Source organism: Cibotium barometz, chromosome 35 (assembly GCF_041138505.1).
Source record: "Cibotium barometz isolate CiBa-2024 chromosome 35, ASM4113850v1, whole genome shotgun sequence".
Lineage (NCBI taxonomy): Eukaryota > Viridiplantae > Streptophyta > Polypodiopsida > Cyatheales > Cibotiaceae > Cibotium > Cibotium barometz.
In genome coordinates, this window is record NC_141080.1 from 8,890,676 (window position 1) to 8,962,764 (window position 72,089).

The window sequence follows — 72,089 nt, forward strand, 5'->3', positions numbered from 1 at the left end:
TCAACTCCCTTCCCTAAAGCTTTAGTCTTTCGCAAGTAGTTTATCCTTGAGAAACTCCACATTATTGAAATCACCCATAACAATATCTTTAACAAGTAGTCTATCCTCAAGAAACTCCACATTATTGAAATCACCCATGATAATGTTGTTTGCAATGTTAAAGGAGATGCTATCCCAAAACCTAATATGAGCTGGGATTAAATTAGGAGTATAAACAACAAAAATATTAAAAGGTTGTTGAAATGGAGTGATCATAAAGCTGAGATATGGAATAATCGCCATGGATTAATATAAGATTAAGGAGATAATCTCATACAAATAACCATGATGCCTAAGTGAGTTAACCTTCCACCAAGAGGATGGAAATAGCCTTCCACAAGCTAAGGTGAGAAAGCCATGAGGGTCCAAGAGTCAAAATGACCAAATATCATAATATGTCCAAAAGATACAATAGTGGTCCATGAGCCCCCTTTTATACTTGAGCCCGTGACCAAGGTCCTAGACCTAATCTAAAGTTGTTGCTTCATTACAAACCATCCCCTCCTATAATGATTTCATCCTCGAAATCAAAGGGTGGTCATGCAAAAATCAAACATATACAAAAGACTATATATGAAAGCCAAAAATCATGACCAAGTCACTATCATGGAAGACCCAAATACCATTACATGTGAGTAGTATGCCCCCCAAGGTCAAATGGAAAGGATGAGGGCCTTTCGTCGATGATGAAGCTAAGCAATAACTCACTTGGATTAAAGGGAAAGTGTAAGATACCACTATCGATGATGAAAGTAGCCGAATATCCCCTAGGATCCAATGGAATGTGCAAGAAGCCAATGTCGATGACGAGGCTAGGTATGAGTCCAATGTAGTATACGTCATGGACCCTCAAATCCAATGTACCAATAGCTCTTGGGTCAAAAGAAAATCTCAAGTCCGAAGGATAGCTCATAAGCCCATCCTTATGACTAAAACATGGAACTGATATCCAGGGTATCCGCCAAATGGAAGAAAAACTCCTAACTGGAATGCTAAATGGTCCATGTAGATCAAGACCATGAGATGCCACAAGTGCATCTAAATGGTATACCATGTAATCATCTACCATACATCCTAAGTGGCATATGATGCACACAAAGATGAATGTCCCAGCTCCAAAGAAACTAAGGCCGTGTAGACAATCATGGAAACCGAAGAAACATATCTCAAAGTTGGCATCATGCAAGAACTCATGTGAACCACTGCCGTCATCCACTATAGCATAGCTCGAATCTTCTAAGGCATGATCCACTACATCAATGTGTATATAGGCACGGTTCAAAATATGTAATATGCCTTCATGTGTGAAACCCTTTGTATATGTGTGGTCCTCCAAAGCAAAAGCATAATCAATAGGATAACCTAGGCATCAGTATCACTGAATAATACTGATAGTGTATCCACACCTCGGGGGGTGCACCTCAAAATATGTAAGTCTACCACGTGCGATCATTAGGTGGGGTTTTTTTAATCCAAAATATTGGGTAAATTTATAGAAATACAATTACAAGTGGGGTATTTTAATTGTACTTTGGAAAAAAACCGTAAGTTTATAAAGAAAAAGGGGTAGTTTTATTAGCTCAAAATTCACAGATAAGGGGATTTTTAAATATCGCTTGAACGCACGTCGTAGGAGGGGCTTCGATATAGTGGACCCCCCGAGATCCACACATGAGATGAAAGTGGCATCATCCACAAAATCACTGACAATGTCATCCTCACAATGTCTAAAGTCATCATTATGATCATGGTATGTGTCCATCAATGGTATCCATGTATAACCTAGATCCCAAGATAGGTCAACCTCTCTAATCACTAGATCTAGGAAAATGTCTAAATCAAATACGAAGCTCTCTAGATCCGTATATACAATCCTGCCTCTCCTACGAGGTCTAACCTCAGAAAAATCATCACTACTCCCATGCACTATCCCTAACTGCTTAAATACATAAACTCTATCCACATGAACGCTGTCAAAATGCTATGAATACCAAGAGTAGTGGTCGTATCACCGATATCTCCATAAATAGAAATCCTAGAAGAATAGCATGATGCATCTAGCACTAGGAACTCAGGTCTATGCTCATAGGTGTCTCTGTCACTCGTATGCTCATAGGTGTCTCTGTCACTCGTATGCGAAGTATCCCTAACCTTAAGTGTGCTAATGGATACATCACTAATCAAATGCACACTATCCTCTAGAATGTCACCACGATCAAAAGTGTCCACATGATCCATAGGGAAGATGATAGGCATAGAAGTGTCGATGCTCGGTATGCTCGTTGTTGCCATCTTTACCCTTGAGATCATGCCCACATGATGTGACTCACACACATCACTATCGCATACATCATCATCATGTGCATATGTGTCAGTGGCATCATGTGCACGTATATCACTATGATCATGTGCATGTGTGTATGATACATCAATGTCATCATGTGTGTGTGTGTGTACAATACATCATCATATGTATGAGTGTACAATACATAATGTGATATATCATCATCATCATAAGTATCCATGTCGGAGTAGTCCATGTCCTCATCAGAAACATAATCACGATGACCTGAGAGTGTGGGAAACTCAATCAAGTCACCAAAAGAAGAATCATCCCATGCAAACAATACCAAGCCATGACGATGTAGCCAAGCAATGAAGCGATAAAACCGCCATGTGTGGACCACCTAGACCATCTAGCACATATCTCCTCCCCATCAAAAAAATGCCAAAATGACTAGGCATTAAACTGTGAGGCTCAAACATCCAATACTGGTATGAATATGCTGCCTCAAGTAGCTTCTGAAACCTATGCACATAGTGGGTCCCTCCAAAAGCTTACATGTGTCTGTGTATCTATGTTTTTCTCCAATGGCACTGAAATAGTCTTACAACCTATCATACTATAGAGCCTATCATACCATACTTGCACATGTCCAAGCTTGTATATGTGCTCTTCTCTAATGGCACTGAAATAGTCTTACAACCTATCATACCATACTTGGATACAACATGTCCAAGCCATACTACTACATCTATAGAAATAAAATGCCATAAAATGATTCCATCACCTTTATACCCAAGAAATACTGCAGCACACCCAAATCCTTCATCTCAAACTTTTGCTTCAAAAGCCTCTTGACATATGAGTATGTCAGCATCACTATCACCAGTGATAATCAATTCATCCACATAAATGACTAATAGCATGGTGCCTCTATATGTCTTTTTTACATAAATTGAAAGTTATGGATTGGATATCTATAATCCAATGGTAACAAGATACTCCTTGTTGATCTTGTTTGACCATGCTCTGGGTGCCAGCTTTAAGCCATATATGCCTATTTTGCAGTAGACCTGCGTGAAATAAACGCTCACTTCCACCCAATGATTACCATGGCTGAGAGTTTGAAGATTGTGATCATGCCATGAGGCACCTACGTTCTCTGTAGCTAGTTCTCTGTAGCTATGGATGATGTGTATTTCCTTGCATTGAGCCCAAGAAAGGCGATGATGTTGTAGTAGATAAAAGACATTGAACTACTGGAACGTGGTTAGAGATCCACTAGCTAAACCTCAGAGAGGCGATGAAGCTACCCTCGAGTCACCTCTGACCACACAACTGAAGACATTGGATCTGAGAGGTAGACTAGATCTGGTCCATCTCTTAGACTCTTACAAAGCTGTGACTATGTGCTAGATAGCAACAACAATGTTGGTTCTCTTGTATCCGTCCATCTTAAAAGGCCCTTGTTACACACATTTGGGCCAGTTGCCTTGGTGTGACACCTTTGAAGATGTAGAAACTTAGATCCCCTAAGGTTGATGGCTTTAAGAGAATAGGCTTCTTAGCTCTTTGCAAATAGTATTGTTCAACGTTTAAAGGCCTTCTTCAAACTTTTCAACCCTTAATCAACTTGAATCTCTCTCTCTCCTTGCACACATATTTAACAATGTGTTTGCAGTATCACAATGATGCACAATTGTACTCTATTTTGTTGCTCTTTCCTTGTTATGCTTGAAATCCTTGCAGCTTGTTTGCTTTGATTGTATGGGCCTTGTGGTGTATGGTGGGGCACATTGGCTCACATCAATGGATTGGGTTCAATTCCTAGTAGGGTCATACTCTGTGTTTGCATCAAATACACATAAATTTGCACTTTTTTTGCGTTAAGCTATGATTTTCACTTAATCTTATCCAAAACTATACTTGCTTTATCAAGATAGCACTTTTTTTATCTTGTTTGCTTAAACTTTCATAAGATTAACACTCACTAACCTTTGAAGATTAGATTAATACTACTCCACTTGATTAAGTTGTAAACAACTTGGTCTGAGGATAATCTTCACAAACCACTACAGTTTAATCTTTCATTGTAAACATTTCTTGGCATTTTTAACTGTTTCTTGGTATTTCAACTGTTTCTTGCAAGACTTCAACAAGAACTACAACAAATAGTAAAGAGATGTAAAGAATGTGTAGGATTTGATAAATATCACTCACAATTATAAACCTTTACATCTAAATCTTAATTTTTGCACTGAACTTGAAATAGATCTTCAATGTTCCTTAACTCAGTACTTGAATCTTTAACTCTGCATTTGAAATTGTACAACAATGTATTCTGCACACTTTCTTGAAACTGCACCAAGATTTTACAATATTTGCAATCTATCTCTAATATCTTTGATAATCATCATCTTTCTTGATGAATCTTTTACCAAAATTGTATAGCAACCAAGAATCTCTCCAAGAATGCAAGAAACTTAAAGGTTCTTGCAAATGATAGTAGGAAACTAGGGTTTGTGTAAAGATTTAATGAAAATAGACTCTAATTCGTACAAAATTTATATAAAATTCAAGATACCATGGATAAATACAAGATTAAGAAGATAATCTTATATAAAAGACCATGATGCCTAAGTGAGTTAACCTCCCACCAATAGGATGGAAATAGCCTTCCATAAGCCAAAGCGAGAAAGCCATGAGGCTCCAACAGTCAAAAAAACCAAATATTATAATAGTGGTCAATGAGTCTCCTTTTATACTTGAGCCCGTTTACCAAGATCCTACACCTAATCTAAAGTTATTGCTTCATTACAGTTATTCTCTCAAAATAACTTTTACTCAACACATCGGGCGCTTGTTCTAGTGGTTAAAGGAGGGTGGCTTGTTCTAGTGGTTAAAGGAGGGTGGCTTGTAACTTGAAGGTCAAGTGCAATCCCTAGTTAGACATCCGATTGTTACCTTGCCCTCACTTTGTACAGGATATGAGGGGTCCTCATGGAGTATGTTGCTCCCTTCTAGTAGTTGTCAAAATTATTTTAAAAAATAACTTTAACTCTAACCCAAATATGGGAGTTGTGTTTTTCATCTTCTAAAAGAATCAGAGAAGGAAAATTCCTAACATCTATTAAAACAACACCACCTTTGACTCCTAGGATGACTAGAACAAACCTAATAATTAGAGCTAAATAGCTTAAATCTGTCTAGAAGGGTATCACCAAAAACCTTTTTAAAGGAAATGATATTAGGAAGATGAGAGTACTCTAATACATTGCTTTAGATGAAGATGTTGACAAGGATCTATGAACCCTTTTACATTCAAGGACATAATTCTAATCATTTGAATTTCTTTATCTTTTAAAACTTTCCTCTTTTTCGCTAATGGAGGAGAATATAATTGACCACTGTTTTGCATAGTAGTCCTCTTAGTTTGAATCTTTTCCATGTCTAGTTTGGGTTTAACCAAGGGACTAGGAGGGTATAACTTGACCCACTTCCATGTCATTTGATCCCTCCTCCTCCTCTCCCTCTTCTTTCAACAAGATATTCATTGCATCAATGGCCTCTAATATAGAAGACCTCAAACAAACGAATGTGCCTCCATTAGTTTTAAGAGGAATAAAGGTAGTGGACGAGGACCAGAGGACTCAAGCAATACTAATTTAGGAGAGGCAAACTTCTTATTAGCATTAAACATTGGGTTCATTTTCATGGAACCATATTCCTTCTCAATTCCACCAGCTTGAAGGGCCGGTCTCCTATAACCTCATCCTTGTTTGGAGAAGCATCTTGTTCCCAAGTCTAGTTTTCCCTAGGAGGGTCAGAGTTGGCGGATAGTCCCTAGCGAAGTATCCCCTCACTTCACACTTATAGCAAGTATTAGATAGATTCCTGTAAACTACTTTCTAAATAAAGCATTCCTCTATTCTCAAACCTCATGACTGTCATAACATGTTGCACACAATCCACATATGCGGATAGTTGGCTAGCTCACCACCTAGCCATAGCTCTGCCACCAAAAGCACCTCCAAAGCGTGAGGCTAGACTCAATCTATCAATACTAGGGTTGTGGGAACCCCCCTAACTTGATATCTTTATAAAGGCATACAGCTATAGTAAAGCACCCTACTAGGTCCTCGACACATTGGGAGCCCTTCAACCTAGCCTTAGTAATAAAGCCAACTTGTTATAGCCATGTAAGCTAATAATGAGTGGATGTCGAATGGTTGTGTCTGCACATCATTCACTTTTTGAACAACCAATGAGAGTGCAAAATTAAGCATGGTAGGCACACTTTCCTTTACACACAACCCAAAGTGGTTGGTTGTGGATGCCATCTTGTGTCCATAAATCAAAACCACATTGTATGGGTATCTGTTTTGTCATGGACATAGTGGGCAGCTTGCAAAGAAACCTCCAACCAATGAGGAGTGTTGTAAGGTCCACTTTCCAATGAGATGTATGCACTTTCCATGAAAAGCTTCGAGTTGTGTGTAAAGGGAACGACATGTCCATGCCCTAGTAGGCTTGATTGTGCCTATGCCCTTTGTTATTCACCCTTAACCTTAAGTGCATACGCCCCTTGTTATTCAGTAGTAGCAGGTTTGATTTTTGAGGAGCACCCTTAAAAAATTGGTGGTGTGATTTTTGACGGAAGTATTTCACGACCAAAATGCTCAAAGCCGACTCCCCCCCCCCCCCCCCCCCCCCCCCACAAAGCAAGATCGAGATAGAGGTAGGAAGTATTTCACGACCAAAATGCTCAATGCCGACTCCCCACAAAGCAAGATCGAGATAGAGGTAGGAGCCATGGTTGCTCTAAACAAGAAGTGGTTATTGAATCTCCTCTTCATTTGGGTGTTTGCCAGGCCCATACTGAGCATCCCCATTCCAGCGCGCTACGATGGCTTCGTCTTCAACTCTTCGTCGTCGATTGCACTACCATCCGTCCTTGTGGAGGCCTTCATCGACCCCCTCTGCTCGGACAGCGCGGACGCATGGCCTGTTGTCAAGAAAGTTGCACAGTATTACCAGGATGACTTGCTCTTGATTGTCCACCCATTCCCCCTTCCGTAAGTACTCGTTCTCTCTGTTCTGATTGTCTTTCTCCTGAGAGATTTCTCTGTGCTGATCTACCTCAGAATCTCACCAATGACCATGCAGTTGCAAGAGTAGTATGCATGCGAGTGTTGTATGCATATATATATATATATATATATATATATATATATATATATATATATATATATATATATATATATCCGATTTTTCCTTTGGATCCATTTCAGAAGTGGGGACTTGATTTTGTGGGACCTATTAAACCAAGGGCAAGGATGACAGGGAACATGTATATTCTTGTAGAGCAATAGATTATTGTACAAAGTGGGTTGAAGCTATGGCATTAAGAGATAACAAGGCCAAGAGTGTGATAAAATTCTTGTATATCAATATTATAACTAGGTTTGTGTGTCCTGTAGAGTTGGTAAGTGATCAGGGAACTAATTTTTTGAATGATGTGATTTTTGAGGTGACCAAGACACATCACATTTTGCACATATATAATATACATACTACATTTATGTTTATGACCATGTATGCCCGTAGGACAACTACATATATATATATATATAATATATATATAATATAATAATATATATATATATATATATATATATTATAGGACAACTACATATATATATATATAATATATATATATATTATAGGACAACTACATATATATATGTAGTTGTCCTATAATATATATATATATATATATATATAAAACATACATGGTCATAAACATAAATGTAGTTGTCATATATATATATATATATATATATATATATATATATATGACAACTACATTTATGTTTATGACCATGTATGTTTTTGAGAGTACTATGTTTATGAGCATGTAGCTAAAAGTACCATGTATGTTTATGACCATGTAGCTAAAAGAATACCACATATGCACATGAATGGTACTACTCTAGGTAAAGGTAGCATTTCTTGAGACTATCCTTGTGAGTTTGAATTGAGGTTCATAGGATTCAGTTGTGGTAGCTATACTCAGGATTAGGCTAGCTTCATATAAATGTGATTTGCACTAGTGAGTTACTAGATTTATAGTTTTACTTGACGCTAGATTATCACACGGGTCTTCTATACTCTCGGTAGCCCTAAGATTATGGGAGCAAAGAACAGGGAATGTTATACGAGACATATTGATGTGGTGTGCTAACTTGAAAGTCCGCGTCCTTCAGGTGGGAGGCTACTTGTGTCAAGGCGGGATTGGGAAAGAATTTATCACTCCACCTTAATCTTATGTCTAAAGGAGGTCTTGTATGGAGTGTATCCTTGTACGCTAAGATAGGCTACATGTAGTGTTCCTTGATATATGTATATTCCTATTTGGTGGATGTTTGGACTGAAAGAATGCGGTAGTTGATTTTACAAAGAGGAAGAAAGAAAGAGATTGTGGATTGCACATGTTTTTTTTTTCCATGAAAAAGATTTAGTTACCAAAAAACAGCCGTAATGGCTAAGTATAAACTCGTCTCCACATGAGGAGTGAGAGTCAAGATACATAAAAAGGGGGGAGGAGGGAGGATGCTCTTCTCCTCTGATTGGCCGCTCTAGGGCCATAGTGCCAAGTGGGCTCACTACCACTATCAGTGAAAAGGGGACCATAATGCCAAATCCTCGGGAAGGCCTCCCGGACCCCGGTGCTTTCGCATGCGGTCTGAGCCACCCTGAAGCATCTCCCATTGACCATGGAGGGTATGAATGATACCGAGCTAGATGCTCTGGATGGACTCCACTGGTAGGGTGAGGGTGCCTTTGATGGATTCGCTGCATCGAGCTCTCCAAATGTGCCACGTAGCAATACTGCTACAAACCACCTATCTCTGGCAAGAACCTGGAGTCCAGTGACCAATAAATGGAATTGGGACTGGGATTGCAAAAATATGAAGGTGAGAGACTTGAAGGGCTAGTCTCCCACCCTCCACCTCATATGACATAACGGTTGTGGCCTCGGTGGTCCAAACAACTGTGCCCCATGTAACAGTGTGAGAGGGGGCGTGGTCCATGGTGAAGATATGCAGGATCCATTGCCAAACTTGTTGAGCCTTCGGGCATTCCCAAAGATAGTGGTGCTCGGACTCTCTGGGATGGCCACATCTTGGATATAATGATGGTCTACCTCCAATATTCAACCAAGTGCCAATCGCCAGACTCTTATGTGCTAGTTGCCACAGAATGAGAGTGACCTTCCGTGGATGAAAATTATCCCACTACCTCTTTCAAAATCTGAGAGAAAGTGCGGTGAGAGGCCTTGGGACTACAAGTGTCCTACTACTGTTGGAGTGCCCTCAACCTCAAGCATGTAAATCCTACGGTCCAATCGTGCCGTGTATGCGAAAAAGGGGGCTTCCTTGTCTTCTGAATTGTGCCATATCCACTTCCCTTGGTCCCACAGGAGATGCGTGAGAGATCAGCCCTCCCAAATCCACAAACGCAGAGTCTCTCTCTGGCCACCTTGGCTGGTGGAGGGTCAATATGCCACTCATGTGCATGGAAACCAATCACTCGCACCCTTTGTAAGGTGCATCCCCTGAAATCCGCTAAGGGGGGCTCTGCTCTCTCGAGTCTGAGGTCCAATAGAGAAGGTGAGTAAGGCAGAGTTCTCATCTGCGCCATGAATTGCTGAGAAATGACCTATGTAGCTCGTGTCTTACATATCCTGGACTCAGGATTACAATGGGGTCACGACGTACAACAAATATCAAATCCTGAAGGGTTCTAATACTATACAATGTTGCACTGATGATGAGCAATCTTGTCACCATGCACTACAGTGCAGGACTGCCCTATCTACTGCAAGCAGCCACCTTGGCCTGGCCGACTGGCTGGCCGTGGCCAACAAGCTAGCCGACAGGCAGCCTAGGCCCCTTAGGCCTGGCCGCCTTGCTGTCCAGGCCTTCTTAGGGTTGGCCTGTAGACTCCAGTGGTCATAGCTTCTCACTAGAAAGAGGGAGGAAGATTGGAAGAAGAAAGCATGGTACATGCCATCTCCTGAATAGTCCTGAGTTTGCATTCAACCACACCATTCTACTGTGTAGTGCTAGGTGTGGAGAACCGACGGCCATTACCTTTCTGTGAACAAAAGTTGTGGAAGGCTTTGGAGATGAATTCTTCTCCATTGTCTGAACGGACTTGTCGAACCTTCTGTGGGGTTGCGTTCTCGACAAGAGCTACCCACTCTTGAAAGCGGGAGAAAGCCTGAGATTTTTTTGCCAAGACACCCAAACTTTACGTGAGAAATCATCGATAATAAGCATGAAGTACCTGGCACCACCCTGGGTAGTAGTCCGCATGAGACCGCACAAGTCTATATGAATAAGGTCCAGGATGTGAGAAGCCCAATGAGTAGCCTCGTGAGGGAAAGGCTCTCTGTGTTGCTTGCCATGCAAACGAGCCACACAAAGGGAGTGGGAGGGTTGTTGCATGCGCGGAAGCCTTGCTGTACGGATCCATAGTCCTAAGCTTGATTAGGAACAAGATGCTGATTTAAACATGATTAAGACACAGAGGAAGAAGAAGAGAGAGATTGATGTCAAGGTTTTCTATATTTATATGGTACAAAAAGGTTGCTTTAATGCTTGTACATGGTTGAGCCCTTGGTCAACCCAAAAGGGTTGACCTCTAGCTCCTACATAACTTAACTGATGACTACAATGATGTATGATGAGTGATTGACGTGACTTTACTGAATGTCCTGGCTGAATTATGAGTGATGCTTATATATATGTTGAGAGGGACCAGTCGGCCAACACATGTTGCTGAGGGCCTGTTGTTGGACAAAGAATTCAAGAAATATGTTCTAAAACTTTGTGGTTATCTTTAATGTTGTCCAAACTTGCTGCCATGCATGCTATTGCCTAGCTCCCTGACTACTTGGATCCCTGCTGGTGGCTGACTGTGTCTTGATGGCTGTCGACATGACTCCAATGCTCTCCATGGTGATGATGATGATGATGATGAGGCTGATGATGATGATGTTGATGTTTTTTATCTGACGTTGATGGTAATGCTGCTTCTACTAATGATGCCCTAAATGTTGACTTAATCAGGGATTGATGATGTTCATGCTGAAGTTTAGCCATGGCATGGGCGTGCACGTGACATCCCCTCTTGCTAAACTTGATGATGGGGTGGACACTCTGTCATCCTTCCTCCTTGGACTACTGACTTCTGACTTTCTACTTTAACTTTGACTCTTTTGTCTGAACACCTTCCACTTCTAAGTCTTGCTGAAGAATTGAGCACTTGTTCCATTGCTGTCCCCATGCATGCTATCCCTTACCCTTAATTTTTACTACCTTTGGAACTGATCTAAGAGCTAATGAAATTGATTATGCGTACCCTTAGGGAATGCTTCCTCTAGCTTGGCTTGTCGTAGACCACTCCATCTGCTACCCTGCTGCATTCTTTTGTTGGATCTGTACACCTCCTTGGGACTTACGCTTAGTGGCTGAGCTTGAATGCTATGATACCAATGTTGCATGTGTGAAAGCCTTGCTGTATTGATCCACAGTCCTAAGCTTGATTAAGAACAAGATGTTTATTTAAACATGATTAAGATAGCGGAGAGAGAAGAGAGAGAATTTTGTCAGGGTTTTCAGTATTTATATAGTACAAAAAGGCTCGGGGAATTCACTTTCCATATAAAGGGGACGTTACCTGCGTGCACGAAACTCATTAAAAAACCCCCTATTTAAGTTTCTCTAAAAAATAAACTATACCCCTTTCTAAGCATATGAGTCCCAATTATGAAATTCAAGTACCTCCTATTTAAGGTTTAAAAATCAAATAGCAGATATTGATGTTATACATGTGACAAGTTGTAGTCCATGTAAGTAGCGTGGATGTAAGTGCTAGTGTGGTTAGCTGAAAAGAGTAGTAAACTAATCAAGTTTTCAAACTATACTACTAGATAACATATTGTAAACTACAAGAAACGAAACTCCTACTTTCATTCTCCCTTGCTCCCTTGGCCTCCTGCCACCATAAATCCCCCTCACCCCCTAACTTATAAGCTTTAGTCCCCCCTTCCAAAAACCCACAGTCGGCCAGCACATGCTGTTGTTGGCCTGTTACTGGACAAAGAATTCAAGAAATATCTTCTAAAATTCTGTGCTTATCTTTAATGTTGTCCAAATCTGCTGCCATGCATGTTGTTGCCTAGCCGCCTGCCTACTTGGATCCCTGTTGGTTGTCGACTGTGTCTTGATAGCTCCCGACATGACTCCAATGCTCTCCATGGTGATGGTGATGGTGATGATGATGATGATGTTGAGGACCGAGGCTGATGATAATGATGATGATGTTGCTACTGATGCTGATGGTAATGCTGCTACTACTGATGATGCCCTAAATGTTGACTTAATCAGGAATTAATGATGTTCATGCTAAGGTTTAGCCATGGCACGGGCGTGCACGTGACAAGGGTTTTAGTTGCAGAAGACCCTCAACCATTTGCTGAGAAGATAACTGCTGAAGAGAAGCATAGTTCAAGTGCTCATAGCGAGCTTGCCTCAACGTTGTATCCTTCTGAGCTACCAAGGCATGATAGCTTTGAAGAAGTTGTAGCAAATGAGACTGTGTCTCATTCAAAGAGCCACCAAAGTCCTTCAATCTGTAAAGACCACCTTCCTGTACACCTTTGGCAACAATCTGCAAGGTGCTAGCGCAATTTGAATGTCAAAGTAGGTACTTGCTGTACCAGCCACCGGACCGACTGTACCAGCCATCGTACGTGCTGTACCAGCCATTGTACCTGCTGTACCGGCTGAATGGAGACTTGTACTTGCTGTACCAGCTCTATTGCATGAAGACCCGTGGTTTTTGGGGAAGAATCAGTACCCACACGGAGGTATATGGATTATGTTGTTGGCTCGGCATTTCTATAGCCTATGTTTCGGCTTGGTTGCCTCGTGTTGAGCTGTGTTATGGCATTTGTATATGGATAATCCGGCATCTCCCGTGGGAAGAGTAAGGCCCTCAAAGCTTGTACATGAAATTATTCTCCTTGGGTAATAAAATACTCCACAAGGGGGGGGGTCGGCCCATTCCGGCCTCTATGTGGTGTCACATGTGCAAGCTCCATTTTCAGCATTTGTGATGTTTTGTCCAGCTTTTATGTCTTATGCAAAGTGATGATGGATATGTGTTAAGGTTGTGGCCATGTTTAAATGTTTTAATATGCATTGATGGTATCAACAAGTGTGTCAAAGGCCCTAGTCCCCCGGGCACCTGCCGCGAGTTTCACTCTCCTTGCAACTTGTCTCAACACCACACCATATAATCTATAGTACATTGCTTGTTTTGTACAGTGTACTTGTACACAAGTCCCTAGAGCTGAGATTCAAATCCCAAAGCTCCAGCACGGTCCTCTCTCCCCCCCTTTCTCTCTTTCCCTCCCTTTCTCCCCTTTTGGAGCAAGGCTGAAGTCGGAGCAAGGCACTTCTCAACTTGGTTCTCCACAATCAATAACTTTTAATCGGTAAGTGTTTTTTTAAAATTTTTTTGTAAATGAACCTTGTTTTTTTTTAATGATCATTGACTTCTTAAAAAATAGATGGGAAGCTTCTTAATTAAATTGCATCTTTTTTTATTAATATAACAAGTCCTTTTTCAATTAATCCCTCTCTTCTTCTTATTATGCTGCATTCAATAGTTTGCACTAATGGCATTCTATGAGTGGCGTTGTGGTTGTCATTCATGCGTGGTTGAGTGACAATATATCAAGGCAGCTCATTGTCGATGCTCTTTGCCTCTTCGAGAGAGCCTGACATTGCAAGAGACAATCTCTAAGAGGGCTTGACGATGTCATTGCCCTCCCATGTGGTTTTGGGATGATGAAGATTGCTTGCTATTGCAAATGGTCCCAAGACACACTAGAAGACGAGCCCCCATATGGCGAAACCTACAGCTTGTAGAAGAACTTGCTGTGGTCCTAGTTGATGCTGAGGCACCTACCAATCATAAGGATCAAGACAATAAAGCCTATGTAGAAAGTCACCTGTTGTAACTTGTATTGCCAAAAAATATTGCTAATGTTGAATGAATAAAGAATTTTATTTTTCTCCGAACTTTGTCGCCGGCTCTATTGTGTACTTTCCTTTTTTAGAATCTCCTAGCACCATGTTCTTATTGTCCAGTGCAATGACCCTTGTTCCTCGGTCCTTCTTTTAGCCATGCATTGGAAGGATTTACGAGGGGATGGACAAGATGGTGGAAAAGTTGGAGCACATGGAGCAAGATGAACAAAAATACTAGGTTTTAAGGAAGCTATGCCAAGATAGATTGTGATATGCAGCGGAAGTCTTTGTATTGGAAGATCCTGTCGCACAGATGCTCACACCGTCTTCTGTATCTTGAGTTTCGTGAGTTTAGCAATCCACTTTAATACTTCAAACCTTAAAGAGATGAGAGAGAGAGATATGAGAACTGTACACCAGATTGGGTCCCGAATTACCCACTGAAGGGCCCCCTATCCCGATAACGAGATAGTATTTGCTTTATTTCTTTAGAGAGAATGACTGTGGTTGTAGATAAGCCAAACGCAAGATCTCGGAGGATCGGAGAGTGGCTGATTTGTACACTGCTGTAGAAACACCTCGATGACCTGATCTCGAGCCTATGCACTCTTCCCAAGGGCTGGAGGAAGGGCTGCACACCTGAGGTTGAGAGAAGAAGAAGGTGGACTGTTCTACACTATGTTAGAATGCTGAAAACACTTATGAATGCTGTGTTACCTTCACCAGATGACTGCTGCATGTATGGATGATGCACAGAAGGCTGGATGCTGATTGCTGATGCAAACTACAGATTTAGGGCTGGAAACTGCTGAAACTGCTGTGGACAGAAACGCAGACCTGTAGGGAAGCTCCTGAACTGAAAACGCAGGTGTTCTGAGGCTGCTGGACAGAAACGCAGAGAATCTGATGCTGCTCGACAGAAACGCAGGTGATCTGATGCTGGACAGATGCAGAAAACACTGGCTGAACCCTGGCGTTGAACTAGGGCTGATCTATATGCTGAATCTAGGCCTGAAGTGATGCTGAATACAGGCGCCTAGGGCTGACTGAAGCAAGGGTTCTCAAGGGGCTGGAGAAGCAAGCTTATGAGCTCCAAGGGCTGGATTAGTCTAGGACTGAAGGCAAGGATACTCCTAGGGCTGAGGAGAAGAGCTCTTAGCACAATGAAGACTGAATGAGAAAATAGGCTCTATGCAAGCCTATTTATACTAACTGGAGGTTGGTCATTTAATAAAGTTTATATTTATAAATGCCCAATAATGCAAATAATGCTAAATAAATACTATTAAATATGGGAAAAATACCAGATAAATCCCAGTAAATTCCCTAAGGCTTCGGGGATGTTCTAAATGATGCACAGGCATATGAATGCATATTATGCAGGATGCAGAGTGCTTTCTGATGCAAACCTACTGACTCTACATGCATGAATGATTCTCTCCAAGTGGGTTAGGGGACTTGACTGACTGACTGACCCGCTAAGGCTGAGGAATGACCTACGTAGCTCGTGCGTGACTTATCCTGGAGTGAGGATGTACAATGGGGTCACGGCGTACGACAATTATCATCCTATTGGGTTCTAAAACTGTACAACTGCTGCACTTCTGATGATGAGCCATCTTGTCACCATGCACTGAGTGCGGAGTGCATGTGACATTCCCTCCTGATTAGCTTGGCGGCAGGTTCATGGCTTCCAAGTAGTCCGCCAATAACTGGGGGTACTCTTGGAAGAACTCCTCGTCGAGCCATACGGCTTCGTGGGTGCCTCGATCTCGGAATTTCGTATAGAACTGACGAATCCTTCGACCGGAACCATGCTTCCATCGATGAAGAAGGATCTGCTCAGGCTCAATCACTTCTGCCTCGTCTACCACGTCTGGCTACTGTTCATCTGAAACATCAAACACTTCTGGACCAACATATGGTCTTAGCCAAGAAACATGGAAAACATCATGCATTGTCGAACTGGCAGGTAACTTTAATTTCATGGAGACATCACTTAACTTCTTAACTATTGGAAAAGGGCCAAAACTATGGAATGAAAGCTTGGGACAATGTTTGCCCACTTGTTTCAATCTTTGTTTCATGATGCACTGAGAGACCCAATCCCCTTTCTTGAAGTGGATATCTCGTCTAAACTTACATGCCTGTCTGTGAACTGAATGATGGCCAGGCTCAAAATTGAGGGCCAACCTGGGTTGAGTACCAAACTCTGCGGAATCGACATACTGATCTTCTAAGTCTTTTCCAGAGATGTTGAGAATGGTAGACTCCTGACTGGTCGGGATGCTGGTCTTTCTACTGAGAACATATGCTACTGGGTTATGTTGACCAGGGATGTACTTAATCATTCCTCCAAACTGTTGGAAGATTTGACTCCACCTGGCCTGTCGATCACTCCACTGGGCACTTGGCATAGTCTGAAGCCACTTAAGTGCTTGGTGGTCTGTTTTCACTGTGAAAGCCTGTCCATAAAGAAAAGGCTTCCAATGTTTGAGCGCTGTGATCACACCCAAAAGCTCTTTGTCATATACCGAATAATTCTTTTCGGCGACATCCAACTTTCTGCTATAATATGCCACGGGTCTATTGTCTTGCTGGAGGACTGCACCTATGGCTACATTGCTGGCATCGGTGATTACCTCGAAAGGTTCGTCCCATGATGCTAACTTTAATACAGGTGCTTCTGAGGCAGCTTTCTGGAGTGCATGGAATGCATCAAGTGCCTTACCTGTAACTGAGACTTTCTGCTTGCGAGTCTTCACCCCCTTGAGCAAGTCGGTAAGAGGTGCTGCAAGGTTGGAAAACTGATGGACATGTGTGCTATAGGCCTGACAAAGACCTACGAATGAACGGATTTCTTGGGCGGTCTTAGGAATGTCCCAATCTAAGATCTCCTGAACCTTTGATGGGTCCAGTCGAATCCCATCGGAACCGATGATGTAGCCCAAATACTGAACTTCCTTAACACCAAAGATAGACTTTTTGGCGTTTATGTAGAGCTGATTATCTCGCAAAAGTTGCAAGACTTTCTCCACATCTTTCTCATGCTGCTCCGCAGTGGCTGAGAAGACTAGTATGTCATCAAGGAATATGAAAACGCACTTCCCAATGTGGACTGCGAAAATCCTAGACATCATCTTATTGAACGTTGCGGGTGCATTTGTAAGCCCAAAAGGCATGACTACGAACTCGTAGTGACCACACTCTGTCCGAAAAGCTGTTTTTGGAATGTCAGCTTCAAAAATGCGGACTTGATGGTAACCACTCTTGAGGTCGATCTTAGTGAAAAACTTAGCACCGTCTAAATGCTCCAAAATGTACTCTATCCTGGGCATAGGAAACTTATTCTTGATAGTGAGTTTGTTTAATGCCCTGTAGTCTACACAAAGGCGTGCAGACTTGTCCTTCTTTTGGACAAATAGGATAGGTGCAGCAAATGGGGAGGAAGAAGGCCGAATGAATCCGGCTCGGAGAAGCTCAGATAACTGCTTTTCTAACTCGCCCTCTAAAGTCTTGGAAAGACGATAGGGAAACCTGCTAGGAGGATCTGATCCAGGGACCAAATCAATGTGATGGTCCTCAAGGCGAGAGCGTGGGAGACTGGGCGGGAGATTGAGTGTCAAGCGACATTACCTAAGTCATATCCAACCAGACACATAGCAACATGCATAACATCACAAAATATGGCACATTGCATCATTACCACTTTCCATTGTTTTGGAGCATTCTAGCTCTTGTCTATTTGTTAATTGTCTGGACTACAATTGGATAGGTGACTGCTAGTCTACCGCACTTTGGTTTCTACCAGAGACCGGTCTCAACACCTCAAGATGAAGTCAATTTCTTGTTGAATTTAAAATAGAAAGTACAATGCAAATACATCAACCAAGTTTGGAACTCATGAGTAGACTCAAACTTGCGAGAGATGCACATCGTCTGAGCCCAAATCATCATAATCTAGAAAGTCATTGGAGCCGCAATCCCCTGCTTCGCCCAAAGTAGCTATCGGCGTAGGCAGTAAACTGGCATGCTCCTCTGCCTCTGAACCCTTCTCATTCTCCTCTGACCAATGCTTCCAAGATTGGGGATTCTCATTTCGCTCAAGAAGACGCAAATTGGCACTCACAAAAATTAGATCATTGGTCTTTTGAGTGCCAAGCCAGTTTCGCTTCTTTGAAGCGATATGGCTAAATGAGCTCCATAGTTGCTCCAAACGAGACGAACTGACCGCCTGGCTCAGAATCTTGATGGCCAATTGTTGCAACTCTGGAGTGTCTGCCCCATAGTCCTCCCACCAAACACATGGATCAGTGGTGAAGCGATCTGCCAAAGCATTGGCTCTTCCAAACCTCCTCTTGCAAGCCCTGTAATCTGCCAGTTGATCCTTGATAGTTCTCTGCTTTGCAATGTCAAGCTCAAGTCTCTCCAAAATCATGTCCCATCCATTTGCCACCTCTGAATCTATGTATTGATTGCCTGCTTGAAATTGGGGATCAACCATGAAACCTGTTGCATGCATAGATGAATGGTACATATCCCATCTATGTCACATGCACTCTGCACTCAGTGCATGGTGACAAGATGGCTCATCATCAAAAGTGCAGCAGTTGTACAGTTTTAGAACCCAATAGGATGATAATTGTCGTACGCTGTGACCCCATTGTACATCCTCAGTCCAGGATAAGTCAGGCACGAGCTACGTAGGTCATTCCTCAACCTTAGCGGGTCAGTCAGTCAGTCAAGTCCCTTAACCCACTTGGAGAGAATCATTCATGCATGTAGAGTCAGTAGAAGCCTTAGGGTTTGCATCAGAAAGCACTCTGCATCCTGCATAATATGCATTCATATGCCTGTGCATCATTTAGAACATCCCCGAAGCCTTAGGGAATTTACTGGGATTTATCTGGTATTTTTCCCATATTTAATAGTATTTATTTAGCATTATTTGCATTATTGGGCATTTATAAATATAAACTTTATTAAATGACCAACCTCCAGTTAGTATAAATAGGCTTGCATAGAGCCTATTTTCTCATTCAGTCTTCATTGTGCTAAGAGCTCTTCTCCTCAGCCCTAGGAGTATCCTTGCCTTCAGCCCTAGACTAATCCAGCCCTTGGAGCTCATAAGCTTGCTTCTCCAGCCCCTTGAGAACCCTTGCTTCAGTCAGCCCTAGGCGCCTGTATTCAGCATCACTTCAGGCCTAGATTCAGCATATAGATCAGCCCTAGTTCAACGCCAGGGTTCAGCCAGTGTTTTCTGCATCTGTCCAGCATCAGATCACCTGCGTTTCTGTCGAGCAGCATCAGATTCTCTGCGTTTCTGTCCAGCAGCCTCAGAACACCTGCGTTTTCAGTTCAGGAAATCAAGGCATTCTGATAAAGTTGGCTCTAGCACTTGTGTCAAAGGAAATCAAGGCATTCTGATCTCTCACTTTGCCCCATGCCCTAGTCTCTTCACCACCTGGCTGTTCCCCAACAAGATCAGGAACTAATCCTGCAGAAGGCTTTGGTTTCTTAGACTTGGACTCCCCTTTAGTGTCACAGTCCTTTTGGGACTTACGATTGGGACAATTAAAAGACATATGTCCCTCCTCTGTACAGAAACAGCACTTCCTAGCATCCATCAAAGCCTGTCTCTCCTCAGGAGTTCTTTTGGGCATTGGTAACTTCTTATACCGCGTCTCTGTAGACCCTTTTGCATCACGCGAAGCATGCCCTGACTTTCAGATTTCTTGCTTGAGCTTTTACTTCCTTTAAATCTAGATGAGACTCCAGTGAGTAACGCACTTGCCGTCATAGCATTCTCTATCATCTGCGACATATTTGTTACTCCTTTATGCAATAGTCACGCACTTCCTTGGGCAGCCCACAACAATACTTCTCAACCTGCGCAGACAAAGGCACTGCACGATAAGAAGTAACTGGGAGTAAAGCTTCCCAAAACTTCTTATTATAATCCTCAAGATTTTCACACTTCGATGCATCCAACTTGTGCCATGCTGTCATTACATCCACCTCAAAAGTAGATGTGAGCCACACGGAAGAGAACACCTCTTTAAACTGTATCCAAGTAGATGGTGCTATGCCCTATAAAAGAAGAGTGGACCACCACTGCAATGCATTGCCCTTGAGAAAAGTCGCAGCTTTTCTCACCTTAGAGGATTCTGTGTAATTTCCACCTGAAAAAGCAGCATCAAACTGTTGTAAAAAGGTAAGTGCCTTTAGCTTGTCTTTGGCCCCGTTGAACGTGTCAAATTTCACTGCAGCTCCCCCTAATCCTTCGCCTTACCCATAGGCGTTAGATTATCGTAAGGAAGTGGCTTCACAAGATTGCTACCCCCAGCATTCATGCCCATCATAGGGTCAACATTGCCAGTTCCCACACCTGGCAAATATTCAGCAGATTCACTGCTGTCCCTCAGTCCAATCCTCCTCAAAAACACCAGCTTTGAGAGGATCGAGTATGCTGTCCTGAATTTGCAGCCACCCGCCTTTGCCCTCCAGAGCTCACACGAGGGGAAGAGAAGAAGAGAGAGAGAGAGAGAGAGAGAGAGAGAGAGAGAGAGAGAGAAGAATTCAGTGTGTACCAACTGCCCTGCATAGTTCTGCACCAGTCGGCCTGCACAGCCTGTACCTATCTGTGCCAATTGACCCACAGCCGCATGGTCAGAAAACCTGCAAAACAGCAGCCCGTACCAGTCTGTACCTGTAGCCGCCTGCGTCAGAAAAACTGCAACAGCCACCTATACCTGTCCGAACCAGTCGCCCTGCAGCACCTATACAAACCTGTACCTGTCCGTACCAGTCTGTACCTGTAGCCGCCTGCGTGAGCTGGACTGGACTGCACCGCCTGTATCAGCCTGTACCTCTGCTGACCTGCAGATGCTGTTCTGTACGGCTCACTTGCAGATGCTGTTCTGTACGGTTCCCCTTCAGGCGACCTGTACGTCCTCTCTCCACGCAGCGAGCCAACTAGTTCCCTCCACGCAGCCAGCCAACCAGTCCTTTTCCAAAAGCAAGAGAGAGAGAGATGGAGAGGGAGGCGTGTACTCTAAAAGTGGAGTAGCCCCCCCTCCATAATTATCCTAGTGGCCCTCCCTTAAAGTTTTTAAAACTTTCTAAGGGCCACCCAAGGTTTATAAACCTTATAAGTTTAATACCTTGGTCCCCCTTCACACTTGGGGTTGTCCACACATGTTACCTTTTTGTCCGGACACCCAAGTATGAATCTTTAAAAATTTATCTTGCTCACCGACCACCATGCCCACACTTGTACTGTTCCAATTTCACAGGGTCATGACAGGTGTCCTTTATGCAAATTTGAGAAAGTCTCGCTGTTGAGTTTGTAATTACTAGTTTTTGGTTCTATAGTTTAATTTATCAAGTATATGTGCCGTTTCCTAGCTGTTTTCGTTTCCGAGGGGGTTGCCGTTTCCGTTTCCATTTCCCATTTCTGGTGACTATGGGATATCCACACACCGGCTCCTTCTAGCAATAATTGAGTGTAGAAAGACGAAGTATGATAGTTGGTTGCTGGAAGCTTCATGGAATCACTAACTAGGATGGTATATGGGTAGGGGTGGGAGCATTAACTGGATGAGAGAAACTCGGAGAAGAAAGATTGGGAAGAGGAAGCACCTGGGGAGCGGGAGCGGGGGATCCAAGCAGTGAAGGTGCTGGAGTATCAACTGGAGAAGGAGCAGCAGTAGAAAAATCTCTTGAAGCCATGTCCTTTGACAAGAAACCTTCTGTGAAGCAAGAGGGCTGTAAAAAAACAGCAAATAGCCTCCTCTCAAGCTGTGCACAGCAAGAGGAGAGAAAGAAGAAAGGGAGGGACGGTGGGAAACAGAAAGAGAGAAAGAAAATCTCTCAGGAACCTTGTCTTCAGCACCTAGAAGATGGCCTCAACCTCCAACTAGAAGAGGGCCTCAGCCTCCAACAACAAAAACGCAGCAGTCCCAGGGTACAATTGTAGAAAACGCAGCAAAGCTGAGGAAGCCTCTTCTCCAATCAAAAAAATGCTGCACTTTCCTGCCTATAGGTCAGCGTTTGGCTCTAATACCATGAAAGAAAGAGAAAACACGGGTTGTAGGCAAAAGCACAAACTGTAGAAGGTTGTGGACAGTTGATTATTGCTGAAAATGAGCACGAGGGAAGCCCGTAGGTGCTTGCAAGCATAAGAGACTGTCGCAACAGCTAATGACCTCCAGCTAATATGCAAGAATGAGATGGGGAATGATGAGAAGGGTGTGAACCCTTATATATCTCCCATGTAAGCTAGTCGGCCAACTGTAGCAGGCCGACAACAGTGCTGAGGTATAAATATTCCATAAATAGCCTCAAAAAGACTCAAAAAAATGGTAGAAAAGTCCTATATGATGTCTGCTAGTTATGCAATGCAAGGCCTCATAGAAATGACCAGTCCAAGCATGCTAAGGTACATGAAGACCATCTTGAGATGATATATTTTCCAACATATCTTGCGATAGTAGCTTTCATTCTCGAGTTTTTATCTCTTACCCATGGTAGATCGTCTCATTTTGGTGAGATTTCTACGACCATCAAGAAGACTATCCTCGTAGGTTAGGGGCTCATTTGGAGGTTCATCGGGACATGGTAGAGGGGGTGTTGGAGAAAACTTACCCGAGGGGTAGATAGTCAAACTGCGGGCCAATTCCATGCGGATATTCAACTTTTGTGGGAATTGGTGATAATCCTTTAGAGGACAGTGGTTGGTTTAGCGACGTGAGATCCATTTCACGGCATGAAAAGGTCCTTGCGTTTCACAGCGTGAAAAGGTCCCGCTCGTGGAAAAAAAAAATCATGACGTGAGATCCATTTCACGATGTGAAAAGGTCCATGCATTTGGCTTAGTAGTGCCGGTGAGTAGCTACGAGCTTAGTGTTCATTGGAGTATTGACATAGTTTGTCATTTTTTTGAGTGTTAAGCACTTATGGTAGTCCCAAGATTGGAGGAGGTCTTAGGGAATGTCGTATTGGTAGATTGATGTGGGGGTCTAACTTGAAAGTGGTTGACATTCAAGTGGGAGTTTGGTTGTGTCAAGACAAGGTCCAACAAGGAATTGATCACTCTAACCTAGATTTATGGGTCTAAAGGAGGTCTTATATGGAGTATATCTTGGTGGTATGCGACACTAGGATATGCTGCATATAGGATTTCCGGATGCATTCATATTTCTATTTGGGTGTTAGCTGACCGAAGGTGAGACGTGTTGATTTTTTAATCAATTACAAGGAAGAGTGAAAAATGGATCGGGGATTGCACATGATTGGAGTGCTGTTGTGGATTGGTTGCATCTAGGATTGGGGTGGTGAAACTCTTTGTTTCATCATTGTTATGGTGAAGTTGTTATGTTTTGCTTGTTTTGAGTGGAGTTGGGAACCGGTTGGGTTACTAGTGGATCTTGAGGTGCGCGTATATATTCTGGAGAGATCCCTACTCAGAGATTATATCACTAATGGTATTTCAATGGATAGATTTATTCTTCTGTGAAGGGTTAGTTTGTGTGCCAGATATAGCTAGCAATTTAAATATTCGGGGTCGGTAGATTGGTGAGTAATGGATTTGTAAAACATATATGGTGCATACTTTCCCCCCCTCTCTCTCCCAACAAGGAGAGGTCCTCCTCTTAGGAGACTTTAATGCACGGACAAAGGGGGAACAGGTGCAGACATATGACTTCCAAGGAGATGCCATTATGTTGTCAGAAATTGACTTGGCTGAGATGGGCCTCCAGAGGACCAACCAGGATATGGGGAATGCAACATCATATGTTAGACACTTCTTGGAGATGGGGGCTATGCATGAGCTGGTTATATATAATGGGTTGTCCAGATGGCCATAGTCGGACAGCCTTACATCTTTTCTGCATGGGGGAGGCACTAGTACGGTGGATTACCTCATGGGATCTCTCGCTCTTATACCACACATCTCAAACTTCACCATCCCTCCTCCCCCCATACTAGCTGACCACGCATTACTTTCTTTCACAATCTCATGTCCCATCTTACTGCCCACACCCACACCCACACCCACACCCGGATTCATTTTCATCATGATCTTGACCACATCTATGAGGACCACCTCTCCCGCCACATTTCCGCTCTCGACTTATCCCTCCCCATCTCCACCATCACATCCCAACTTTCCTCCATCATCCATGACTCCGCCCACGCCAGCTTCCCCTACACCACATGGTCTACAACAAGTTTGCTAGTGGGATCCCAACCCTAGAACGGATGGTATGATGAAGAGTGCAAAACCACCAGGCTTCGCCTCTTATGCGAGAGGGAACATGGGCTGATTTCAGCACATAAGATGCAATGCATCTTCCGTACATTCACTCGCCGAAAGAAACGGGCATTTCTCACCATACGAGAACAAGAGTTATACCAGCTCTTTTTGAGCGAGGACAACTCAGAAGCTTGGCGGATTTTGGAAGAAAAAAGAGCACCTACACCTATCACAGATCCTCGCCTTTGGGAAGCCTATGCACGACAACTGTATGATGTGCCAAACCAGCCTATACCACAAATGTCACACACCCCTAGGCCTACATCATCTTCTCTCTTTGATTCCCCCAATGTCACTAGGGCTCTTAAAAAACTACATAATGGGAGAGCAAAAGATCATGAGGATCTATGCGCGGAACATTTTACCTACGAGCACCACGTATTGGCTCCCATTCTTGCCAATCTTTTTAACAGAGCACTCTCTGAAGGCTTCCCACCCTCCTGGACTACCAACACCATTGTTCCCATATCCACAAAGCAGGAGATCCCATGGATCGAGGTAACTACAGGACTATCATGATTGGTCACACAATGGCCAAAATCTATGGGGCAATACTAGAGGACATGATGAGCTCTATGGTAGAGAGGATGGGAAACAAAGCATCAGGCCAGGCAGGCTTCAGGAGAAACTTCTCCACGCTGGACCATATCTTTACTTTACAGGCTACCATAGAGGAGGTGAGGTCCTCAAAGAGACTTGTGTATTTTTCTTTGTGAATTTTTGTAAAGCCTTTGACTCCATCCCTCGATCTCGTCTGATAGGACGCTTGCAGGTGCTCCAGTTCTCACATGAGATGATATGGGGTGTGATGGCACTATATGAGGTAGTACTCGGCTGAGTATGTGCAACCGGTGGGACCTCGGGAGATATATGTAGCACTATTGGGGTTAAGCAGGGCTGTCCACTCTCACCTATACTCTTTGGCCTATACATTGATGAGATCGTAGTATTTGTGGATAGTTTCGGAGGTAGAGGTTCACGATTGGCTCAGACAGTAGTGCCCATATTGCTATATGCTGATGACATTGTCTTGATCTCAGATTCAGCCGAGGGTTTACAAAAACACTTAAATGCATTGGACAGATTTTGCAAGGAGAGAGACGTTAACGGTGAGATTGTGCAGAAGTGTTTCCAAGCACAACCCTGCACTAAGTGCTGGCTCTTTGATACTCTAGTACGACCAGCGGCTATGTATGGTGCAGCCCTTTGGGGGCGAGGCCTAGGGAAGGATCACTGGAAGAGCATTGAGGTGATGATGTTGTCATGCATGATCAGGAGTAAGCCATCTGTACCACATGACATTCTACATGTAGAGTTTGGGGTGGCCCCATTGGTTACAGATGCCCTTTTTCAGATTGTCACTTATATTCAGCATGTATACACGCTTGACAGAGATCGCCTCCCACGACTAGCACTAGAGTCCTCTATGCAATTATACGGTGAGAGGGAGAGGGAGAGGGAGCGATTGAGACGAGCTGGACTGCCCTCCTCCTCAGCGACACAGCCACCACCATTACCGACACATGCATGGTACTCTGAGGTAGTGGAGTGGTTTCATGCACATGGCATACAGATGGACCGCCTCCCCCCGTTTCAGTATAGCTTGGATTCCCCATACCTTGATCTCTCACGTCAGGAGATCAACCGGATCATCCGGTTAGATCTACTCGGGCTACACATACACCAAACATGGGTGTGAGTTCTACAAAGATCACTTCTTGAGACTCTCCGAGGATGGATTCTTTGAGATCCCGGGATACATTAAGATACACATGGCACATGCCATGCGTATCACGATCGGCCAGCTCAGAGTATCCTCCCACTGCCTCAGAGTAGAGACTGGCAGAGTTGAGGATATCCCACATGAGGAGAGGACATGCATTGTATGCATCACAAGAGCAGTAGAGGATGAGGCCCATTATATGCACAGTTGCCCGGCTTACTATGAGATCCGAGGGAGATTCCACTGCCTCTTCCGAGAGGGATTCAGACCTCTCACACGGGTGATACAGTTTGAGGATCAGAGGTGCTTGGGCATGTACTTGATGCAGCTGAGACGACACAGCGATGTAGTGTTGAGGTAGCATGCTGAGAGACAGCCCCGGCTTCGACAGGACACCTCACAGAGAGCCATCACAGATTTCTTTGTGGTACATACATCCACATCGGAATCCACTGCCCACAACATACGGTCATGCTGAAGGCCTCAGCAAGCAGGCGTTGGTGGTATACCAATGTTGACATGCATGGTTCATGGGATTGGAGCCTTAGCCTCCGTCTCGGGGGGTGATTTTTGGATGGAATCTATGGTTGGGTGGTGAGCAAGCCTGCACCCCTTCTATTTGGTATTAATCTGGTTATTTGTGTTTAGGGAGATCTAGGTGGATTGTATAGTTGGTATCAGAGAAATCCTAAAAGTGGAAGCAGGAATAAAGTTTGTGTCTTTCTATTGCTTTTCAAGTTTCCACTGGACTCAGGTATTTCTCTAGACTCTCGGTCACCATATCTATGTTTGATCTGCAAGAAAGAAGTAAGCGTTTTTTCATGGTTGCTTGCATGATTGAACCTTATGGATTCTAGGCGAGAGAGAGAGAGAGAGAGAGAGAGAGAGAGAGAGAGAGAGAGAGAGAGAAAGTTATATTAACGTCTACGGAAGACCCCAGGGGCCTATGAGACCAAAAGTAATACAATGGTACCATGGATATATTGAGCCATGGAAAACTGAAAGAAAAAGTAAAATGAAAAACATCTAACAGTACATGTGATCAACAGATGATCCTGTGTACAGTGAGATATGTTGTGATCAGCTAATGACAATACCCGCCTTGGCCCCATAACTGTTCTAATGGTGGAGTGAATGTCAGGCCTCTGTGATGGGAGCATGACATTTCGGCGGACGAATCTATGTCTATGTGGTGGAGGGTCCTGATGCTCTGGGTCGGGGATGTCTGGCTCACAGAATGGATCGAGCTCTCTCAGTAAGAACTCCTCTGGGGCGTGGAGCTAGAGCGTGGGTACGGGTGGTGGGCTCTGGTGTCCCGTCGAATCCAATCATGTTCGTGACGGTAATCTTGGTCCATCATAGATCACACAGTGAATAACTCTCTTTGAACAATACCCAAGTCTTACTTATATAGTGGCTACTGTTGCTATAAATAATTGTCCAGTTGTAAATAGCCAGTATACTTGGTATTATTAGCCAAAGCCTTAGCCGCATGTATCAGCTTGCTCTCCCTAATCCCAGGGCTCCCCTAACCCTATTGGATTAGGTACTAATCCTGAGGATTAGCATTAGGTACACAACATTTACGGTCACAAACCTACAGTTGGGAGGTGAGCTAGCTTGCACCCCTTCTATTTGGTACTAATCTTGTTGCTTGTGTTTAGGGAGATCTTTGAGGGATCTTAGAATTATGGAAGAGAAAAATTAACTCCCATCAGTTTAAATGCATCCCAAAATGGTCAACAAAGTGGAGCTCAACTTCAGCCCTGCAAATTAAGCAATATTACTTAATGGATTGAGGGAGATGGTGAGTTGTTGCTTAGGAGTGAGTTCTGGTTTTGTTTTGCACAGAAAGCATGGTGAGGTTTTGATTTTTGGTTCAGCCACATTTGTAGTTTAATCTCATTTCAGTTAGTACTCTTTAGCTGGGGTGCACTGCGGGGGGTGGGGTTGGCCTGCCCTTGAGACCTAGCGCTCATGTGGTGTGATTGAATATTTAATTCTTTACTTGCTGTATTGAATGATTTTGTACTCCATTTATCTATGCTTTTGCAAGATTAAGTCACGAAAATAAACAGGAAGAGTGGTTTTCTTTTTTGTGCCGAAAGGCATTCTTTGTATTGCGCTGGTCCTTCACCAGGTTTTTAAGGGATCATTCTACTCACAAGGGTGATGCAAGAATTAGGGTTGCCATGAATGCTGGATATGAGGTTGGATATCTGACGCAATAAAGTGCTGTTGAAACTTGCAGAGGAAAGTGCATAAAAGGGTTGCAAGGTTGTTACTCACAAAGCGTGTCTGCTATATAATAGACCCTGTTGATATATGTGAGTGGGATGGTTAATGAGAATAATTTGAGATCTGAGTCTTGAAAACTCTGCTAATTGCAGGACTCACTGACTGAACCCAGCCCTAGTGGATATATTTAGTGGGTGGTGTCATTCATGTGACATAAATGTTGCATTGATGTTTTATTATTATTCTTGCTCATATTTGATTACTGATTCACATACTTGTTTGTGTGGTAGGTATCATCACAATGCATTTTTTGCATGCAGGGCTTTGCACATCATCAACCAGCTGAACGGCTCTTTTACATATCCATTGCTGGAATTGTTTTTTGATAATCAGGTATATTTCCTCTCTCTCTCTCTCTCTCTCTCTCTCTCTCTCTCTCAATAGAGCCCTTTGTGAATGATTTCCACCCTCTTGGTCCACCAACACCATCACCCCCATCCTCAAAGCCGAAGATCCACTTGATCCTAATAACTACAGGACGATCATGATTGGCCACACATTGGCCAAACTCTATGGATCAGTGCTAGAGGCGGAGCTCAGTTCATTTGCAGAGAGCCAGAGATGCAGAGCCTCAGGACAGGGCCTCAGGACAGGCTGGATTCCAGAGGAGCTACTCTACCCTTGATCACATCTTTACCCTCCGTGCCATCATCGAGGAGGGTAGAGCACGACACCAGAGGATTTACTATTGCTTTGTGGATTCCCGCAAAGCTTTTGATACTGTACCCCGAGCCCGCCTCTTACACCGTCTACAAGAGATTAGAGTCCCATCTGACATGGTTTGGAGCATCATCGCCCTCTATGAGTCCGTCACCGGACGAGTGAGAGCCCCAGGAGGTACATCATAGGAGATTTCCAGCACTATTGGGGTGAAATAGGGCTGCCCTCTATCACCCACTCTTTTCGGCCTCTACATTGATGAGATCTCGAGCTTCATTGATGGATTAGGCGGGGCTGGTCCCACACTGGCAGGCATATTGATCCCCATACTACTTTATGGAGATGACATCGTCCTCCTCTCAGACTCAGCCGAAGGGCTTCAGAGACAGTTGGATGCCTTACATGACTTTTGTACTCAGCGGGACCTCTCTGTTAACCTTGGTAAAACCAAGGTAATGGTCTTCCATACCTCTGGCCCCGTCACATCCAGATTGAGCTTCACACATAGAGGGGATCCTCTGGAGATTGTCTCATCCTATGTCTACCTTGGTCTCACTTTCAGTGGCCCATGCTTTACCATGCTTCCCGCAACACATGCCAGAGTGACGCGGGGATATGCAACCTTGAGTTTACTTGAGCGGCAGTGCTTCCAGGCACATTTCCAGGAGCCTAGGACGAAGGGTTGGCTTTTTGACACCCTCGTCACACCAGCCTTGATGTATGGAGCAGCTTTCTGGGAGCCAAATTTATTGTTGGGGTAAAGGCACTATGCCCACCCTTATAGTGTGTACAAGCCCATAAGTTATAGTACATAGTACACTTAGTACTTTTAATGTACTAAGTGCACTATGTGTACTAGTGCAATATACATGTGTGATAGGGGAGTCACACACTCATCTTGATGAGTTGACTTATCCCCACAACTCTCTCTCTCTCTCTCCCTTGTTCTCTCTGTGTATGTCTCCCATATGAATAACTCTAACCCTAATTCTCTCTCCCATTCAACTGGTATCAGAGCTGGAGGGGAGTTTGCACAGACTCAAAGCGCAGAAACGTGCACAATGGTAATCAAAGCCTGTCAGATCTTCTTGCGCATTTCTCTGTCTGTGTTGGGCATTTTGTCTGAGGGCCACCATGAGGCCTCTGCCAGCGCCTCACCAACGAGCTCTTATGGTGGGAGCTCTTCCTGGATGCTTCGCAATGCTGGGGCAATCGGCGTAGGCAGTGTAAGCAGCAAGGCGCTGGTGGCCAAAGAAGCGAGTGGCGCTCAGCAGCGAGCGAACACAGGCGAAGCCAGTCGGACACGTAGGCTGACTGCTAGGCGTGAGCGAAGGCGAGCGTTGGGCGTTCAACTGGCTACTAGGCGCTAGGCGAAGGCAGGCGAGCGAAGAAGAAGGTCGGCGGCAGCAGAAGCTGGGGTAGCGAGGAGGCCAGCGCATTCAACTGGCCTACCGGTGGCCGCGTAGATCATCTCACAAAATCAGGCCCTGGCCAAGGACGCCTCGTCCGCCTTCGCCTTACAGGACCTGACCGACGCCTCAGCTCCGCTGGCCTCGCTCGATCTGACCCATGGTTCCGTGGCCCTGCCAGTCCTGTTCTACGAAGGCGAGCGCGTTGTGGCCGGCCCCCCTGTGAACCCCGCTGGCATCTTCGGCAAGAAGATGACTATGGACGACTCGCCAAGCGTGGTAGTGCCGTCTGGTCCTTCGCCTGCCCAAACAGGGCCACGTCTGTGACCAGCCCAAGCCCGACTACAACTGCATCAGCATCAACATCAATAGCAGCACCAAATTTTTTTTTCTGCAACAAAAAATCAGAAATTACAAGGTATTCTGCTTCAATTTTTTTTTGGGATTTGCAATTGAGCAAGTACAGTCATCAATTGAGTAGATACAAGTGCCGAATTGCTCAATTTCTGAGCAAAATTGGCAAAATTGGGTGACATTGGTCACAATCAGGATCAATTTGCAGGAAATTGGATGTCGAAATTTGGGGCTTTTGATGTAATTGTGCAATTAAGCACTCATACATGCTGTATGATGTGAGAAATCGCACATTTGGGCAAAATTGCAGCAAATTGCAGTGCAAATCAAGGGGCTTTTGTGCCGATTTGGTTGATTTGCATGCAGGCAATCGCATTTGATGCTGTGGATAATGTGTTGATGCCTTACAAGCACTCAATGTGCCTGTAAATCAAGGGGCTTTCATGTATTGGATGTATATGTGGCCAGGGGGAAGCATCGCAAAGACTCTGGATGCCTTCATGTGCGTCAATGTACCATGTATGATCAGCAATTGATCTTAAATCAAGAGGCTTTTCAAGATTTTATGCTTGTTGAGCTTGGCAAAGCAGCAGGCAAGACATTTATGCCTTGAATCCTCAAAAATCAGCTTGCAATCAAGGGGCTTTTGCCCAATTTCTGTTCGGGACTGTTGTATGCAGTGTTCGGGACTGTAAAAGTCTGATTTTCACTCATTTGGACAGCCAGGAGAGCATTTATTGCTACTGTACCTGTTGATACAGATTTGGCGCAGCTTTGTGCAAGTTTTGGCATGGCTGTACACTGATTTGAGTGAGGAAAAGGTTTAATTTCAGCTGCTGTACTTGCCGGTACAGGTTTGGTACATCACAGGTGAGCACTTGGTACTGTTGTACAATACTTTGAAAGGGCAACAGAGCACATTTAAGGTGCTGTCCAAAATCTGCAGCAACCAGATTTTGCTGATTTCATCACATACAGTGGGAGAAAAGTTGCATTTGTGCTTCCGCATAAGGAGATAAAACTTGGGAGAATAACTGTGAGCACTTTGTGTGCTTTTGGTGCAGTGTTTGCACATTTTGCAGGGAGTCAGGCATTGACAGGTTGCATATTGCTATGGCAACCACAGGTGAGAGCTCTTCATTGCTTCACATCAAGAAGCTTGAAGGCTCACATAACTATGATATTTGGCAAACCCTGTGCTATAATGTGTTGCTCCAGAAAAAGCAGCACAAGCCTATCAAAGAAAGGGGTGTAAAGCCCGCTTCTCTTACTGCTGAAGAGGGGGAAAATATGGATGAGCTGGCAAGATCCACCATCATGTTGTCTGTGTCAGACACTTTACTTTTCAGCATTCGTGAAGAGAAGACGGCTTGGGGAATGTGGCAGAGATTGCAGGACTTGTATGCCCAGCAAAGTGCCTCAAGCAAAGTGTATTGGTTGAAGAAACTCATAGGTCTTCAGATGAAGGAAGGGGCGTCTATGGCAGCCCATCTAAATGAGTTTAATGGTATTGTCAGCCAGGTTATAAATCAAAAGTTGGCAATGGACGATGAGTTCAAAGCCACTTTTCTCTTATGCACTTTGCCAGAGAGTTGGGACACATTCAGGACAGCCACTGGCAATTCGAATGCTATGCTGTCATATGCAGATGTTGAGGGTGCTCTTCTTCAAGAAGAGATGAACAGGAAAAACAACTCTGTTGGAAAGTCCAATGCAATGAATGCACGTGGGAGATCCCAGCAAAGGGGAAAAAGCCAAGAAAGGGGAAGGAGCAAGTCCCGCTCTAAAAAGGACTTGGAATGCCATTATTGTGGCAAGAAGGGACACATCAAAAAGCAATGCTATAAATGGAAAAATGATCAAAAGGAAAAGGAAAAAGGCAAAGACAAAGACAAAGATGAAACCAAAGATGTAAAGCCAAAGGGTAAAAGTGGAGTCAAGATTGAAGAAATCAATGTGTCACATGCAGGTGACAGTGAGGATGAGGTCCTATTCACGTCTTCACTTGATGTCGTGGAAAGTGGAAAATTAGTAAGGGCTCACTGGTTGTTGCCAGAGGCTCTAAGGTGGACACTCTTTACTTCATGCATGCAGGTGTTTGTCACCATGCTAATGTAAATGCAACCGAGCTGCCGGAAATCTCTATGTGGCATAGCCGGTTGGGACACATGAGTGTCAAAGGAATGGAGCAATTGTCTCGTTTGGGTTACTTGCCTTCTCTAAAGTTTTCAAGTTTTCAGTTTTGTGAGCATTGTATATATGGCAGGCAACTCCAGTGCCCCCACAAGAAAGCTCTTGGACAGAAAGATGCTCAGTTAGAGCTTGTGCATACAGATGTATGTGAGATGCCTCAGCTTTCTTTGGGAGGGGCAAAATATTTTGTCTTTTATAGATGATGCCACACGCAAGGTGTGGGTCTATCCTCTTCGTTTGAAGAGTGATACATTCTCAGTGTTTCAGAAGTTTGTTGCTCATGTTGAGAATCAAACAGGCAAAACACTGAAGGCTTTGCGTTCCGACAATGGTGGAGAGTATATGTCCAAACAGTGTCAGGTCTTTTGTGATGCTAAAGGCATCAAGAGGGAGCTCTCTACTCCTTATGATCCTCCACAAAACGGGACAGCAGAGAGGATGAACAGAACCATTCAGGAGAAGGTCCGTTCTATGTTGTCACATGCTGCATTACCTCATGGTTTTTGGGCTGAAGCTGTTGTGACATCCGTTCACCTTATAAACAGGTCACCTAACACGAGGCTTGGTGGGAAAGTGCCAGAGGAAGTATGGACAGGGAAGCCTCCGTCATACAAGCACTTGAGAGTGTTTGGTTGCGTTGCGTACGTGCACATACGCAGGGAAATGCGCACCAAACTTGATCCTAAGTCTCACAAATGCATATTCCTAGGATATGGTGACAGAGGTGAAATGGGGTATAGACTTTGGGATCCCGTGAATAGAAAGATTATACGCAACAATGATGTCATTTTTGATGAAACATGCATGTATAAGGAGCCTGCAAGGCAACAGGAGCCTGGCAGAGTCATCTTTGATGATGATGGACATCATGGACAACAACCAAGGGCTATAAATCAGCCATTACAGCAACAAAACCAGCCCTTAAATGGTGCTGAAAATGGTCCAAATGGACAGCCAGAGATGGCAGAAAATATCCCTATGGATATGCCACAGTTAGAGGAGATACCGGGCATGATTTTTCAGCCTTATGGCATGGAACAGGAGCCACCAATAGGTGATATGCAGGCTGGACAACAACCTGCAAATGATGGTCATTGGGTACGGAGGTCCACAAGACCCTCCAGAGCCCCTGACAGGTTTGTTCCAGGGGTTGACTACTTGATGCTTACTGACTGTGGGGAGCCCTCATGTTATAAGGAGGCTTTACAGAGGGCAGACAAAGCTCTATGGGAGCGTGCCATGAAGTCAGAGATGGATTCTCTGCACAAAAATGGAACATGGAAGTTGGTGCATTTGCCTGCAGGCAAGAAGGTTTTGCCATGCAAGTGGGTATACAGGCTCAAAGTTGCACCTGATGCAAAGCCAAGGTACAAAGCCAGGTTAGTGGCTAAGGGCTTCAAGCAGGAATATGGTGTGGACTTTGATGAGATCTTCTCTCCAGTGGTCAAAATGACCACACTTAGAGCTGTGTTAGCTTTGGTTGCACATGATGATCTGGACTTGATTCAGATGGATGTGAAGACTGCTTTTCTTCACGGTGATCTCCATGAGGAGATATATATGCAACAGCCAGAGGGTTATGTAGTGAGTGGAAAGGAGAAGCTTGTATGCAAGCTGAAAAAGAGTCTTTATGGGCTCAAACAGGCACCAAGGGAATGGTATCATAAATTTGATACATTCATGAAATCCCAGAAATTCAGGAGAAGTGACATGGATCACTGCTTATACACCAAGAAAGCTTTGGATGGCAGTCTATTGATCCTCATCTTGTATGTTGATGATATGTTGATTGCCGGGAAATCTCGTAAGGAGATGGATGCCTTGAAGCAGAGGCTGCATCAAACCTTTGATATGAAGGATTTGGGTGATGCAAATCACATTTTGGGTATGCGGATACTTCGGGACAGAAATCAGCATGTGTTGTATTTGTCTCAGAAGGAATACATTGGCAAAGTCTTGCAGAGGTTCAATATGGACGGGGGGAAGAAGACTAGTACTCCTTTGCCTCCATATGTGAAACTCAGTGCTATGGACAGCCCACAGTCAGATAGAGACAGGGCTGATATGGCCAAGATTCCGTATGCTTCAGCTTGTGGCAGTCTCATGTATGCCATGGTTGCTACTAGGCCGGACATTGCATTTGCAGTGGGAGTGGTTTCTAGATACATGGCCAACCCTGGCAAGAAGCATTGGGAAGCAGTGAAAGGTGTCATGAGATACCTAAAGGGCACACAAGATATGTGCATATGTTTTGGCAAACAGGATGCATTAGTGCATGGTTACACAGATTCGGATTATGCCGGTCATCCAGATAACCGGAAGTCTACTACCGGTTATGTATTTACATTCACAGGAGGTGTTGTGTCATGGATATTCAGGATGCAGAAGTGTACAGCCTTATCTACTACAGAGGCCGAGTATATTGCAGCCACAGAGGCTTGCAAGGAGGCATTATGGCTATCTCGGTTAGTGGTTGATTTGGGATATACAGGGGATATTCCATTGTTGCATTGTGACAATCAGAGTGCCATCCAGTTGGCAAAGAACCCTGTCTTTCATGCAAAGACGAAGCATGTGGATGTGAAGTATCACTTCATCAGAGAGGTGATAGAGAACAAGCAAATTCAGCTTGTTAAAATTCATACGGATGACAACCCGGCTGATCTGTTGACAAAGAGTTTGCCTCCGGAGCGGTTTGCTCATTGCAGACACTTGATGGGCATTGGATGAGGCCAGTTTCAGCCTTGATATGGCCTTGTATATTATCATGTACATGTTGATTTTTTCTTTTCCTTCATTTAAGGGCACTTTGCCTTTAAGTGGGAGGTTGTTGGGGTAAAGGCACTATGCCCACCCTTATAGTGTGTACAAGCCCATAAGTTATAGTACATAGTACACTTAGTACTTTTAATGTACTAAGTGCACTATGTGTACTAGTGCAATATACATGTGTGATAGGGGAGTCACACACTCATCTTGATGAGTTGACTACCACACAACTCTCTCTCTCTCTCTCTCCCTTGTTCTCTCTGTGTATGTCTCCCACATGAATAACTCTAACCCTAATTCTCTCTCCCATTCATTTATCCGATGAGGATTGGCAGCGAGTTCAGAGGCCCCAGGACACGATGCTGTCCCGTATGATCTGCAGCAAACCATCAGTCCCACACCAAATTATCCAGGCAGAGTTTGTTGTAGTCCCGATGGTAGTGGAGGCACTCTTCCAGACAGTCACATATCTCCATCGCATCAGTCACATGGATCCCCAGAGGTACCCGAGGCTTGCCCTGGAGTCCTCCAGACAGCTAGCACTTGAGGGGCACTGTGGAGTATGGTATGCACTAGTTTCCACTTGGTTCTCAGTATATGGGCTTTGCATGGACCGCCTACCCCCCCTTTAGTACAGTTTGGACTCCCCTTTTCTCCGGCTGTCTCAGGAGGATACCAACCGGGTTATCCGGTCAGATCTTCTTAGCCTCTACACACATTGCACATGGATCACACCCACGGAGCTCCCCACAAAGATGCACTTTTACAGAGACCACTTCCTCACACTCACTGAGGATGGATTCATCCAGCAGCCGGGCTACTTGAGTGTTCACATGTCCCATGCCATGCGGATCGCGATTGGCTAGATACGGGTTTCTTCCCACCGCCTCAGAGTGGAGACAGTAGAGCTGAGTGCATCTTCAGAGCCGGGAAGCTCATACGGACACCCAAAGAGGAGAGGATCTGCCGACTATGCCACATAGAGGTTGATACAGAGGAGCATTACATATGCCGCTGCCCAATATACTATGAGATCTGCGGGAGGTTTCACTGTCTTTTTCGTGAGGGATTCGGTCCACTCTCCTTGATCATTGACTTCCAGGACCAGCATTGCATGGGCCTCTTCCTGCTTGAGCTCCGCAGACACAAGGACACCTTCTTGAGACACAGGCCCTAGCCACCCCGCCCCCTCCCTTGGCAGCCAACCATCACCAGTTTCTTCCGGACCCAAGACGTGGAGGACACCGACATAGTGGATCTTGTGGACCCTCCACGAGCTGCACTGGACCTACCTCGCCCGAGAGGAGTTACCTCGGACCAAGCCTCTGCACTCCAGTGTGCGCAACGCCCCGACCCCCCCGCCGGCCACGATCACCTCATTAGCTCCAAATCCAGGACATGCTCCACCGCCATCGAGCTACCTTTCCACGTGACATAGCTGAGGGAGACCTCTCGGCCATACTCGTCAGCCCCATGCTTGACATTTTGGAGAGTGGTATACCATCTACTCGGAGCTGATGTTGCTCCCATGTTTTTATGTTCTTAGTATTCCATGATGAGTTTCCATGGACAGTTTTGTATAACCCCAGTGAGATAGCTATATTTATGTTTTCTTTCTGTTTTATTTTCTATTCCATGATGAGATATGCCATGGACATTACTGTATCACTTTGGTCTCATAGGCCCATTGGGTCTTTAGTAGACGCTTAATATATCTTTCTTTCTTTCTTTCTTCTCTCTCTCTCTCTCTCTCTCTCTCTCTCTAAGCAAACAATTTGCTTGTTTAGCAGAAGCAGAAGTAAATATTGCATCTTTGCAAACCACACATAAGGCCAAACTAGGTAAGTTTCTTGCAAGAAACCTGCAACAGCAAGAAGAATCATCCTTTCTTAAAGAGCAGCAAACATAAGAACACAAGAAACAGCTGGCAGAGGTGGTAAAATGTGGCCGATCCAAGTGGACTGCTGTGGCATGAAAGAGAAAGAAGAGTTTGAGAAAGAGTGGACAAAGGTGATCAAGAAAGGTAGGCAAACTCCTAGCGCATCGATCATGGCTACACCTTAGGAGGAACAGTGTAGAAAGGATAAAGCCCTTAATATATTTGTTTCATGTTCAAAGAAGGAGCATTTCCTTTGGAGAACATCCAAGTCTTACAAGAGAAGATGATGTCAGCAATGATGTGGAGAATGCATGAAGCGTAAGGAGATCTCTCTAGAAAGAAAGACTGTTGAGTATCAAGTTCAAAAATGCAAAGTCAATGTTCAATTTCAAAATTAGATTCAACAACACATACATACATCATTGAAGATCGTACTCAACTGCAAGTGGAAGAAAGGAAAACAAAGATGATCAAGGTAAAAGAGGCTAGGAATGAAGGGAATTATGCATTATTTAGGGGTGGATAAGTAAAGATTGTAGAGAGGAGAAAACCCAACATCAATGCATGGCGTGTTGTAAATTAGCTTAATGTTTATTTGCACAAAAGATGCAGAAAATGCACATGTTGAGAGGAGAAGAAGAAAACATGCATTGCTGAAAAATCACTACTTATTTTATTATTACGATGTGACAAATATATATAGTGTTTACAAACTACAAACTAGCCATCATTGGCTTTTGGTTGAAAAATACCATCAAAAGGTATCTTCTATGCTTATCCCAGTGCACTGCAAAATAAATTTGCATACATTTGCTACTTCTGCAGAAGTCAAGCAATCGGTCCCTCAAGTGACTGTCATCTTCACATGAAAGAAAGATAGCTTGATTAACTTTCCCTTCACAAGTTGCTTGCACTTTTGTCTTTGAAGACTTTGCCACATATGTCATGATTTCAAAAGTGACACAAAGATTCTATGTGAGCTCTTGAAATAATGTGTAAATAGCGAGATTTGCTACATGCGATAAACCTCAGGAGTCCAAAAGCTGTCTGCACATGACCCACCTCTTAGGGAGGTCTTGATGTGAAGAAGCCCAAAAGCCTTAGTGAAATAAGGGTAAAGCAACCTTTAAAAATTGGGTGCTGCATAAACTTGGAGGCCGTGTTGCTAAGAATGCCGTGATGCAGAAATTTCGGACGGGCTGCCTAGGCGAAGAGAGTTTAAGTTCTATAGATTTAGCAGCTAGCTAGCTGGTCTTTGTTGCTGCTGCACGTGGAGAAGCAGCTTTAAAGACTATGCAACGGCTCCTTCTTCCTTTGCAGATGGTAGAAGATCTTTGCAGTGCTCGTCACCACGTCCACCATCTGTCCTAGGGTGCTACATGGACAGCCTCCTTTATCTAGGATAGAGGATCATAGTCACAGGCCGGGATGCGGAAACGCCGTCCCGAAACGACCTGGCGTTCCAACACGGAATGGGGACGGGGGGAATGTCTCGGGCATTACTGTCACCCGGGGACGGCATTCGGGGAACGGCGGAACGGCCTCTTCTTGTTGGGGACGGGTCTGGAATGGGACACACCTGGAACACCCAAGCGTTTTTTTTCGGCTATTTTTTTCGCCATTATTTTCGCTTTTTTTTCGCCGTTGCTTCTGCCCGTTTTCTCCCGTTGGCGTCTAGCTGACTCTATGGCCTGCCGTCACCCGTGGGGACTGTGCTGAGAGCCACCTATAAGGCTTAAGCTCTCCTCGCTCTCTCTCTCTCCCACTCTCTCACTCTTGGCCAGCTGCCTAGGCCCTATAAGGCTTAAGCAGCAAGCTCTCTCTCTCGCTCTCTCCCACTCCCTCATTCTCTCTCTCTCTCCCACTCCCTCACTGTCTCACTCTCTCTCTCAACCCGCAAGCTTACTCTCGGCTCTAGCCTCTTAACTTTTAAGCCTTAAGCCATAAGAGCTCTCTCTCTCGCTCTCTCTCTCTTTCTCTTCACATATAGAGGGGATCCTGTGGAGATTGTCTCATCCTATGTCTACCTTGGTGTCACTTTCAGTGGCCCACGCTTTACCATGCTTCCCGCAGCACATGCTAGAGTGACGCAGGGATATGCAACCTTGAGCTTACTTGAGTGGTAGTGCTTCCAGGCACATTTCCAGGAGCCCAGGACAAAAGGCTGGCTTTTTGACACCCTCGTCACACCAGCCTTGATGTATGGAGTAGCTTTCTGGGGGCCAGATTTATCTGATGAGGATTGGCAACGAGTTGAGAGGCCCCAGGTCATGATGTTCTCCCGTATGATCCGCAGCAAACCATCAGTCCCACACCAGATTATCCAAGCAGAGTTTGCTGCAGCCCCGATGGTAGTGGAGGCACTCTTTCAGACAGTCACGTACCTTCTTCACATCAGTCACATGGATCCCCACGGGTACTCGAGGCTTGCCCTCGAGTCCTCCAGACAGCTAGCACTTGAGGGGCACTCTGGAGTATGGTATGCACTACTCAGAGCTGATGTTGCTCCCATGTTTTTATGTTCTTAGTTTTCCATGACGAGTTTCCTTGGACAGTTTTGTATCACCCTAGTGAGATAGCTATATTTATGTTTTCATTTTGTTTTATTTTCCATTCCATGATGAGATATGCCATGGACATTATTGTACCACTTTGGTCTCATAGGCCCATTGGGTCTTTAGTAGACGCTTAATATATCTTTCTTTCTTTCTTTTCTCTCTCTCTCTCTCTCTCTCTCTCTCTCTCTATGCTATGGCAGATATCCAGGCCATCCGGCAAAGACCCATGCTAGAGCTCCTAGGATGATTACCACTCCAGCCATATACTGTTGTACTCCCTGTCACTTTTGTACTCCCCCATATTCATGTATTCATGTATCCATGTACTCATGCACCCCATTTTGACTAGTAGCATTAGCTTCCCACTCTTCCTAGTTGCTGCTTCCGGATGCTCCCTACTGATGTATTGTAGGGCTAGATGCGTACCTTCAGTTCTTTCTTTTCTTTTCCAGACAGTGTATCAGATGTCACATGGTTGTAACTTTGGTCTCATAGGTCACTTTGGCCTTTTGAAGACGTTGGTCACATCGGCTATGCTATATGGAGTACAGATATGGGGGCCTAGCTTAGATCGTCACAGTCGATCAGGACGCACATACGATGGATGGAGATCGATGGAGAGACCACTTGTGTCCATGATCTCCAGGATGATTCGGGCTAAGGCCTCGGTACCCCATGAGATTATCCGAGGCGAGATGGGAGCACCACCGATCGTAGTAGAGGCTCTTGCCAGATCAATGTCCTTCATTCATAGCACCTGGGAGCTTCCCCGGCACCGGTATGCACGACTTGCTTTAGAGTCCTCTCATCAGCTAGCCATGGAGGGAGACACTTCATGTTGGTATGCGCAGATAGCATCCTGGTTTGAGCTTCATGGGTTCAGCTTAGACAGACTTCCACCCTTCCAGTACTCTCTGGAGGCACCCTCTCTCACCTTGACACATTCTGAGATTAGTAGAGTCATCAGACAGGACCTCATTCAATTGGACACTAGGAGGACATGGCTAGAGCCCTCATCGGAGTTGGGGACGAAGATGGCTTTCTATAGAGACCATCTTCTCCGCACCACCATAGTAACCTGGACCGGCAGAAACGGTCGGTTCGGACCGGGTCGGAAACGGAGTTTCCGAGTTTCCGCGAGGTCGGAAACGGCAAGAAACGGAGTTTCTTTTGAATTTATTTTAGACATGTAAAAAACATGCATAGAGACATCCTATTAAATAAACTTATGTCAAGAGATGCAAAAAACATGCATAGAGACCTCAAACAAGACACATCAAAGACTCAAGTGGACATTAGAATCATAACACTTAACAGAATGTAGATAATGCCAAATGGACATGTATGATGTCGCGGCAAATTCATGTGAACCATAAAAAACTAAAGGCTGAAGGCCGAAGCATACATAGCAAGCTGCAAATTGTGATCATAATACATCATACATATCAGCAATGATCATCAAACTTGGGAGTCAGAGGTTCAAAAACTACAAAATAACCGACATGCCGGCTGTCCATAATCCCTAAGGATAAGAAGAACTAAACAAAAAACATGGAACATCAGTGAATCAGTGATCACTGCTGAGCCTCATCTGAAGCACCCGAGGAGTCTGAATCCTCCTGAGAGTCCTCATGGCTCTCGCGTGTGTCCTCACTGCAAGAAGATGAGTCCTCTCCAGTAGCCTCCTCTCTAGCAGCACTAGTACTAGCTGCAGCCGGCCTCCCTCTCCTACGACGACCACCACGTGTGTCGTGAACTGGTGTTGTGGCCTCCTCGTAAAGCAAAGTGTAAAGATCTCGGTCCTCTTGTAGAATTGTGGGAATATCCCGCACCTTCTCAATGTCAATCTTGTCGACATTCACTTGCATTGGCTCAGGACCCATAGCTGCCCGCTCAAGAAGCTTCAAGTTACAATTGCAGAAAACAAGACGCTCAAGTTGGGCTGTAGTCAACTTGTTCCTCCTCTTCGTATGGTAGAGCGCCCATGTGCTCCAATTCCTCTCACAAGTTCCAGAGCTGCAATCTTGTGAGAGGACTCGAATGGCAAGACGTCTCTGTTCAAAGAGCAGATTTAGGATTAGTACATTATACAAATAAGGTGTCGCCGTTAAAGCTTAAGCGGAGGGACTTCTTACTCACCAACGTAGGCACACCATGTCCATATTTCTCCCACCATGAGACCGGCTGAAGCTGCGTTTCTCGAAGTTTTGCAGTAGGTCTTGTGAAGTAGCCAGTGTTGTTGCGGAAAGCAAGGAGATCATCCTCTAAGCATCGCAACATCTGCAAATTGCCACCACACCATTTCTCCACATAGGTTTGGAAGTCATCGTTTAGCTCCTCACACTCAAGCTGATCCTCGCTACGCCATAGAGGATGCAACACATGAGCCACAGCATGGATTGGTCTATGAAACCAAACCCAACGGTTTTGCCAAATCTGCTTGATCTCCGCGATTCTACAAGTTACAAGTAACAAACAAAACCAAAGAAAGACTTTAAAGTTATAACTTAGAAAAGAGCCAAGACAAAAAGGCAATTTGGCAAAGGCTCATGAGCCATGAGTCATGAGCGAAGAAGTACGTACCTCTCTACAGATAGGTAGGCATTGTTGTCTAGTGCCTTCCCGATCCTATCCATGTACTCATAAATGAGGCCTAGTGTACTCCCCTCCATGTCCGTGATGCGCAAGACCGTGTAGATGAGATTTAAGGTCTTCACTAATGCCTCTGCCTCTTCCCACCATGCTTCATTGAGGATCTTGCGTCTAAAATCCACAAACTTTGGGGTCATACTCTTACCCGACTGGATCCATGCATCACAACTAATAGTGCGAATCAGATTTGGCCGCACACGAAGAAGCCGCTCAAGCACTATGAACATGTATGCAAACCTCGTAGTGGATGGCTTGAGAAGCTCCAAGGTACTATTAGCCCTGTACATGCTCAAAACCTTTGGTCTTTGTGTCACAAATTTGACAATGCTCCTCGCGGTGGCAAAGATTTCACTGACCCAAAAAATTCTCCCCAAATCCTCAATCAATAAATCAAGACTATGGGAGGCACAAGGGGTCCACACAATTGTTGGGAATGCATCCTCCAACATACTCCCCATGGAGACACAATTGCTTCCATTATCCGTAATAACCTGCACAACATTTTGTGGGCCAATCTCCTCAATCACCTTCTTGATGTGTGTCCAAATAAAGAGACCTGTAACGGTGAGACCCGCAGCCGATGCATCAATGGCCTTGTAAAACATGGTGCCTTTGCAAGAGGAGATAAGCACATTATACACATTCCTCTTGCGTACATCTGACCATCCATCACATAAGATAGTGCAGCCATATTTCTTCCATGTTTCTTTCAAAAACTCAAGCTGGCCTTCTACGTTGAGTTTCTCCTTCTTTAATTCTCGTGTGCGGATTGTCTCAGCCGAGGGACCCTCCCACTCACAGCCAATGCGGCTAACGGCCCGCATGGTCTTCTTCCATTGTATGGTGCGAGCCACATTGAAAGAGATAGCACACCGTATAAACAAGCGCGTGACCTCCCTTGTTGCCTCCTTCATGGCTTGCTTTTGCAAGCCTGCTGTAATGCTTGCTCTTTGCAATGAACCCTTTGCAGGCACTTCCACACTAGGTAAAGGTGTCCTCTTTGCACTAGGGCCCTCACCCACACTCGAAGATACATCTGTCTGGCTCTCAACTCTAGTCCTCTTTGAAGAGGCCACTTGGCTCGAGGATGCTTCACCTGTTGCATGTGCTGCCATATGTTGCTCACCAACATCCAAACCAAGGCGTTGCTTTCTCCAACCCTCAAGTGATGCCAATACATCGGGCGGCACATTTTGACATAAAGCGACATCTCTGCCTGGGACATGCCCCAAATGGTCTTTTACCCGGGTCACTGAACCTGTTTTTTCATATCCACAAAAATTACATTTCCACTTGCGGGAACCCCCACCTCCGACATATCCATCCCCTTTTGTTGCATACTGCCAATAGGGATCTGTAGGCATAGTGAGACTTGAAGTTGAAAGCACTTACCCTCGAGAACACTTGCCCTTGGAGGCTTGGAAGTTGGGCCTTGAAGCCTTGAAGAATGGGCAGCCACCTGTGAGATTGGAGAGCACTGGAGCAAGCTGCCTGCAGAGTACAGGCCTTGGAGCCTTGTGGGGGGCACTGGGGGCAAAGGCTTGAGCCTTAGGGCCTTGGCCTTGAGCCTTGGCCCTTTGTGGTGAAAAGGCGCAAGGTTCGAAGAAGCGCAGCGCTGCAGGAAAGGAGAGCGAAAATGAAAAAACGCACGCGGCCCCCCCCTGTCAAAACCTGAAAAAAAAAAATACGCGGAAACGGCGTTTCCGCCGGCCTGCCGTTTCCGGAAACGCCCGAACCGTTTCCTGGGGGCGGAAACGCCGTTTCGTGCTACTATGCGCACCACTGAGGATGGCTCTCTCTCTCTCTCTCTCTCTCTCTCTCTCTCTCTCTCTCTCTCTCTCTCTCTCTCTCTCTCTCTCTCTCTCTCTCTCTCTCTCGCCGTCGCTTCACCTGGTCGCCTCTATTCGCCGCTCGTTTGCCCTTGCTCAGTTGCTCACCTGTTCGCCGCCCGTTCGCCCTTGCTCACCATCGCTTCACCTGGTTGCCTCTGTTCCCGCCCGTCCCCCCCCCCCCCCCCCCCTCTCTCTCTCTCTCTCTCTCTCCCTCTCTCCCTCTCTCCCCCGCCCGTTCGCCCCTGCTTGTCGTCGCTTCACCTGGTCGCCTCTGTTCGTGTTAACCCCCCATTTCGCTTCACTGCTCGCCGCCCCCTCTCTCTCTCTCTCTCCCGCTCGTCGCTTCACTGCTCGCCTCTGTTCGCCCCTACTCACCATCGCTTCACCTGGTCGCCTCTGTTCGCCGCCCGTTCGCCCTTGCCGTCCGTTTCCCACCCGCCCTTCCCCAAGGCAGCAACATAACTCTCCCTCTCTCTCTCTCTCTCTCTCTCTCTCTCTCTCTCTCTCTCTCTCCCGTTGCCCATCTCTCTTGCTACTCACATACAGACCTATGCACCTATTGCCCGCCTGCTCACCCTAGTTGTAGGGTAGGGTTGTAACCCACCTCCAAGCAGGTAAGGGCTTGCACCTCATGGGGGTGGGGTTCGTGAAGAGCAACCTCTCAAACAGTCCAGCAGTTTGACATGGCCAGCAAGAAAACCTTCTCCGAAACCCTTATCTCCCCTCCTACCAAACCCAATGAAAAACCATCACCATGGGAGCGGTACCTCCTGAGCATGATTCAACATCTTCAGCAAACAAATTCAGCCTTGCAAAATGAACTACATCAAACAAAACAACATCTTTCAACCCTGGAGAAACAGATTAAGGAATAACAACATGAAAAAGAAAACAGGGAGGAAATCACACAGGTAAATTTACTTCATCCACAGCCTAAAGAAATTCTCATTAAAGAAGTAATATCACAGATTAATGAAGAGAACGAGCAGCAATGGATTACAAAAGAAATTAGGGTGGGTGGTTTGTCAGAGAGTTGGGAACAGGTGGAGGTATTGGAGGACGAGGAGATTGCGAATGATACTTATGTCCCGGAATGCGAGATTCTACAAAGAAAGCTGTGCAGAGCTATCCCTTTCATCGACATTGGAGATCCCTCAGTGGCAATCAAAGGAAAACATGTGGTTTTGAGGTACGCAGATATGAAAGACAAAATTAAAGTCATGAAGCAAACAAGGTCACTTAAGGGAACGAAGGTGTGGATGGCGGATGAACTCACAGCCACACAACTAAAAAACAGGAAACAAGAACTCAATAAGTATACGAAGCAAGGAAACAAGGAAAATGGGCAGTCTACCGTAGAGGTAGAGCTGTTATTGCAGATTTCAGGACAACCAAACATGGTAGTAATGAAGAGTAGCTGCTAGAGAAATCCTTCATGTTATCTAGGATTCTCCTACGGTCATGTAGGGAATTTGAACTATTTTTAGTTTTATCTCTATTTTCATTTTGTTGCCCCCGAAGTGGAATGTAATCACATGGATGTATCTGATTAGTCCTATAGGTCAGATGTGGCCTCTAAAGAACGTTAATATAGTTTTCTTTCTTTCTTTCTTTCTTTCTCTCTCAGGGCCATCAGGGCACCGACCATGCTCCCAGGGAGTCACCACTGATAGAGCAGTTATCTTATGTCGTGCTCGTCGACCACGCCCACCAGGATCCCGACCACGGCATCCTCACCATCGCCAGATCAGAGCCATTATTGCTCGGCATCGGAGGCGCCTACCTTGCTTCTACGACCTCTCCATTCTAGACAGCCCCATGGCGGAGATACTTGATCTAAGGAGAGGGAAACGCTTCAACTGATCAGCATACATGGATCTACCTGATATACATTTTCAATATTTTCCAGTATTTTCTACTCAGTATCGTCTCGGAGTCTTACAGTTCTGTTCTTATAACTGTGGGACAATCAGTTTATTGTACTTTTTAGTCTCATTTAGTTGTTCTCTTTGATGAGACACCAAATTCAGATGTACTCTCAGTTTTGGTCTCATAGGCCACTATGGCCTCTTAGAGACGTTAATATATCATTTCATTTCATTTCTGGGTATAGATGGGAATTAGTATGTCGACCCCAACTACTCATAGTAGGGGGGACTAGAGGAAGTGGGGGGGTAGCAATACTGTTGAGGGAGGACTTACGGGAGGGGGTACATGTGATGCATAGAGGTGCAGACGCACGCTACATGTGGATCAAAGTGAGCACAAATAGACCTCGGGACATTTACATTGCAGTATGCTACTTCCCACTGGCACATTCCAAATACGCTACTCCGGGAGAATCACCATCTATGCCGCTGTACGAGGACATCATGAGATTTGCGAGCTTGGGAGATGTACTACTAACGGGGGACTTAAATGCACATACAGGTCGGGAACAATCAACTCTCTATGCTACGGATGAGCCCATGTAGCGCGAGCTAGCATCGAATGAGATAGGGATGCAGAGATCTGCCCAAGACACAGGAGACGTGACAGAATATGGGAGACACTTCCTAGCTTTGGGGAGTGCACATGGGCTAGTTATCTATAATGGCCTATCCCGTTGGCCAAGTTCAGATGCTCTCACATGCTGGAACAAAAAGGGAGGAGCTAGTACAATGGATTACCTGATGGGCTCACCTACCTTGATACATGATATACAGGATCTCTCCATTTCGGGCAGACCCATTGGGATAGCAGCAGACCATGCATATTTGACATTTTCTGTGACTTGTGGATATGTTAGAGGCACACCACCCTCTAGTCATACCAGATACCCAAGATATCACTTTACTCGGGAGACCTCTAGGGTATATGGCAGTGCAGTATATGATGGTCTGTTCGCCCTTGACCCGAGCAGTCCACTTGATGAGCTTACGAAAGAGTTGGCAAATGTATTACATGGTTCAGCAGCATATGCTTTCGCGTATACCCCCCCTCGCCATACGGCCCCCAGAATGGTTGGTACAATGATGAATGTCGCGAGACTCGTGACCGCTTGCAACAGGAGATCACCCTTGGCATCCACACACACAGACAGGCTAGAATGCTCTTCAAACGCCTTGTGCGGAAGAAGAAGCGAGATTACCTGGCCAAGCTTGAGAGGGAGATATACCAACTATTTTTGGGGCAGGACAACAAGAGGGCGTGGAAGGTGTTCCATGAGCGACAGCCACCCACACCTATCACAGCACCTGAGGCATGGCATGAATATGCAAGATCTTTATATGAAGTACCAAGGTAGCCCCCCATTCCTCGTCCGTCAGCAACTCGCCTGGATCATAGTACTTTTGTCACCATTCGGATGGTTTTGGATGCTATTGACAGACTACGTAATGGAAGAGCCCAAGACCAGGATGGTCTGGTGGCAGAACATTTTTCACATGCTAGAGATGTATTGGCACCACTGTTAGTACACATGTTTAACAGGGCCATTTGCGAATGTTTCCCATACAGTTGGGCGGCACATACTATTGTACCTCTATTTAAGAGTGGTGACCCCATGATACCAGGGAACTACAGGACCATCATGATTGGCCATTGCTTGGCCAAGATATTTGGATCGAGAGCTGAGTAGATGGGCTGGGACACATGGACTCAGAGCACCTGGGCAGGCAGGTTTCAGACGAGGTTTCACGACTTTGGATCACATATTTATCCTCATGGCTCTCATTGAGGAGGGATGAGCATGGGGGAAGTGGATATATTGCTGCTTCGTGGAGTTCCGCAAAGCCTTTGACACGGTGCCACATGCCAAACTCATGAGGGGATTGCATGACATTGGTGTTCCCGAGGAGATGCAGTGGGGCATTTATTCATTATATGAGGCGGTGATAGGCAGAGTACGGACTCCCAGAGGCATGTCGGATACAGTGACTAGCACCATTGGGGTGAAGCAGGGATGCCCAGTGTCACCCACCCTTTTTGGACTTTACATTGATGAGATATCCGACTACATTGACAGGATGGGGGGGCAGGGGGCCAGACTGGCAAGGGTTTGGATACCCATACTGCTAGTACTTATTGCAGACTCCCCTGAGGGTTTGCAACAGCATTTGGATGCTTTGTAGTCGTTTTGTGTAGATAGGGACCTCATAGTGAACCTTGGGAAGACGAAGATTATGGTCTTCAATACCGCATAGGCCTGGGTGACTAGATCCGACCATCAATTCACTTTTAGAGGTGAATCAGTGGAGTACACCAGATCATATGTGTACCTAGGAGTCACATTCAGTGGACCACAGTTCTCTATGAGACAAGCAGCAGAGGCTAGATTGGCACGTGGATATGCAGCCCTAGGGGCACTAGAGAGACAATGTGCCTACATTCAGTTTCAGGAGCCGCGCACCAAACTCTGGTTGTTTGACACATTGGTCACACCTACACTCCGTGGTGGTGCTAGAAGAACCGATGTTGGTCATGGTGGGAAGAGGTTAATGCCAACCGGCCTGGAAGTGGAGGAGATTCCGCCCGTGGTCTTGCAAGCTTTGCCCCTATAGGCGGACGAGTGGGTCAGGCAAAGTGAGAGCCCACTTGATGCATGAGTCCGGGCACGAGGTTCAATTTTGTATGGGAATCACATTGAAGAAGAGAAGGGAGGTTCTTAAGTGCATTGCCGGGCATGAGGCTTTGAGGGCTGCAAGGCCGGCACGTGTGGCTGTGGATCCTGCAGCATTTGTGACACCACCCAAGGGGTCTGTTTCAGGGTCAGGGGGTGCATCTACCACATCTGCACCACGGCCACATGGTGTAGGTTCCTTTACGATGCCCACACCTGCGCGGCGACAGAGTACACTTGAGGGAAGTTGGGATATCCTAAGAAGAAGGAAGAGGTTGATAGAGCTGTGGCTCACTTCTTCTTCCATGACCATATTGCTTTCCATACTACTAGGTAAGCCTTGACTCTTCCCTCTTGACATGATTTTTCTAAGTTTCATTCTTGAAAGTTCACTTGTTTCTTTTGGTAATTAGATCCGAGTACTTCAAGGCTATGGTGAAGAAGATTGGGGAGTATGGTCCAAACTACACCCCCCCATAATCAGAGTCTTTGTGCACCACATTGCTCGACAAGGAGAAGCGCCTTGTCGAGCAAGCTGCAGAGAACACAAAGCGGCTATGGGCAAAGAATGGAGTGTCACTCATTGTAGATGGATGGAGTGGTCCATCCATGGTCTCGTTGCATATTCCCGTAGCGAGATGTACTTTATTGCTTCACATGATGCCTCAGGGACAGGGAAGAGTGCCGACGTGCTCGCAGCAAAGTGGGCAAGTGGCATTGAGCTCATGGGCCCGGAATGTGTGGTGGGTTTTGTTGCAGATGGCGAGGCTGCAAATAGGGCAGCTGGAGCTATTATTGAGGGCATGTATCCACACATGACTGTCATATTGTATGGCACATTGTTTGAACAATCTTTTAACGGATATTGGAAAGATGTCATGGATTGATCTTATCATTCAGGAGGCCAATCAAATGGTAAGTTTTGTCTTGAACCATCAGTTCCTCTGCCACGAGTTCTCCAAGAAATCAAGGCTCTCACTTCTCAAATAATCAAACACCCGATTTGTCTTCAACTTCTTGATGCTGGCCCACTTCTACATTGGCTTCAACAGCAGCCATAGGCATATTGATGCCTTGAAAGTTCAAAGTGTAAAAACATAAATGTTCTTTTATTTAGTATGCTTTGTAGTCAATAAATTGCATATTCCATATGCCGTCCCCGTCCCCGTCCCCGTCCCCGTCCCCGTTCCCTGCCTTTTGCCGTTCCCCATCCCTGTCCCCATTTCCGTCTCCGTTCCCGTTCCCCGTTCCATGTGACTATGTAGAGGATCCCATATCTCGTATCACAGGATTCTGAGCTAGAGCAATAGCATTTTGAGAATTCGAGAAGATGGTAACCGGGGAAGTGTCGGTATACAGCACAAATGCTCTAGAATCTGATGTATCCAATGTGCCTAAGTGGAGGAGAGAAGGTAGGATTTGTACTCAGCCTTGGTGGAAGAAGCAGAAACAGTCCTTTGTTTCTGAGACTTCCAAGAAACCAATCCAGTACCAAGAATAAAGCATTATCCAGATGTAGACCTCCGAGTATCAATTTTGTGAAACCGACCAAATCAGCACCACTGGAATAGGTGATGCCATAATCTGAAGTACCTCGAAGATAACGAAGAACTCTCAAGGCTGCCTGCCAATCAGATCTTCGAGTGGCTGATGAGAACTAGCTGAGAACACTCATAGCATTGAATGTTTATGTTTTCTTTCTGTTTTATTTTCCATTCCATGATGAGATATGCCATGGGACATTATTGTATCACTTTGGTCTCATAGGCCCATTGGGTCTTTAGTAGACGCTTAATATATCTCTTTCTTTCTTTCTTTCTCTCTCTCTCTCTCTCTCTCACACACACACACATGCGTGCTGGTCATAGTGGTTCTTGCATATTGAGAAATCCCTCCCCCACACTCTGGTGCTGTCTTATGGGTCATATAGTCTGCTGGCTTAGCTAGGACGTTGAAAGACTCACCTCATTTATCTTTGTGTGTGTGTGTGTGTGTGTGTGTGTTTTTGGAATTGCTACGGTTTTGGTTAACACACCAGGCTCCTAATCAAGAGATTCCATTTTCAAATGCTCCTGCACTTTTAGTGCCAGCATATATGTGGTCTGCTGGGTTGGCTACGACATCGAAACTCTCTCTCTCTCTCTCTCTCTCTCTCTCTCTCTCTCTCTCTCTCTCGCAGATGGGCCTTTTTTTAATTTCCATGTTTTGTGAGCTTACTTTACACATGGATCACATGTACCTTATTTTGTGACATTAGTTTACATATGGATCAAATGTACCACATTTTGTGACCTTAGTTTATACATGGAGCATATTTTTGTGACGTGAGTTTACACATGGATCCTATGTACTACTTTTGGTTTCTTAGACCCAGGTCTCCAGTAGACGTTAATAAAGTTTCTCTCTCTCTCTCTCTCTCTCTCTCTCTCTCTCTCTCTCTCAATTTAATGTAGAAGATGCTCATTTTCCTATTTGCTAGATGTGCAGGATAACTTTTCAACAAGCAATACGATACAAGAGGCACCATCATCTGTTGTGGAAAGAATTGTAAAACTTGCGGTGGACAACTTCAATGAACTTTTGCCATCTGAGTTTGAGAGGCTATTCGAGGCGGGTTTTTCGGACTTCAGGACAGATTTGGCCACTCGCATCTCCTTCAAGGTGGGCTTTTTATATGAAAAGCTATAATTTTTACCTCCACATACCATATTCTTTGTGAGATATCTTACATTTGTGTGCTGCAAGGCGTTGATACAAGGGCTTTTATTTTGCAGTTTGGGTGCTCTAGAGTCGTGGTCGGTACCCCGTACTTTTTTGTCAATGGTATTCCCCTTTATGATGCGGATTCTTCTTGGACTTTCTTTCAATGGGCAGACATTATTGAGCCTCTGCTGGCTCAAAAGTTTAAATCTCACTCAGATGTGTGACTGCCTCAGCAATCTCATGACTCTGTATATTTGTACTTTTGAGGGAATTTGTAATGCCTCTACTCTTTACATTTGTACTTTTGAGGGAATTTGTAATGCCTCTACTCTTTACATTTGTACTTAGATCAATTTGATGTCCTAGCTGAGTTCCATATTTCAAAGATTAGAACTTGTTGAGTGGTGTTTCATGTAGTCATGTGGAAGATCAGCACCTTGAAGGACAGACGATTGTGGGTGGTGAGTAGGAACTCCCAAGCTTGAGATAGTAGTTAGTGGATAATGTTGGGAGTTTGAGATAGTCGTTACCGTGTGGTAAGAGTAGTGGACTTCAGAACTTTCTTTGAATGTAACCGAGTATGTTGCCCCACCAAGATAGTAATGAAATATCCCAGCACAAGAACCAAGGCAAGGACTGGTGAGAAGGACAAGCCAATGCTGATGGGATGCTGTTGTGATGAGAGTGACTTTTGATTCAAGCATCAACACAATACAAGCACAAATGAAGTCACTTTAGGTAGCTTGACGTGAGATACCTTAGTTGTGAGGGAGTCGCCCGTTTTTGGTTCTTGGGATGCAACTTTGCACAGGGTTATTATGGCATTGCAATGGTGAGAGCTTTGTTTTACCCCTATGGTGTGAGAGAGATGAGTGCAATAGTTTGTAGAAGTTAATTTGAGGTTAATCCCTTAATTCTAAAACTTTAATACTAGGAACCATGCTAGAAAATATAACTTGTTCTAATACACATTCTCATACTACTAGTGGTAGAGAAGGAAAAGTCTCTCAAGGGACCATGCTAAATGTGACATTTCGAATACTTAGTGCCAAGCCCCTTGAGGTTCAACTATGAGACTCTTCTATATGTTTTGATAATAAACATTGTAGGCCATTTTCTTGAGGTTCAACTATGAGACTCTTCTGTATGTTTTGATAATAAACATTGTAGGCCATTTAAGGAGGGATGTTAATTGTGATTCCTAGCTAATTTGATGCAGTGTCATCGTTATTAGACCTTTGATTCCACCTTGCAAAAGAGCCATGAACATGCTAGTCACAATGAAGTAGGAAATTTTATGAATAAAGGATTGTGCTTGAGGTCAAGCCATTGGCGTAATGATGGCCAATAATGTGGGTGGCTCAATCATGCTTGAGACTGCTTTTCCAATTAATATTATACAAATTAAAAATTGGAAGTTATGATGATAAGAGTTCTAGTAATTTTATGTAGTTTCTTTTCATGAAAAATGATATTTAAAAACATAAATTTAGAGGTTAATCATCATCTATTGCCAAAGAAAAAAAAAACTTTTTTTATGTTATGTACATAAAATTTAAGGTAAATTTAAGGTAAATTTAAAAAATGTAATAAGTGAAGGGTGGTGTTTAACCACTTTGCTTTGGTGTTACATTCATCTTCTATTGTAAGGTGTTTCACCATCTTACTCGCATCCATTCCTTGTAAGATGATGTTGGAATGTATGAAGTGGCCTTACACTTAATGCCAAATAGTGAAGTTGCAAACTTCATTATATATTTTTGCTTATGACTAGAACCAAATTGAATGGATCTTTTTCAAGTACTGCCTGGCCTAGTGTGAAAGCTTATCACATCAAGCAATACACATTCATTCTCCCTCTTCTCTACTCTCTTGCTTGCTTATATTCTCATGGATCTTTGCTTAGCTTAGATAGGATTGAGTGTGGGCTTCTTCCTTCTATGAGCTTCTCTACCCACCTCTTATGATGAAGAACCATTGCAAAAACTATTCTTTTCTTGCCTCCATCTAGGCAAAGAGAGCTATCTCTTCTTCCCTATAGCCATGGACTCATTCTAGTGTAACAACAAAGTGTAGACGTGCTAGCATACCCACATCAAGGAGTTGCATTTATGCCTCTAAGATAAGAGCAAACAACACTTGTTTTGACAAAGACTAAGATAAGCTGTTGTGTTGAACATATTTTGTCATTGCTAATGGGGACTAGCTTAAGGCTTAGCTTTGTTTTTCCATTCATTCCAAGCTATTGGGATCACCCAATATTTCCTAGTGTTGATTAGGAGGTCACACGTCCAAAAAAACATATGGTTTTAGATCCTTGGATGTTTTTATATTGTTTTCGAGCTTGTTTATTATTCTTGTGTTCATTAGATCATTCTATTTGCATACTTGGAAGCAAGAAACCCTTGTTTCTTTGGCCATTTGCATGATTTTGAAGCCCAAAAGGCTTTGATTTTGTTGCATTACGTCGAAAACTTAAGCTACAAGCTCCATTTAGTGTGGATTAGATGAGACGTTTGTGAAGTTTTGTTTATACATTTCATAATCTTTGTTCATGCATTATTGTAATTGGTAGCATAGTGCATCTAAATTTAGCAAAAAATAATTAAAAAATAGTTAATCACTTGCGTGAGTAGCATTAATTAAGATTCAAAAACTTAACCACTACGGCATTTAGGAACCTTATCACCCTTATACAAGTCCAAGAAACCTTGAAATTTCATAAAAACTAGGCCAAGCCACCTCTCAGGTTTGTAAACATGAGTCCATTGTCCCGTGGAAATCAAGCATAAGTCCAACAGATGTGAGTCTATAGGGACATGAATTGAGTCTATAAGATGTGAGCTTATAAGACGTGACATGAGCATGTAAGCCGTGATATAGATGTGATATGACATGAGTCTACCTAGTTGAGATGTGAGACGTGACAGTGCTTGTCTACTCTTCTATGTGTGTGTTTGCCTGCAACAAGGAGCTTATCTTTCCCCCCACATTCTTCTCATGGTATCAAAGCTTTGGTTCATGTGAGAGTTGAGAAGGAAAGCAAGAGGCAAGAACAAGGCAAGCAAGGAAGCGAAGGGTAATTCCATTCCTTTTTTCCTTTGATTTTGGAGCAACACATTTGGGTAGTTGTAAGAGCTACATGATGCAGATGGGGAAATCACTGTCTTGGATTGAGGCATCCTCTTGGGTGAAGGAAGAAGAAACTATTATGTGCGCAACTAAATGCAATTTTGCATGTTTCGGGGTGATTTAGTCGCGTTTTGGCTTTGCAAGTTGTCTCTAGGCACTCAGTGAAAATGTCGATTTTGACTAAGTATACACGATTTTTGGTTCAGTGCAAAGGAGGATTGACAAAAACCGAGCACGCATGAACTGAGAAATCCCATAAATCGAACGACACTAAACTGATCTAGGCTCCTCCTTCCCACTAATTCGACACTTAAATGGCATCCAAAACAGAATTTAGAAGCCAAAGTGAAACCCTTATCGATGCACACAAATCCTATGTATCACAAGTTGATAATAAGTAAAGTAAATAAATGTGTTGTAATTCCAAAAGATTCCACAAAACATCAAACATCAACCCCTCACATTCAATTTGCTAGAAATTGCAAGAAATCCCAAAAAACTGCTAATGTTTGCGTAAAGTACTAAAAGGTGCAACATATACTTGGAAAAATTACAAGTGTAGAGTAGACAACAAGTAAAGCAAATAAATGTGTTGCAATTTCAAAAGATTCCACAAAACAGTTAACAACAACAAAATTGAAATAACGATAACAACTTCCTCACATTCCTTTTGCTAGCAATTTTAAGAAATCTCCAAAAATTACTGATGTCACCATATATATGCATCAATCTAAATATCACCTCAAAAACTTAAACACCATGCCATCATATGACAATCCCTCAACTACATGGCTACCACAGAGGAAATGTTACAATGACCCGACAGTGCCTGAGCTAACTCTAGCTTGGTGAGTCCTACTTGGTGCATAAACTTGTGTATACCAGGCTGCTGCAGCCCCAACACCCTAATAAAGACAAAGTATATATACTCACAAGGTTTATATGGTTCCTTCTAAGCTGGACAAGAGCACCTCAAAAACTTGCATATATTAACTGCATAAAAGACTCTTGATTCCCTCGACTCAAAGGATGCAACCCAAAAAATATGAGACTCTCCCTAGCACACAATTGACTCATGCACCACCTCCCCTTCCAAAAGATTAGCCTTGTTTATGGATGCCTAGGCCTCCTTGCTTATCTTCTCCTTCCATCTCATGACACGTCAATCCCCTCTCTTAGTTAATAGCACATTGCATGGTGTTATGCAAGAGATGGGTTGGCCACTCAGAAAGCATGGTGTGACAACATGGGTGTGGGTCACCATCCTTACGGTAATACCCAAGAAGGCCATGAAAGCTTGGGCATGAGCACCAAGAAGGCATGAATGTCTACAGAGTGAATATCATCAAAAAGGGTACAATGTCGCCCTAATATAGTCCAAGGTCCCAAAAAGTACACATGTAAATGTCCCTAAGCCCAAGTGCTTAGGCCCCATTCCCTATGTGCATGTGCACCCGAACCTACTTCATTATAAACCATCCCCTCCTACAATGATTTCATCGTCGAAAAATCGAAGGGTGGTCGTGCCCAAAGAAAAGACATATACAAGTGGCTATGTACAAAAGCCAAAAATCACATCCATGGTTGAATGTTGATGTAGCGAAAGCCCCATATATGAATCATATGACCCCCTGAGTCAAATGGAAAATGGAAAGGATAAATAGCTCTCATCGATAATGAGGCTATCTATGCAACCTCCTGGATCAAAAGGAAATTCGAGGCATGCAAAATCAAAGGCAATGGTCCCATGATAATCTGGTGCAAGTGGAGAGGATAAGGAACCACTGTCGATAACGAAGCTAGTCGAGTATCCTCTAGGATAAAAGGGATATGTATGGTATACACCCCGAACACTCGAAGCTGAAATGGTAGTAGCTCCTAGATCAAAAGGAAAGCTCGACTCCAAAGAGATAGTAGCTCCAAGATCAAAAGGAGAACTCGTAAATGCATCCTCGTGACCACAGTGTGAATCTGGCACACGAAAGGTATCCGCCCACAGAAGCTCAAAACTCCAGGCCAAAATGTCAAATGGTCCTGGCACAAAAGAATCATCGTGTAGGCCAAGATTGGAATATGTCATAGATGCATCTGAATGTCGAGCCACATATCCAAAAACTATGCTCCTCAAATGGCAAAGAATGCATCCAAAGGAAAATGTCCTAGCTCCTCCCAAGAACATAGGCTCGTGTTGAGATCTGTAGGAGCCAAAAGAATATATCTCAAGGTCGACCTCATGTAGAGTCAAATGTGAACTCATGCCACCATCACATGTAGCACCACTCGAAAAGCTAAAGGCATGATCTACCATATCAATGTGTGTATGAGTATGATCCGACACATACACATCTCCATGTGCAAGACACTCTATATATGTGTGTCCGTCTAAAATAAAAGCTAGATCATCATAAAGATCATCATTACTAAAGCACTGACAAAGTGTCTACACAAGAGAGATAAGTGGTATCAAACAATTCACTATCAATGGAATCGCCAAGGCCACTAAGGTTATCCCCAAAAGTATAGACAAAAGTATATCCACTAAGCACTGACAAAGTGTCTACACAAGAGAGATAAGTGGTATCAAACAATTCACTATCAATGGAATCGCCAAGGCCACTAAGGTTATCCCCAAAAGTATAGACAATCTCCATCAATGGTGTCCCTACATGACCTGAATCCCATGATAAATCAATCTCCAATAACACTGGATCTAAGAAAATATCTAGATTAAATGTAAAGCTCTTGAGGTCAATGTCATAGGATATGCTAAAAATATGATCGATATTGTTAAGGCTCACCCTAACCCTTCTTGAAACACATCCAAAGCGAGCTTACCTGGTGAACCGCAACTATCGTGTGAGGATCTTTTCAATAGCCAAGCTCGTAACCCTTGAGGTCTCCAAGCTCTACAACTCCTCGAGAAGAAATTCCCCCGCGTCTCCCTCGAGTGTTGTCACACCGTCGCGTTGCACTACGGGTCCTCATCCCTCCTCTCACCTCACTTCACTCACACACACTCACTAGCATGCATTAGGGAGAGAGATTAGCAAGAGCAAGACTCAATTGCACAATGGAAGAGTCTCCTGTATTATGAGAGAAATTCACTTATATACAAGGCCATAAGTGTTCACTCACTTAAACTATGGCCGGCCGGGCACTTTAGGCTCATAAGAGGCCTAATGCTATTACAATGACTACTCTCATAATATATCCATGATGTACATAACTTAGGAATTCATCCTAACTTGCTACCACACGCTCTTGAAGCGAGAATCGCCATAAATACTGTGTCACACCATTATGGGCACCCGTCCAAGTTGTAGCTTTGGATACTATTACTTGATATCTTGAATGTATGACCCTTTAGTGTATCTATCGTGACTCCTTGATGTAAGATAATGACAGTAGCTCTTGTTAATCCTAGAATTGGATTAACATTCTCCCCTTCTTGAGATGACAATCGCGTCCTCGTGATTGTGTTGAAGACTTTTGTGTGGGGAGAATGAACAAGCTTTGTCGATGGCTTTGATGTTGAATGACGTTCAATAGTCTGTGTTCCTCCGGAAGGAATAAGAAAAGCTAGTTAATGAATGAAGAGGTTAATGCTATATTGGGAATTCCTAACGGGGTGGGGGGTTTTTGCGAATGATTGCATTTTTATATTTGTGTGAGCCGGATTTTTTTTTGGCTCGCTTTGTTTTTGGCAATCATTGGCAAGGTTACAGAGAGAAGGATCTGGAGGAACGTAGACTTAATCATCAAAACGAGATGGTGATTCTCAATTCCTCATTTGATTCATTGAAGCAACATTCATCATTTGAAGTAATTGGCTTGTGATGAAGCCCTTTGTGTGGCAGGATGCTTGTCAAATGTTGTTGAGTAGGACCTGATCCTGTCTTCTTCTGCCCATGTGCTTTTTTTTTTTTATGTATATTTAAGTGCTCTTAGAGGCAGATTTTCATGAAGTACAAGAATTGAGTCATATAGACTCTTATTGAATTGCTCTTTGTTGAAGTAGCAACTTGTTGGTGAGTATTGAAAGAATTACGTCGACTTGCGAGGCTAATATAGATATCTTCACTAAGGATTGAAGATCATTGATTTGTGAAGATGGTGGTATCGTTTGGAGAGGTTTGTAATTTGAAGGAAAATTCGAGGCGATGGGTTGACTAGGCTTTCGCCCACCATGGTCCCCCCATCTAGAAATGTACCTGGAAGTTGTTGATGGTGAGGCATTGGTACAAATGTTCTCGAGTGCATGAGTATGGATTCGTACTCATGGAGTAGCTGCTACATTAATTTAGCCAAAAGAATAGTAAGAAATACGCTTAATAAATATATAGTGGCTATTGTGTGATATGGCTTAATCCATGATGAGACTTAAATCGGTGCAGGTAGCCTTGAGATATGGAACCCTGGCAGCGGCGCCAGAAATGTTAAGGCTCACCCTAACCCTCCTTGAAACACATCCAAAAAGAGCTTACCTGGTTCTGTCGTGGAGGATCTTTCCAATGGCCGAGCTCGTAACCCTTGAGGTCTCCAAGCTTTACAACTCCTTGAAAAGCAATTCCACCGCGTCTCCCGCGAGCGTTGTCACACCGTCGCGTTGCACTACGGGTCCTCATCCCTCCTCTCACCTCACTTCACTCACACACACTCACTAGCATGCATTAAGGAGAGAGATTAGCAAGAGGATTAGCAAGAGCAAGACTCAATTGCACAATGGGAGATTCTCATGTATTATGATAGAAATTCACTTATATACATGGCTATAAGTGTTCACACTCACTTAAACTATGGCTGGCCGGGCACTTTAGGCTCATAAGAGGCCTAATGCTATTACAATGACTACTCTCATAATATATCTATGAATTACATCACTTAGGACTTCATCCTAACTTGCTACCACGCGCGCTCTTGAAGCAGGAATCACCATAAATACTGCGTCACACCATTACGGGCACCCGTCCAAGTTGTAACTTTGGACACTATTGCTTGATATCTTGAATGTATGACCCTTTCCTTAATGAGCAATTACAGTTTTTTTTTAACTTTTTCACAGCCCATTACAGCCCCTCAAGAGGCTTGGCGTACTCTTCATTGGATCAAACGGGTGTCCGTTTGTCCTAATTAGCTTAGGCGCTATACGCACACGAACCTCAGAGATATTTTTCCGAAAAAAGTGTATGCTAGGAACTTTCCAGATGGAAGAGAAGGTCCTAAAACCTATTTTCCATCTCTGTCTCAAAATGAAAAAAAATTTCAATAATTTTTTCTTTGTTTCGCAACACGTTTTTTAGAGTGATCCAAAAGGAATTTTGAAAAAATCCGTGTGAGGGAGTTGTAGTATTTTTGGAGTACTACAACTTTGTTTCCCTGAGTCGTCCGTGATTTTGTCGTTTAGACCCTCAAAAAGTAGCTTGAATATGACTCGTCGTCGTCTTCGTGCAATTTTTTTACGATTTTTCATGGTTTTTGGACTGTTTTTTGCCTCAAATTTCGGGTCGAATTTTGAGACTGCTGGTCGGAGGCCAAAATGATCGATTTTGACTTCGGACAACCGAGTCCAAAGTTGAAGAGCTCGATGTCAGCTTTTCGATGAGCCCTAGAGTGCCTTCATCGGATATATGGTTTAGGAGGTATGGGCCTCCAAACAGGGGTGGTTTCTAGACTTCCCATGTGAACTGTTGTTTCACGTCTTCCCGCGTGAATCGGACTTCACATGGGATTTTTTTTTTTAAAGAAAAATTTTTACCGCATGAACTTTTGTTTCATGCCGTGAAACACTTTTCACGCGTGAACCGAACTTCACGTGGGAATTAAATTATGATTTTTTTTATTTTTATTTTTTGCCACGTGAACTGTTTCACACCGTGAAACACTTTTCACGTGTGAACTTGACTTCACGTGGGAGTTAAATTATGATTTTTTTTATTTTTATTTTACCGCATGAACTTTCGTTTCACGTCGTGAAATACTTTTCACGCGTGAACCGGACTTCACGACGTGGGAATTAAATTATGATTTTTATTTTTTTTTGCGTCGGATTTTCGTTCACGTGAGATTTTCGTTCACGTGAGATTTTCGTTCACGTCATTTTTTCCGTTCACGTGAGATTTCCATTCACGTCATTTTTTCGTTCACATGAGATTTTCGTTCACGTGAGATTTTCGTTTACGTCTGATTTTTGTTCACGTGAGATTTCCGTTCACGTCATTTTTCCGTTCACGTGAGATTCCCGTTCACGTGATTTTTTTGTTCACGTGGGATTTTCATTCACGTGGCTTTTTTTTTCTGAGTCTAGTGGGAAATACGAATTTCCCTTTTTAGGGGGTGAATATTTTTTTGAATTTAGAATGAAAGGGATATGGGCATTTCCCAAAAAAAGGTAAATGGAATAAAAAAGTCAACCCTTTAATGACACACCGTACACCCTTCATAAATGACCCCCAAAATGGACAAATTGACAACTCATGAGCATATCTTCTCATTGAATGCTCATTAACCTTAATTGAGTTATGTAAAAAGGTGATTAAGAATTAATCCAAGATTAATCCTTTCACTAATCTTTCCCTCTCTTACACTAATCAAGGACTCTAATTAACCACTAATCTCTAATTAATTCACACAATTGAGCACACCATTGCAGATAGCAAGGAAAAACTAATCTATGTGCATCAAAAATTATATAAATTAATCTAAATTAGGGAATTAATTAGACTCTTAATTATAGTCTCCTTTTTAAGATAAAATTAAGCAAAGAGAGTCAAATTTCTCCAATTGATCAAAAAGTTGATGTGATTAGGTATTTTGATGCATCTAGATGCTCTCAAAACACTCACAAACTCCAATTTCGACTACTTATATGATCAATTCAGATCCCAATTAACATATTTTCTAAAATTTTAGCCTCTTTGAACAAGATTAATCACTCTTAATGACAAAAACTAGTCCATTAAGAGAAATTAGTCAAATTCAAGGATTTTTTATAGTTTTAATAATTTTTTTGAAAGATTAAGCTACTCCTAATGCTTGCTAACACTCTAATCCAAACATTTTTAACAAAAAACACACAATTAAACTAAAATTAATGATCTTAGATCTATGTTTAAACGAAAGAGAGCTAACATTCACTTGCATTCTCTTGCATTGTTTGATGCAATGGATGCAAACTAAGCCTAATACAAACTATGTGCAAGCCCTAAGAACATGGAAAACAACAAAAATAATAAATTAATCTAAAAATTAAGTAAAAAGCATTCTTTTCAAAAACAAAAAAGAGAGCTATTCTACACCAAATCTCGTACAAATCACCATCAAATCCACATCTTTTTTCAGAAAACCACTAATCAAGATAATGGAAAATGGGTTATGTGTAGATTAGAGACAAAACGATGGAAAAAGCCAAGGGATGGCTTCCCGCCGATAGCGGCACCAAAAATGTTAAGGCTCACCCTAACCCTCCTTGAAACACATCCAAAAAGAGCTTACCTGGTGAACCGCAACTGTCGTCGTCGTGAGAATCTTTCCAATGGCCAAGCTTGTAACCCTTGAGGTCTTCGAGCTCTACAACTCCTTGAGAAGCAATTCCACCGCGTCTCCCTTCCGCGAGCGTTGTCACACCGCCGCCGCCGCGTTGCACTACGAGTCCTCATCCCTCATCCCTCCTCTCACCTCACTTCACTCACACACACTCGCTAGCATGCATTAGGGAGAGAGATTAGCAAGAGGATTAGCAAGAGCAAGACTCAATTGCACAATGGAAGAGTCTCCTGTATTATGAGAGAAATTCACTTATATACATGGCCATAAAACTATGGCCGGTCGGGCACTTTCGGCTCATAAGAGGCCTAATGCTATTACATGTTTACTCTCATAATATATCCATGAAGTACATCACTTAGGAATTTATCCTAACTTGCTACCACATGCTTTTGAAGCAGGAATCGCCCATAAATACTCCATCACACCATTACGGGCGCCCGTCCAAGTTGTAGCTTTGTACACTATTGCTTGATATCTTGAATGTATGACCCTTTAGTGTATCTATCGTGACTCCTTGATGTAAGATAATGGCGGTAGCTCTTGTTAATCCTAGAATTGGATTAACAAATATGCATACTCCTACGATGTCTCACCTCTACGAACTCATCACTACTCTCATGCACTATCCCTGACTGCTCAATCACAACAACTTGATCCACACAAATGCTATGAAAACTAGGAGTAGTGGTCATATCCAAAATCTCTCATGTAACAAATCTAGAGGAGTAGCCCAACACATCTAATACTAGAACCTCGGGTCTATGCTCCTCATGGTCTATAATGTGCTCAACAACATGTGAAGTGTCAATCCCATGTGTAACTAGGGATGTATGACTAGCCGAATGATCGTGACTAGTCAAATGCCCATCAAGATCATGGAATGCATCACTATGGTCATCGAATGTATCCCTATGATCACTAGAAATAGAGATAGGTAGCTCTATGATGCTCGGTCGTAACGCTCGCTATGCTCAATGCCATCTCTGCCCTCGAGATCATGCCCACATGATCTAACTCACACACATCACTCTCACTACTATGACTATCACATACATCATCATTATGTGCATATGTGTAAGTGGCATCATGTGCACATGTATCACTATCATCATGTGTATGTGTGTGCAATACATCAATATCATCATGTGTGTGTGTGTACAATACGACATCATCCTCACTCATCATTCCCATCATAATACAATAAATGAGCCGGTCTAAGTAAATGAGAATCAATGAGATGATGGCTAGTCGATGTTGTGGGTGAGTCGTAGAAGCTCTCAAGGCCCATGCAAACACCATTGTGATAGCAATGAAAGTGGCAGCATGCTCGATCCATTTTCTCCAAGGATCCAAACTTGTCATGCGATAACTCAAAAAATGTATCCCATGAATGATCACTACGATTATCATCACCCATATAATCATCTGTAGTCATAGCATGGTCATCATCATCACTATTTACATCATCACCACACTAAATACATGTCATAATCTTTAGTTTGTTTCGTGCCCGTTGCTCTTTTTTTTTTTAAAAAAAGCTTCATACTGTCTAATTACTGTGTCGAAAATTTTCCTATAACAATCCAACCATATTGTTGATCATGATTTGTAAGTGAGAAGCCTGCAAAGAAGAGGGCAAGAAAGAGGGAGAAAAATAGAGAAATGCACTATCTAGAAATTGAAAAAAAGAATAGAAGCATAGAGAGAGAGAGAGAGAGAGAGAGAGAGAGAGAGAGATGCTATGACAAGAAAACACAGACAAAGACACACAAGCTAGAGTTGCACGAGTACATAGATAGCATGCAAGAGCTTCAACGAGAGTGAGAGAGAGAGACCACGTTTCCAAGCAAAGAGAGAGAGAGAGGGGAGCACATTGGATAGCCCACTTCACCCCATGTAACCACTGTATGGCCCAAAAGAAAACAAAAAAACAATTCTTCATATAACCATTTAAAAAGAGGAGGTAATGTTGCCAAACAAAAAGAGGAGGTAATGCTAAAAAATTGTGCTAGTTAGCAATGTCCATGGACATGTTATTTTGTAACAGTTAACATGCTTCCGCGATCACAGCAAAAGCCACACACGCTGAACATAATTAGTGCGAGTTTCCTATACGGGCTGAAACTCTTCGAAGAGGCCGAGAAGGAGATGTACATCCTAGTAGCGCCTACTAGATCTAAGCCTGTGGATGTATGCGCGATGTCCTTATCGATGGCTGCAGCTCGATAGGGCAAACCACTAGATTTCTACAAGAGTCCTGCTCATGCGCCTGGGTTCCTTCCAACAAAGTCGCGTGTCCTGGACAACAAGCTCCTGACACAGCTTTTCGACTAGCACTCGAAAAAGAGGGCTGAAAATACCTTCAACATTGCTTGCAGTGTCTAATCGCATCCATGTAGTGCTGCCTACAGTTTAAGCTTCCACAAAGCTTAAAATCACTCGGTGTCTGGCATCTCAATGCATCATTTACAGCAACGCAGCATTCAAACAGTATCTTAGCGCATCATTTTACAACAACGCAGCATCCAAACACCCATCTTCGCGCCCCCTGAGGCCAGCCGAGCCGAGTCAAAACAGAAAAATAGAAGCTACAATAAAGATGTATAGCTCCATCATGACAGTATCCATGGCAGCAAGCAAACTGGAGTGCACACAGTAATTAGCAATCTGCAAGGACCTGCACATGGAGGTCAATGGACCTATAGACGGAGGTCTATGGATTTCACGTCTCAGAGTTTGGGCATGTCAACACAGTTTCACAACGTCCTAGGAACCGTAGAAAGAAAACCTGAGGAAAAAAACTTAGCTTCACCAAACAAGAGAGAAAGGTGATTGCCTACAGTGCAATGTACTTGGCGGGCATCTCAGCGTTCGCAACATATAGAGACATTACCTATAGTGCCTACATTGCACATCAAAAAGTGCATGGGCAGGCCTTTGTGAGAGATTAGCAAGCACTTCGATCCGCAGATCAGCCTTGATTAGGTTGCATAGAGAAGGAGGTCTATGAGAGCTCAGCAGCAGGCACCATTGCTTCTACACTCTTCTTGCACAAATGGCAAGAGAGACAATGTTTCAACCCCTAACCGTCACTCAGCTTAGATAGCTCGCTCTAGGTATCATTCATTGGGGGAGGGCAATAGAGTAGGTAGGTGAAAGTGCAGGGTGGAGAAAAAGAAGATGGCCACCAACGTGAGCTGAAAGGGAGGCATTCTATAATTTTTGTTAAGATTTTTTTACGGTTGGCCTTCCACACTTACCTACCCTTTTCGCATTTCACTCTCTGCACCCTTTGGTCCACCTTCCATTAATCCTTTGGTCTCTTTATTCTCATACCCCATCTCATTAATCCTGCATTCCACACTTTCACTCATCCACCTTGCTTTTTTTTTTTGGGCAGTAAGGGGCAGTTCACATGCAGAATGGTCCACATGGATTTGGGTTGTTCACATGTAATGATTTGAGCCTCAAGGAGGTTGTTCGTGTGAACAACGTGATAGTTTTGAGGCTTGTTCACGTGCGGTGAGCCTCGAGGAGGTTATTTACATACCTTGAATCAATTTGTTGTATGTGGAGAGTGTTCAAATGCTTCGAAATTTTTTTGGAGGCTTGTTCACAAGCTTTGAGCTTCGTCAAGGTGGTTTGTGTGCCATGTGGCCGATTAGTGTATTTTGGGCGTTCACACGTGCATCTTGGCCCTTGTTTAATGTATTTTTGGCATTCGGTTCATTTTGGGCATTCACGCGCATACGTTTGGCTTTTTAGTTCATTTTTGGGCGTGAATGCTTGAAAGTGTGGAAATACTCCCAACACACGGTGTGTTGGGAGTATTTCCACACTTTCAAGCATTGGCGGGATGACATGGGGATCCATTACTACCTCTACATCACCACGTTGTCTATGTTGATGAAATCTGATGGGTTTACATCTCGTGATCTGCAAGTTTCCAAGAACTCATGGGTCATTAAGGTTCGAAGGAGCACCTTGTATTCAGCAAGATCTCATTTAGATAGTGAATCTCTTGATAATACTACTAGAATGTTCTCATTGGCTACTTGTTGGAAGCAACAACGTACTAGCCCCATTTCCCAAGAAATCAAGGAGCTTGTGTACTCCTTTTGGGAAAATGAGACACGAGTGTCCCCGAATAAGAGGGATGTGTGCCAAAAGAGGATTAGGAGAAAGACATTTATCAAGCATCCAGTACACTTTCTGGACGAGACACATGTATTGACTCAAACAATATTCTTGTCTGCACTTAAATGCTACATTACACACACTATTGGCATTAAAAATAGCATTGAGATATTGTTGGTCATGCTTGTCTCATTAATAATATTTTGCTGATTAGTTACACATGTAGCATTGGTATGTTGCTAGTCATGCTAGTTACTTCAAATTTTATATGCTTCATAGCACTGCAAATAACATTGGTAAGGTGTTGCTCATCTACAAGTTTGATTTAGCAATGTGATTGTAGTGCTACAAGTACCATTGGTACCATTGTGCACACTGGTGCTGCCTAGCACAGTTTTGTTGTTAAGAAGCAATATCTACTAATGGTCTAGAGCTAGCTAACATTACTTTACTAATAACTAGCACTAGCTAGCTGTGTTATATTGAGAACTACCACTCTTGTACTGCTAACTTATGTAGCATTGTTAAAATATTAGCCTAACACTATTATTTTGCACTATATAGCAATGCTTGTACCATTCTGCTAGACTTAACTAGCATAACCTAACACTGTCATGTTGATAACTAACATTATTAATATTACTTTACTTATAACTAACACTATTACACTACTACCAAGCATTGGCTTGCAAATTAATATTTCTAACTATAATTGTTAACACACATTTCTAGAAAGTAGCACTACTAAGAGACTGCTAATTAGCATTGTTGGCAAACATTGCTAACACACACTACTTCTAGGACACACTGCTAGTACTACTAACTACTAGTAGTATTACTTAGCACTAGTAACTACTAGCTCTATGCTAATAGTATTGGCACTGTGCTAATAGTATTGCTATCTATTAGCACTACTAATAGCATTGCTAACATAGCTGCTAACTAGCACTATTAATAGAAACTGCCTACTAGCACTGTTGGCAAACATTGCTAAACACACTACTTCTAGGACACATTGCTAACTACTAGCAGTATTACTTAGCACTAGTAACTACTATCATTGTGCTAATAGTATTGCTATCTATTAGCACTACTAATAGCATTGCTAACATAACTGCTAACTAGCACTATTAATAGAAACTGCAGAGTAGCACTGTTAATTAAAACTGCTAACATACACTGGTAAACTAGTACTGCTAACTAGTACTAGTAAGCAACACTGTGGGTTGTAGTAGAAACAATCACTGCTAACACATGCTACTAACTAGCACTATCTAATTAGTCACTATTAACATTACTATGAAGTTGTTAATGATTTTCTTGTTTGGTTTTATGCAGGTGGAGTTATTTCAATGATTCAAGGCACAACATATATACTACAAAATTCAGCTTCGATCTTTTGAGTCCTTGAAGCCCTTTTTTGTAAGAAAATTAAAGGATTGGAATACGTGTTGTTGTATCTATCATGTGCAGATGTGCTATTTGAAGGATTCCTTCAACCAAATGTGCTCTCTCCATAAATCTTCATGTCAATGCAAGTGCAATGTTTGCAGTACTTTAGACCCAAGTAGTGTATGCATTGCATCTACTTACACGTGCAAAAGTGTCACAACACTTCAGGAGTCCATCCTATGCCCAAAACAAGCTGAAGTAATCTTTCACCATCGAAAATGTCTCATAGGCGAATGCAGTAGCTGCGATGTAAAGAAATTACCATGTTGTCCAGTAGAGATGGCTAATCAAGAACATATTATTTCTGTGAGGGTATTCAAAAATGTGGAGGTAGATAACAAGAAAGGGAGTAAGAAAAAAAGAAAAGATCTTGTATGCACAGAGATGAAATGCAATGAATTTGTCAAATTCTTAAAGAGTCGGCTACAGTTCTTCATCAAACACAACTATGTGTGTCGCTGTGGTAAGCCTCACAATTTAAGGAGTGCATTAAGAGATTCCCTGATGATGTAGTTGTGTCAGTTGTGGATTTTGCTGAAAATTACTCTTTTAAGATGCAAAATGAGATCCAATCTATGCATTGGCATTCCACCCAAGTGACAATATTTGTTCACATCACTTACTACTGAAAGGAGATGGATGTATTGAAAACAAGCCTCACAATTTAAGGAGTGCATTAAGAGATTCCCTGATGATGTAGTTGTGTCAGTTGTGGATTTTGCTGAAAATTACTCTTTTAAGATGCAAAATGAGATCAAATCTATGCATTGGCATTCCCAAGTGACAATATTTGTTCACATCACTTACTACTGAAAGGAGAGGGATGTATTGAAAACAATTCACCCTTACACACCCAATATGAAATTGCCTTTTTCTCAGCATCAGCTATCTTTAAAACAATCCTTTAATGAAACCATTGTGTCACTGATCACAATCCTCAAAATCTCTGGTTGAATCCTTATTTCCAATCATTCCTTCATCGGTGTACTTATAGCATCATTGGCAACCAGAACGCTCACCACCTGTTCACTCAGGGGCCTTTTCAATAGTTCCTAGCTCATAGTAACCAGCAATATATTCACATATAAAAATCAAGATGGAATCCTCGTTGAAGATCAGCAAGATCAACCAACAGATCCATATAAGAGAGCTATGGACTCATCAGTTGTTGAGGACCAGCAAGGTCAATCAACCAGATCCATACTCGATTTCAGAAAACAACTCTTACTCCTTGTTCCAATATCTTTCACGACGCACGTGTGGGTATCTTCGGCGACCCAGAGCCTGAGCACCGTATGGTCAGCACCCTCTAGGATCCTTCGCAGGTCACCTAGCGCTTCACTCATAGGCCGCTTCCTTGGTCCCTCATCCACTGTACCGGTAGCTCACCATTTAAATCGATGGTCAAGACCTCGGCCGACCTTGCTACGCGAGACGTCCTCCATTGACTCTTCGTCCAGCTGTTGCAACTTTATCAGGTAGGTCTCCACGACCACATTCTCAAGACAGTCAAAATGCTTCCCCAACATTCTTGACATAAAACAGTCATTTACAAACAGTTCACAAATACAGTTTCTATAATGAACTCACATCTTTCCAGATTGTTCCACATCAATCCATATTACTTAACCCAAATCCAAATCATATGTGTATCCATTCTTGACCAAATACATCATTTTCCATCCCATCGCATCAGATTCATTCACTTCACATAACATTCATTCCTATCTTTCTTAATTTACATTATGTCTCATCACATCCATTTCTCATTACATCTCATTCATTCATATCTTATATCATTCATTCACATTCTGATTCACATGACATCTCATCTCATCCATTCGCTCATATCGACGTCATATCCATTCACATATATATTCGCATTCATTATTCCACATACACATCCACATTCGTACATCCACATCCACATCTACATCCATACATCCATTTTCACATCCACATTCATACATCCACATCCACATCCACATCCACATCCACATCTACATCCATACATCCATTTTCACATCCACATCCACATCCACATTCACATCTACATCCATACATCCATTTTCACATCCACATTCATACATCCACATCCACATCCACATCTACATCCATACATCCATTTTCACATCCACATCCACATTCACATCTACATTCATACATCCATTTTCACATCCACATCCACATTCACATCTACATCCATACATCCATTTTCACATCCACATTCATATATCCACATCGATACATCCATATTCATACATCCACATTTTCACATCCACATCCACATCGATACATCCATTTCCACATCCATATTCATACATCCACATCCACATCCACATTCATACATCCACATCCACATCTATATCCATACATCCATTTTCACATCTACATCCACATTCACATCTACATCCATACATACACATCCATATCCACATTCATACATCCATTTTCACATCCACATTCATACATCCACATCTACATTCATACATACACATCCATATCCACATCCATACATCCACATCTATATTCATACATCCACATCCACATCCACATTCATACATCCATATCCACATCCACATCCACATTCATACATCCACATCCCCATTCACATTCATACATCCACATCCATACATCAATTTTCACATCCATATTCATACATCCACATCCATATCTACATCTATACATCCATTTTCACATCCACATTCGTACATCCACATCCACATTCATACATCCATACATCCACTTTCACATCCACATTCATACATCCACATCGATACATCCACATCTATATTCATACATCCACATCCACATCCACATCTACATCCATACATCCATTTCCACATACATCTTTCCTTTCACATACATCCTTCACATACATACATCTACATCCATTCTTTCACATACATATAACTACATCCATTCTTTCACATACATACATCTCCATCTATTCCTCGTTCATTTTCATCTATCTGATTCGTTTCACATTCTCATATCTATTTATAGAATACAAGAGAATTCTTATTTTTTATATAAGATTTCTTTACGCATCTATTTATGCATAAATTCCATTTTAAGGAGAATAACACTTTCGAAATTAAAATCAATCTTTTATGCATCTTCCTATGCATAAATTCATTTTAAATGAGAATGACACTTTTGAATTTAAAATCAATCTTTTATGCATCTTTCTATGCATAAAATTAAAATTGATGAGAATAACACTTTTTGGATTAAAATAAATTCTTTATGCATCTTTCCATGCATAAATCCAATTTAGTAGGAATTACGCTTTTAGAATAAAAGAATTTCTCTTATGCATCTAATTTATGCATAAAATCCATTTATGATGAAAATCACACTTTTAATATAAAAAAAATCTTTTATGCATACAAATTATTTATCATGAAAATCACTCTTTTAATATAAAAGAATTTCTTTTATG

General features: G+C 43.3%; 2 protein-coding genes across 3 annotated transcripts; one reads left to right on the top strand and one right to left on the bottom strand.

Annotated features, from left to right (window-relative positions):
• The first annotated feature begins 7,046 nt into the window (after positions 1-7,046).
• On the top strand, positions 7,047-52,765 carry LOC147618115 (uncharacterized). 2 transcript variants are annotated; one of them, XR_015262182.1, is made up of 5 exons: positions 7,047-7,398; positions 29,000-29,102; positions 52,163-52,336; positions 52,450-52,659; positions 52,702-52,765. XR_015262182.1 is itself a non-coding variant. In XM_086775357.1 (4 exons), exons 1-4 carry the CDS (start codon positions 7,085-7,087, stop codon positions 52,600-52,602), a joined length of 744 nt encoding a protein of 247 aa, XP_086631483.1. In that variant the 5' UTR covers positions 7,047-7,084; the 3' UTR covers positions 52,603-52,765. The 2 variants fall into 2 exon arrangements, 1 of the variants encoding a protein (XP_086631483.1); XM_086775357.1 differs by having other exon boundaries at positions 52,450-52,765.
• Positions 41,666-44,869, bottom strand: LOC147618116 (uncharacterized). Its single transcript, XM_086775356.1, has 3 exons — positions 43,175-44,869; positions 42,731-43,046; positions 41,666-42,645 (listed from the first exon to the last, which is right to left on the bottom strand). Exons 1-3 carry the CDS (start codon positions 44,605-44,607, stop codon positions 42,166-42,168), a joined length of 2,229 nt encoding a protein of 742 aa, XP_086631482.1. The 5' UTR covers positions 44,608-44,869; the 3' UTR covers positions 41,666-42,165.
• Positions 52,766-72,089: the final 19,324 nt, after the last annotated feature.

Coding starts and splice junctions, on each gene's coding strand:
- LOC147618116 (XM_086775356.1), bottom strand. CDS start 44,607: ATGCCTACAGATCCCTATTGGCAGTATGCAACAAAAGGGGATGGATAT. Junction 43,047..43,174: donor GCCTACCTATCTGTAGAGAG/GTACGTACTTCT, acceptor TGTAACTTGTAG/AATCGCGGAGATCAAGCAGA. Junction 42,646..42,730: donor GACATGGTGTGCCTACGTTG/GTGAGTAAGAAG, acceptor CTCTTTGAACAG/AGACGTCTTGCCATTCGAGT.
- LOC147618115 (XM_086775357.1), top strand. CDS start 7,085: ATGCTCAATGCCGACTCCCCACAAAGCAAGATCGAGATAGAGGTAGGA. Junction 29,103..52,162: donor AATTGTTTTTTGATAATCAG/GTATATTTCCTC, acceptor CTAGATGTGCAG/GATAACTTTTCAACAAGCAA. Junction 52,337..52,449: donor CCACTCGCATCTCCTTCAAG/GTGGGCTTTTTA, acceptor TTTATTTTGCAG/TTTGGGTGCTCTAGAGTCGT.